Genomic DNA, 72,089 nt, shown 5'->3' on the forward strand with positions numbered 1-72,089 from the left:
TGGGGAGAGAAGAAATCAGGCATCTGAACAATAGCAACTTCCTTAACTCTTGGGGAAGGGTTGGAGCTCAGCATGAGAAAATTGGCTTTGCATGCGGGAGGTGTCAGAATCAATCCCTAGTGTAGAGAGGCCTGAAATCTGGGATAGCTGTTGCTGGACAATGTAGATACAGTAGTAGAACCAAAGGTTTCACTCAATATAAAGCACCATCTCGTGTCCCCACCCCTAACAGTCACTTTAACTGAAACCTTCCCCCCACCCAACCCCCCAAAATGTTCCTGCTGGCGCATTGCTCCAGAGCATTGCCAGGAAACAAGTGGCAAAGAGCACACAAAAATAGAACAGAACTGTGGTCTAGTCTGGCAAAAGGAACCTGACCATTACCCCACCCTCCTCTGTCTCCTCCCTATTCCTAATCTTACTGTAGGAGAGTCTGTGCCTGAAAACCATTGCCCCAGGCTTTTGAGGTAAACTAGCAATGTTCTGTTGTTTTATTCACTATCTCATTATGAACAAATATGTACAAAACGGGCGCTGATTATTTTTTCTATGAAACAGAGTAAGACATAGCATGTGCTGTTAGGTTAATGTTCCATAAAAAGCTAGCAGATAGTGGGGTGAGCTGTTTTTGTCACACAGCAGCTCTTCATTGACCTTTACACATTCACCTCTGTGCTAGTTCCACTTCAGGGTGCTTACTCTTGACATTACTACAAATTGGGTGCCAATTTCATATGGGTTAAGAAAGAGAAATCTGGGGATATTTCCTACTAAATTGCCTACTTAAAAGCCTTGGTCAACCTAATGATCTTTATTTATTGTTTCAGAGACAGGAGGCATGTGAGCCTATTACTTCTCAGTGGCTTTTGATACCATTGACCCTGGTATGCCCCGGGACCAACTTAGTGGGATGGATATTGGAGCCACTGCATTATATTGGTTCTGATCGTATCTTCAGGATCATGTCCAATACATAAATATTTTTTATAAATAAACTATACTAAATTAAGTGTACAATCCATGGAATCAATATTATCTGCAATTGGAGGCTGTGTGTGTGTGTGTGTGTGTGCACATTTATTTGACACAACACAGAATAAAACTATTCTTTTGTTTCCTTGCCTTTTGGGGTTGCTCATAGGCTTACATCTCATCTTACACCATAATGGCAGAAATTAATGGGATAAAAGTACTCCATTCAAAGACAAATTATCATTTCACTGATCTACTTCTCTAGAGCAAATTCCCTCTGCTCCCATTAAAAGCTTTAACAGCTGTAAAAAAAAAAGTGCTGGTAACTAAAATTGTGTTTCCTTTCTTAGACCACAGATTTGTCATTTATTCTGTCTGTAATACCCATGTGTAAATCCAGCCTTTCTGAAACTTTTTTTCTTATCACGTGTTACATAGCTTGGCATTGTTGCATGTCTGGATTTCTTCCATGGTACTTTAATTTTGTGGTTCAGTGATTATAAATAAGTGTTCTCCCCAAAGGTCTTGTACTTAAAACAGCAAGCGATATATGTTGTTTCCTGAAACAGCTGATCTTATGCTCATGACTGGCTCTGCTCCATAAATGATCTTTCCTTCCCCACAAAATCTCAGAGTTCTTAGCAATCTAGATGTTATTTTCAGGGGACAAACAAAAACCATCCCTTATGAAAATATCAGCAACTGGAATTAACACTTTTTGAAATGGAGAAAAATGCTGTTTTGTGTATACAGTTCTTCTGAGAAATGAAAATATGAACTCCTGGTATGCTATTCAAAGTTGGAGAAAAATATTAAATAAGCAACCAGAAATTACTGGCACACTCCTATACTGGAGATGGTCACAGGACTGGGCATCAAAGATTGGCCTACCATACTCTCATAGCTGCCTCAGGTGGAATATAATGGGGTATGGTATTGCTCTCTATTGGACGACTGTTCTGTGTGTGCCATACAGCCTCAAAACTACCTTGCTGTTCTAAAGTGTCATGAAAGATGTTATCCCATTTCCAGTGTTGAATTCAACACTGAATTCCTTTCCCTTAGGCAGCGATATTCCTATACAGCACTTACTTTGCCCCCCTATGTTTTGGTAACCAGCAGCAACACTGCTGACAGGAGGTGCAACCATCCCTCCCCATCGACAGCTACTGTGTACAGATAAATCGAGTTGTGCATCTGTGTGTGTGGTGCATAGACAAGCATCCTTCTCCTCCAACTCATAAAATCAGCTGTAAGAGTCCTCAACCTGCCACAAGAAGCAAAGGAGGAACTCTCCTTATGCTAGCACTACGATCTGAACCACGGGCTGATACTGTCTATACATGATTCAATTACTATCTTGACAGTTGTTCCATTGCTCGTGTCACAGATTCACACATGCACCACTGGACAACTGCAATAGTTTTGTTGGATACATGAACGCTGCATATATGCATGTTGTTTCAAACAAGTGATTAATATGCAAATGTCATTGTCCCTATAGCAACCAAGGATGCTGACTGATATGTCTGGTACAGTACTTGCATTCATGTGAGAGCATTCCACGAGTAGGTATAAAAGTTTGGATGTTGTCAGTTTAACTTATAATTGGAGAGATTTTTTTTCAACACAAACCATGCATTATTATTATTATTATTATTATTATTATTATTATTATTTAATGGCAATGTGTTGGATGATGCTGTCAATTTTTTTCATCCTGTGGGGAAAAAGCCTGCATATCCTGATATCCCTCAATACACTGTATCTGGATTTTTTTATTATTAAGAAAGGATATACAAACATCTGTACCAGGAGACTTTTAAGAAGATAGGGTCAGGATTCAGTCTGTTTCCTTGGAAACTTGCCCTGAAAGCAGGGGATCTATCTTGAGTGACATTTTAAGAGCACGAATTAAAAGCCAGCATAAAATGGGAGGTGTAATTTATTCTGTCTTGTACTTGGTAGTTGTCTCTGCATAATGAGCTTTTAAATCTCATTATTTAAGTAGCAGCACCAGAACCACCCAGACCTGAAGTGAATGGTAGAGCACATATCATCCACAGGAAGACCTTCAGGCTGTTCTCAACTGGACAACATTTCCAAAAATAATTTGAGTGAATAATAATATAAAGAGCACTTCCAGAAATAACATCAGTTCAGTCTTCATGAACTATTAATCATGTCTGATTTAATGGGATCATTATATTTGGCATTCTGCGTGTGTTAATAGCATCTAATGCACAGATGCTTTTTTTGACTGTTGAATGAATAATGATCTGGGACTCAGGTTTTCTTAATGGCCCCTTAATATCAACTACTTTGGCAAAAGATGAAAATGGGGGGAAAATACATGACATTTATTTTATATTAGCAATGTGGAAAATGCGTACATTTATAATCAAGGTACATTTTTTACAATGCGATCTTAATGGCTTCCATTGAAGAGGAGATTATTATGAGGAGTTCATCTTCTAGCAATGAGAGAAAAAGAGGGGGAAATGTTAGGACGAGGGTAGTAATTTAAAAAGCATAAACAGGCTGCCCTGCCTCAGTTTGGAAATAACAATTCTAGAAACTTGCAAAACTACAGAAATCAGCAAAACCAGGTCATCCATGAGAAAACCTGCATGTTACTCTTTGAAATTTGATGCAGGGCATCTAGGCAGATACAAGTGGGCATTAGTGGAGAGTCAGTACTGTATTAGGTATGTAATGTGCACAAGTGACTTTACAGGGCAAGAACAAAGGGTGATAGTTGGCTAAATTTTACTCAGAGTAGACCTATTGAAATGAATGGGTCAAACTTAGACATGCCCATTAGTTTCAATGGGTATACTCTGAAAAAAACTTAGTTAAATGGCACCCAAATACAGTGGTACCTCAGTTTACGAACTTAATCCGTTCCGGAAGTCCGTTCTTAAACCGAAACCATTCTTAAACCAAGGCACGCTTTCCCTAATGAGGCCTCCCGCTGCCAGTGCCCTTCTACCATTCAGATTCCGTTCTTAGACCAAGGTAAAGTTCGCAAACTGGGACACTGGTTTTGCAGAGTTCTTATACCGAATAGTTTATAAACAGGGCTGTTCTTAAACCGAGGTACCACTGTACCTCTAGTTCAGAGCATTTGTGTCCAGCCCTTTCTGGCAAGTATGCCACAAGTCAAGCCCAAAGTGCTACTTTTGCATCATTTTAGAAGGCACTATAATACATATGCAGACCTCCAAAGCACGATTTTACACAGGAGCAGAGCCCTCATAATCTTGTTTTGCTGGAGCTTGAAGCTCATAGTTGAAGTGGAAACAAACCAAGGCAAGCTCAATCAAAAATGCACGTGTCTCTAAGCAGATCAGGACCCTGGGCAGCTCCTAATGACTCTGCTGGACAAACTTTTTGTCAGCAGAGTGCCGTTGCTGTCTGAAGTCTTAGACTAGCAAGGCACATACTGTGTTGGCCCCAATTCCTTGAGATGCTAGCCATGCTGAGGTGAAGGGCCCTGGGAGGTACTAACTTATGTCCTGCAGAAGGAATGAAGATATTACTGGGGACTGGGCCCCTGAGTCTGAGGAAGACTTAACATTCTCAGTCCAGGAGGGCCCAAGGTGATGTGTTGATAAATCTACTCCTGAATACCATACCATACTATATTTTGAGGGAGTGGGCCGAGCAAACCTCTGCCCATGAACTTGATTTTTCTCTGTGCCTCATAGAACTGTGGACATGAGTATGGGAGAAGGTGCCATGATATTGAGGAATTGCCTCCCCTCACATACTCCAGTGCTCAGAACTGTCAGGAAATTGTGGGCCAAAATGCCCCAGAGGGCCGGGAGGGAGAGAGGTATTTAGTTACACAATTCTTTTATTTTATATTTTATCCTGCAAAATGAAAAGTGACTCACACAGAGGAGGAGGAGAAAGAGTTAAAAATAAAGTGTGAAAATGCCTTTTTATGTATAGAATGATAACTATGGTATTTGGAAGGCATGGATTTTGAAAAGTTTCTCTTTTTAAGCTAACCAGTTTGATTTTGTCTGAAATTAACTGCTGGAATTGAGATGGCAATGCAATAAGATTAATCAACAGGATAATCTAAACCCTGGCAATGGTGAAACTACCACTATGTCCATAGTTGCATCTCTCCTGATGGCTAGGGCGGAAGGCAGGGGAGCAGGTAAATCACTCTGGCAGCCTGGAGCTTATGGCAGTGGAACAGGCTTGGAATCCACTGGATTCGAGGCTGGATCAGCCTCTCTCTACCCCTAGAATGGCCCATTTGGGGGTTTTCTGACAGCTACCACTGGATGTGGAGGCCAGTGGAAGCTGGCAGGACCTCTGCCCAACCAAACTTACACACACACCCTGACCCTGACTACATCCTAGAGCAAAGGTGGGGTGAATTTCATCCCAACTGACTAAGTTTACTTCAGAACATGAAGTTTTCTGAAAGAAAGCACAATGAGACTATCTGAGTATGACCCTCCATAACCAACTTCTTCACTTGCCCACCATAATGAGAGGACTTATAAATCATGAATTTGCTTTCCTGTTAATTAATTTTGACAGGCTGAAAGATTATCAAATCTGAATATATGGATCATTAAATCTCTGTCATTCTTACATTCTCCAGAGAAATGCCATCACCAAATGAAATGAATATTGCAGAAAATTATCCTTTCTTTTCTTCACCACCCCCCCACCTCTTTTCCCCCAGTAGAGCGTCTTAATGGTGTATACTTAAGAATATTCACTTTATGCAGTACTTGACAAAGATCTTAGATGGTTTAAATTCTCCAGTGATTTGACTTATTCACACTTTTCATGGGTAATGCAGGATGACAGAAGACAATTTTAAAAGATACAGGAAGCTCCAACCACATGTTAAAGTCTGGCTTCTGCTTCATTTCATGTAAGAATGTAAACACGTCCACTTGACAATGGAAAGGTTTTTGGTTTTTATTCAGTGTAATTATTAATGATAAATCTGGTCTTTTGAATCCATATCATTGAGGCTGAACTTTTTTTTTATCACTTACGTTTATTTGTAATTATAGAAATGGTTTGAAGGCACTTCAGTTGATTTCTAGGATTTTTCATATGGAAACAGTGCGTAACATGCAAGTGTGCAACATGCAACAGGAATGTGCTCAAAGAATAGACTACCCATTGATGCGAACAAAATTGCATGGCACAGTGATTGTTTTAAATATGCAGCCAGGTATCTGGTGTTGCTCAGAAATTCTAAGAAACAAGAAATCAATGCAGTTTTGAAATCAAAATCAGTGCAGTTTCAAAAAGTTCAGTCCACCATCTTGATTCAAAATGGCATCCAATAGTATCCACACATAGACAAAAAATCCATCTCAGGAGCCATCTCTTAAGAGGCTCCACAAGCATTGCAAACAGACAAACAATTGCATATGTTGACTGTGAACAATTTCAGGGCTAAGCTTAGCCACTGCCATCGTTGGGGTAAACAGTTGTGCATATTCAACAGTCATGATATAAGACCAATGCATTGCACATAAATTATGAACAGGATTAAAGTTTCAGCTTAGTTGACAGACCCTCCATTACAGCAGAGTAAAAATAAATCACTAATAAATCACTGCTATTCCCTAGAAATCATGGAAGTTGAAGATAATGAGGAAGAAATAGTTGCTTATAACATCAAATTGGTTAATTGCTTCCTCTACGGTTTATACTTACTTGATTTACTGAAGAATAAAGGTGCCTTACTTTTCCCTTTAAAATCCTCATGGGGTATTGTCAGGGGATTGTTGTGGCTACTCTCAAGTAAAGACGCTCCAGTCCGATCTGTCTTTTAAGGTTTTATTGTGCATACTATTTACAGTACAGAGATAGCAGAAAACATGACCTCCTAGTCACTCGCAGAATCCGGCAATGGCGCCTGTCTGCTTCAGGGCCAGCATAATAGCTTGGGCACCCCGCAACGCCGCCCTCTCACCCTACATTTGGACATGTGCCTCAATTCGGGTGCCGGAAGCGGCTGTGCTCCCTCTATCAGCTGTGGCCTAGGGCGGTGCAGGGGCTCTGATACATCACTGAGCCTTCCCTCCATTCCGCTTCCCTCCTCATTCCCCCCGCCTGACCCGCTGCTACCGGTCTCGCTAGGCGAAGTGCTGGTCAGGACAATGAGGGGAGGCTCCCTGCAGGGAGTCCCCCTGACAGGTATTGTGTTTAGAAGAACAGGTTAGCACTGTGACTTCAGTGCTATGACAATAGAAAGTTGTCGTAACAGTGTAAGAACATGAGAATAGCCCTACTGAATCAGATCAAGGGCCCATCTAGTCTATTATTCTGCTATCACAGTGGCCAACCAGATGCCAATGTTCACCAAAACATAGTTTCTTTATGAATTTAGAAGATTTTTAGAATGGAATTACTGGATGGAGGGTGGGGGGAAATCAGTGGTAGCCCTGTGAAAAGGACTGTTCTTTTTATGTTAAAAATATAAATTAGCTGGTAAATGAATACCTCAGTGGGAAATATGGGAAGCACAGTGCACCCCAAATAAAAGCATGATAATGAGAACATTAAAAATTCTTATTCATTTATGCATTGCATTTCCCTTGGCTAGTGCTTGTTAGAAAATACTGAGAAATTAGATGAGCTAAGAAAAAAGAAAGAACACTAATTCTTAAAAATATAAAGAGATATATGAATGTTAACCCATCACTTAGTACTCTCATGGTGATGAGTTAACAAGAACTTATTTATTTTAATATGAGTCACATGTTTGATTTGGGCTTTTTTGGTTCAGCTTTTTATCTCTTTCAAGAAAAAATAATGCCCAGTTTTTTTTATTTTATTTCAATAGCTAGCTGATTTTGGTGTTTTTCTTAGGAAACAATATATATGTATAATTGGAACAGGAACAGAAAGACATAATTTCCTGATTTTATAGTATTTCTGTTTAAGATCAGCACTGTAATGTAACTGCATGTAGACTTAACTTTTATTAACTTTCTGGCCCTTTCTACAAACCTAGGTTTTGAGTGTTTTGAAAAAGAATTATAGCATAAGAATGTGGGAACATAAGTTAACCCTGCTGGATCAGGCTAATGTCCCATCTAGTCCAGCATCCTGCTTTCACAGTGGCTGACCAGACACCTATGGGAAGCCCAGAAGCAAGACCCAAGTGCAAGGTCCCTTCTTTCCTGTGGGTTCTAGCGACTAGTATTCAGAACTATACTGCCTCTGATTGTGAAAGACAGGATTCTTGATGTCGGAGGCAGCAGGAATGCAAGCAAGCACATAGATCTAGTAGCTCTTTCCAGCTGTGGGTTCTCTGCAGTGTGTGCCATCCTTCTTTCTATGCCAGCTGCAGCAATCTCACCTGGGAGGAATTTTCAATCCAAATCTCACATTTTTTCTCACACACAATGGATAAGTATAGGGCCGGCCCTATAGGCTGGGTGGCGCAGGGCACCACGGCGCCAGCCCGCCAGGTGGGCGCCGCGAGCTGCGCCCGCCCGCTGGCCGGCCGGTCCACCAGTCTGCCGCGCAGCTGCACCCATAGCAACCGTGCCTGTGCCTGCCGGCCTGCCATGCATCAGCGCCTGTGGCAGCCGCGCTGCGCCCGCCCGCCCACTGCGCTGGGAAACGGGGCTGGGGGGCGCCGGAGGGATCTGGCGCACCACGGCGCCAGGGGCGCTTAAGATGGCCCTGGATAAGTATGGACTGTTAAAACATGATCCTTGGATAATGGTGGCATAGACAGTGGGGTTAGTAATGCACCTTCAAGCACAGGAGAAGTGGAACATTATTAAACAACAACATTGACAGAGATCCAGAAAACAACTGGAAGCCCCTGGTCCAAAAAGTACCTTTTAACAAATGTTTATTCACTCTCCTTGTGGTTTTCACCAGGTTAATGAAGACACAGAAGCCAACTATAATTAAAGCATCATTTAAACTGGAAAATACAAATAACTCAGGGCAACTAATCCAGGTGCTGCAAATGAACAATTATGACCTAAAGGTGCAATATGATGCTAGGTTCATTTTGGACATTTGTAAACATACAGATTAAGGATATGTGGAACTGACTGGCTGCATTTCTTGTTTAGGAAATGAGGAAAGGCCCTATAAGTGTTGCAACACCCATAGAAGTGTGGTATCTGAAGAAGTGTGCATATACACAAAAGCTCATACCAATGACAAACTTAGATGGTCTCTAAGGTGCTGCTGGAAGGAATTTTTTTATTTTGTTTCGACTACGTCAGACCAACACGGCTACCTACCTGTAACACCCATAGAGTTACCACACACTGTAAGACTAAAGTTGTCAAATTATAATTGCCTGTAATAATTGCAACAAGGCACAGACTTAAGTCTGCTGAGATGAGATTAGTAGAAAAAAGAATTCTTATTAAATATGTGGACGTGATGGGGTTGTAATGACTAGAAGATCTTCCTGAACTTTCTGAAGTGATTATTTAGCAAACTACAAGGGTTTGAATTTCAGGCAAATATTAAACTTCAGAAAAAGTGTTCAGACTGTCACCCTAGCACTGATGAACTAAAAAATATGCTCTGCTTCCACTGTTGGATGCAGTATGTCTCTGAATACTGGTTGCAGGCAATCACAAGTAGGCAGCATGGTGTTGCACACAAGTCCTTCTTTCAGGCTTCCCCATGGCCACTGTGGGAAGCTCCACAGCAGCAAGATGAAAGCAAATTGCTCTCACACTATAACATTTTGTAGTAGGGACTAGGGATGGGTGAATCTGCCTGTTTCAGTTTCCCCTCAGTTTCTCAGTTTCCAATCTTAAATTTAGTTTCCCACATTTCCACATTGCTTTGCAATTATTATTTTTATGGGAAGAAGTCCTCATGAAAACCCATCAGCATTTTAGTGTGAATTTCTCCTAATATTCCCATTTTAATCACCATTTGCCATATTTTCAAATCTTTGCAAGACAATATTCCCTAATTAATGGATTTTTCGTGTTGTTTTCATCAGTATATGCACACTTTACCCTAGCATGCCCATCTTTGTGCACATTTCTTAGCTGGAGGACTGTATTGCAAAATTCGGAGAAGAGGAAGGTTCGAGGTATGGCTTTGTTTCAGGTTATGTATGGTCTCAATTTATGTATGGTCTCAGAAAGCACAACTTGAGTAGGTTCACTGAATCAAATTGCTCCCCCATACTAGTAGCCACTGGGCCTGTTTGGAGCTCCCCCCCCTTCCAACATTACTCCCAATATCCAGACTTTGTAGAATTCAGCTGTTTTCCCACCTTCATTGCATGGGACTTTTCCAAGTCATAATTTTAATGACTCTAAAAGTCTTTTCTTTCTTTTCTTTAACATAATTTGTACACTACTGAATCATCTAAGTAGTTTACATAAAACATAGCACATATGTTTTAAAAATGCCTACCACCTTGTAAGTTTCACTGCAAAAGTGAGAGGAGATGATGTTAATGACTATGGGGCAGGCAGGTGAGGGAATTGTTGTTGTTGTTGTTTGCATCTACATTCCACTGGTTTTTTTTCTGCAAGGAGTTCAACGTGGTAGACATGGTTCTCCCCTCCCCATATAATCCCCACAACAACCTTGTGAGGTAGGTTAGGCTGAGAGGCAGTGACTGCCCCAAGGTCACTCAGTGAACTTCCTTCATGGCTGAGTGGGGATTTGAACCATGGTCTCCCAAGTCCTAGTCTGATGCCCACTGCACCTCACTGGCAAGCTTCCGCACTATAAGGAGACAAGGAAAGCCCTGCTGAATCATACCAATGGTCTGCAGAGGTCAACAACCTGTTTCCTGGAGTGGCCAACCTGATGTCTGTGGGAAGCTCTGGAATTTAAAATTAGAGAGCTGCTTTCAGAATGTATAGGTATTTTAGTGGCTGGATCCTATACTGCTGCTTTATTCATGCTGATGTGGTCTATGCCTTTTACATTGCTTAGTTTTGCTTTTAAATTGTATTGTGTTTTCATGATATGCAAGCTGCTTCCTGAGGCCCAAAGGTGCCTGACAAATAAATAAAAGCCCTACGTTCTCCTACAAATGGACCTTGAGCTTGTTTGGAGGTTCTAGCAGGGGAGCGCAGCTATCGTATACCCTTGACCGAAGAACGGTACACTCCTTCTATCTGGGATGGTCGCCCTCTTCCACTAAGCGCGCAGCTTTGGGAGGGATGCACATGGAGCAGTGAGGGAGGAAGGGGACACCTGCCTAGCCAGCCAGATCAGCCGAATCAACCCTGGCGATCAATGGGGTGACAGATGTCGCAGCCAGATCGCCCTTCCCTGTATTGTTCTCTAGCAACATGCCTCTGATCCTGAAGAAAGGATATAGCCATTCTGACCATAACCATTGATCACCCTACCTTTGATGAATTTGTCTAATCCCCTTGTAAAGTCCATTCCCAGCAATGTCAAAACTATAGTTCAAAAAAAAGTGACACAACAGCACTGGTCTGTGCTTCAGTTTCATTGGAAGCTAAAAATAATAGCAAAAGGCTAGCACTTGGAAACAATGGGGCAGCAACAGAGGAAATGCAGAAATTAAGTGGTTTGGGATGGATTCTTGGGATTACTGGAATGAATGAATGAGAAGAGGTTTAGTGTGGAACTATCCGACATTGGAATGATTTAACTGTTGCCAGGCTTTCCGTCAAGCTGATTTGCCTAAGGTCAGGTCAATAACAAGTATTCATTGTAATTAAGTTTTTGAATGGATGAGAAATGCACTCAGAGCCTGATATATTCTTGAGACATTAGCATGACCCGAAACAGTAAGGCAGAAAAGATGCTAATTTTTAAACCCAGGCAACATAGCAGATAAAATTGACACAACTGTAATTGGAAAAGTTCAGCAAAATTCTGTTCATGCTACAGTGCATTAGCTATGCAATTTCTATTTTGGGTCAATTGTAGCACCTCACGTGTTTCAAACTCCTTCTGTGGTTGAGCTGATGGATAGATATTAATACCGAATATTCCATAGACATCTTTGTGAAGGATTATGACTCCGTTTGCAACCTCGAGTGGCCAAAATAAAAGCAGAGAACATCTGCAAAGAAATTAAGTTCGTCAAAGTTTCCCGTGCAGCTTCCACTTGGAGGAAACTTGGCAAGTGATACAAGAAAATGAGAGGACAAGCTATTTTTTAAAGGCATGTGCCTGGCCTCCCTGACCTCAACTGGGTTGGAACATGACCTTTCAAACCTCTAGTTAAAAGAGGAAAGATGCTAGGAGCCACAAAGAAGAGAAATACCCACACATAGTCTCTAAAGATGGAAAGAGTAAACTTTCACCAGTGCCTCATAAAGGCTGTTATTTCGAACACTGAACACCTATGGTGCTGAGGTCAGCTTTGAAATCTTTGAGCCAATATATTTCTATAGTCTAGCCAAGGGTTCTTTCTGTGGGAAAACAAAAATCTTGCAAACTGGATTCAGGAAATGATCAGTAGCAAAGCTGAAAGCACTAAGTTTGTACAGCGTATAGATATATATATATATCTAACATCTTATTCCAGTTATAGAAAAGCTGAAAAATGAAAAGTTAAGATAGATGGACAGATGAATAGAGATGGTTGATTCCAGTGTAGCACTAACTCCCTCCTTCCATCAGTGCAAGGATTTTCCCCTGTGCCATGGAATTCCCCCCTCTTGCCCTATGCCCTTTAAATGTATTGGGGATTCCCCCAACCCTTCAGAGCAAATTTCATGAGGGCACATGTGGTGAGAGAAGAGGGAAAGAAAGATCAGCTGCAGAAGCAGAAATCATTGAGCTTAAGGAACGAGGGAGTTGAATACCATACTACCCAAACATTTTTATAACTAGATTAGTTTTAAAAGCAGTGATTTCAAAATCAGATATACGTGATAATTTGATTTCCACAAAGTAGGGATGCAAAGGAACGGTGTGTGCTTATAAATAAATCATAACCCTTGCACACAAAAATACATCAGCTTAGTTGTGGTGCTCAATTAAGTGCCTAATTATGTTGAATAGATACTTTCCTTGCATGCTTAAGTAGGTGGCTCTGCCCCTCAGATCTTAACACTTATTATGTTGTGTTCCCATTTGCCATACATACTGCAGAACTGTTAGGCTTCCTTGTGCCCAAGCTTTCACCATCTGATGTTAAGCATTAAACTGCCAAAACTGTTTCCTAAAGGTGCTGTCCTCCTCAAATTCCAAAATGTTGAGCAATGTGCAAAGCAGCTCACTGGAACCAGTGTGTCTCTCCACTCCCTTCCTGCTCTTCCCCTTTACTAGACCATCCCTGATCCAGGCTGTGCAAGCCTCAATTCAACTCCATGATTAGGTCCTTATATATGATCCCTAGGAAAACCCATTCAGCAGCTAGCTCTCCCCTGGACCTCTTATACACACAGCTTTTCCCAGGAGAAGCATGCTAGTGTGCCAGGAGCTAATCCCTGCTAGTGATTAGGGATGGCAAAGATATGCTATTCAGTTAGCATTTAAAGATGAATCAACTCAATTTGCAAAACATTATGAGAACCGAAACACAGCTATCATTCAAAATTCAGGCTTCTCCAAATTTTGCAATACTGTTATCCAGCCAAACAATTACAGGTAGGTAGCCGTGTTGGTCTGCCGTAGTCGAAACAAAATTAAAAAAAATTCCTTCCAGTAGCACCTTAGAGACCAACTAAGTTTGTTATTGGTATGATGAAGAAGTGTGCATGCACACAAAAGCTCATACCAATAACAAACTTAGTTGGTCTCTAAGGTGCTACTGGAAGGAATTTTTTTATTTTGTTCCAGCCAATCCATGTGTACAAAAATGCCTATACATGGGTAAAGTATGCATTAGTGAAAATAATATAAACCATGCATTATAACAGAAGACAGTGCTTTGCAAACATGCATATAGTAGGCAAAACTGCATGCAAACATGTGCATATTGGGAGGCATTTGCACTAAAACGCTAAGGAATTTTCACAGGACTTTTTAAAACTGAAAAATGATAAATTGAGAGAAACCATGACTCATTCCTACCTGTGATTAATATTTTTAAATATTTAGAGTTGAAGTAGAAGAACGCTAACCTTATCTTGGAATGAGTGGCCAGGATGAGATTCTATGTTTAGCAGTGCAGCAGCAGCCTTTTTGAGCAAATCTAGAAGGGGAGAGAAGGCCTATACTGATTCCTAAGGGATGGTCCATTCCTACTCTATGCAAGGAATCAGTGGTTTTGGTCTCTTGCTATCAGGTGTACAGGCTGCTTTGGATAAGGATGTGTTGGATCAGACTGCACAGCCCTTGGCAAATCCATTGGCTAGGATTACACTCTCCTGGAAGAATTTCTGGAGAGTGCTCCTGGACCGTTGTGTTCCTCGACAACTGGAGATGTAGTCAGGTATTCCACTTACACTGCTTCCTGGGGGAAGGAAGCTTCAGCCACCATCAGACATGCTTTTGTTACATCCAAGTTCTGCAATACGCTCTGTGAGACCAGACTTTGAATAGTGTTTGGAAATTGCACTGATGCAGAATGCTGGAGGCAGGATTCTGATGGATTCAAACCATGTAACTCCAATTTTGTTCAATCTGTACCACTTCCCAGTTTGTTACTGAGTCCAGTTCAAAATGCTTGAACTTGTACCCTTGAACTTATACCCTTGAAACTTGAGACAAGTGGTAACAGGATAGTTAAAGGCTCACTATCTTTGACACAATCCTGCACAGCTACTGAGGGCATCAGTGCAGGCCCTGCTTCAGGCTGAAACACCATCAGAGGTACAGCTAGTGTCTACCACAGGCACCCCCAAACTTCTGCCCTCCAGATGTTTTGGACTACAATTCCCATCTTCCCCGACCACTGGTCCTGTTAGCTAGGGATCATGGGAGTTGTAGGCCAAAACATCTGGAGGGCCACAGTTTGGGGATGCCTGGTCTACATAGTCAGGAAAGATTGTCGCCAGGATTGGGTTCAAGTGAACCTTTTCAGAACTGTTGAATATTGGAATCTTCAAGAAAGTTTTTGATAGTAAACTCTGTACATCAGCTAATAGGAACATCAATTTAGGTAAGCTAACTTCAAGTTTTTGTTTTCTAATAACATGGATGTGTGTGTTACTCAAATATTTATGGAGCACATCTAAGATATACTAATCCCCTCTTGTCTGCGCCCTCAGTCTTACTACTGAACTGAACTTTCGCATACAGCAGCCACCATATTCTGTCAAATACGTCAACTCAACAAGCAAGTGGATTAAAGACAAGCAATCTCCAAACTCCAGCTGTTTCTGGCAAAAATGAAAAGAAACACTGGAGGCAAATCACCACCTGTAGTGTGTCTTCTCAAATTCATGCCAAGCAGCTACTATGATATATGAAACTCTGTAAATAATTGTATGATTTGCAGAAGCTCATACATTTAATTTTTGACTTTGATTACCATACAATTCCCAAATCATTTCTCAGCTACTAAAACAAATTTGAGGCATCAAAGTGGCAGCAGGAGAATAGGAATCCATTTGCATATGGAAGCTTAATTGAGAGTTCAGATCGATCACTTGCATCTTTTGAAGATAACAGATATATTCATCTATTGGTGCATACTGCATTAGGTGCAATACAGTTTCATTAAAACCAATGAGAGTGTTGCCACTGGCTTCAAATAAATGCACCCACTGACATTTGGCAGCCCCTTTAAGCTAATATTGCTTGTCTATGTGCCATTTGTAGTTCTTTACTACTTGCATCGCTATTGATCTCCTGTGATCCTTGCTTGAAATCAACCCACCAACCACAATATTATTCTATTTAATAAAACAGCACACTGTAGTACATAGCTGCCAAGTTTTCCCTTTTCTCACGAGGAAGCCTATTCAGCATAAGGGAATTTTCCTTTAAAAAAAGGGATAACGTGGCAGCTATGCTGTAGTACCAAGCCTAATGTGAGGAAACCTACAATGTACTGTAAGGCACACTTTTCACACTCAACTAGCTCTTGTTTATAACACACACAAACACATGCTTGATCACCTCCCCGTCTCTGATCAAGCATGTGATCAAGAAATAGGTGGGACTTGGGTCAAGACTGAGTGTCTTGATGTAAGGAGAGATTTTCACACTGAAAGTAGAATATGGTTATCCTTACTATTTTGCAACTTTGACATCCTTCTACGGTAACAAATGATAGCTAAGAGTTGCAGCAAATACAGTCGTACCTTGGAAGTAGAATGGAATCTGTTCTGGAAGTCTGTCCGACTTCCAAAATGTTCAGAAACCAAAGTGTGGCTTCTGATTGGCTGCAGGAAGCTCCTGCAGCCAATTGGAAGCCGCAGAAGCCCCGTCGGACGTTTGGGTTCCAAAGAACATTTCCAAACCAGAACACTCACTTCCGGGTTTGCGGTGTTTGGGAGCCAAAACGTCCGAGTACCAAGGTGTCGGGATCCAAGGTATGACTGCATGTCCAGCCATAGAGGATTTCTTACAGATCGTTAACATTTGTAACTCTGCCATTAAGGTTTGGCCTATGAGTTGGAGTCAGGGATTTTACAAAGAAGCCCAATGCTCTTTTAATGAGGCAAGTCACTCTTCCAAATGGGTCAGCTACCTGTAGGATTATCAGACCAGGCGTCTTCACTTCCCCAGGAAATTGGAGGATGTGTGTGTGTATGTGTAAAGAAGCAGTTTGAATTTTGAATTTTGGAAAGAAAGATACAAAGAGAGCTGAGAGTTGGTTGAAGGCAAAGTATCCCTTTGTGTTCCTTCTGGGTATCTGCTGTGCCATTTAAGGAATGTTCTGCCTTTATATCTGTTTATAAATCAAGTATTAGTGGGACACCATGATTTTGCAGTAGCGTCACATCCCAGGAAAACCAAACTCTGTAGCATTGTCAGAAGAATGCCTCACTGCTCAGACAAGTGGGAACAAGGAACAACATTTATATTGCCCTACTGCCACGGCTGAATTCAGTCCTCGTCCATTGGTTTTTATCATTTACTATGTACATATAAAACACCAAGATTAAAATTAATTGAATTAGCTCATTACTATTTAACTGGACTATTGACTAATGTTAATGCAGCCAAAAAATAAAACTGCAAGTGCAATAAATTGTATAGCTAATATTGCACCTTATTTATTTTTCTTCCATTGAAGCACATTTGCATATACAATGGAAAATTTGCAGAACGTTCACTGACAAATTGTAAATAACTAATGCCATTAAATAAAATGTACCCACTATCTTATTTTCTTGCTTCTGTACTACTCACTAAATAGGGTTGCCAGACTCAATAGAGGACAGGACTTCTGTGCCTTTAATTGCCCTGCTCTCTTTTGAGTCTGGAAACCTTAAAGAGAACCAGCAGACCCTTTCCTTGGAATGTGGGTTCACCATCATGGTGAGCACGATTTGCGGTGAGGGCTTAACAAACCACTCCTGAGTTGCAAAGGTGGGGGCATGAGGGGTCACTATTTGATAGGTTGTTGTTGGGCAAATTTATATGTTGCAAGTTGAAGGGTCAGCCCCCTGGGTACATAAGAGGTTTCTCTTTCTCTTTGGCTGCGTTTTCGGATCCCCACCCTCCCTCCGCTGTTTTTAGGCCTCTGTGTTGACATTGCTGTGCCTCTCATGGGGTCGCCTGTATTCAGAGGCCTGGTAGGAATTTTTCCATTTAGCTGATTAGCCATCTGGTTTTTGCCTACTGCATAGCAAATAGTCACAACTTGTAAGGTTGGTGGTTAGGCATTGGTTATTGGTTGTATATGGGGTCTGTTGACTGTGTTGGCCCCTTGAATTAATGCCTGCGTGTTGGGGAAATTCCGGTCAGGAATACAGGGGCTCTATGCAGTGTCCATAACCCCGGTCGGGGGCCAGCAACACGCATGAGCCCCTGGGAGCCTGAGGGGAGAGGGGAGAGCCTATGCACCCGACTCCCTGTCTCTCCCTGTAGGGTTTCCCCTTGTTGACAAGGCGAGTTTATTTCTGTCCTTAGGTGACAGTTGGAGAACCAATGCCTACACAACCACTCACTTATTTTATATTTGTATTTCAATAAAAGTGGCCAAATTCATGCCAAGAACCATTAAACAAAAATTCTGTCTATGGTGTGAGTTATTTGAGGGGTGGTTTTGGGGACGTCCACACGCAAATTAAACAAAGGGTCTGCTGGTTTCTCTTTAAGGTTTCCAGACTAAAAAGAGAGCAGGGCAATTAAAGGCACAGAAGTCCACTATTGAGTCTGGCAACCCTATCGCTAAAATATATGTTCCTATAGTTGAAGCAAATATGGAAGGCTATTAGATTCTGATTACCTATGCATCATTTGAAAACAAATAACACACGTGTGTTTGAATGTAATGGAAACCTTTTTGAGGCTTTGCTTGTGTATTGCTTCGCCATGAGCCCTGAGCCCAACCTACAACTCAACTCAAATGAACCACAGGTGCATTATAGTGTGTAGAAGTACATGGCATACAGATAAGCGAAATATTCTTAAACTTGGGATGGGCAACTGATAGTTGAGGGATTCAATCCATATCGGGGAGGGGCTGCCTCATCTGCAATGTCTTTCATTGCCAGCACTTCCCCTTTACGCACTTCAGCTGTGCAGATCAACTAGTAAGCAAATGGCTCATCAAACTGTTATTGTTATTGTTATTTAATTATTCCTTAAATTTCAATACCAGCCTTCATCCAAAGACCACAGGGCAGTTTACAACATAAAAACACAAAAATACATACCATAATAACAAAATAACACCCACACAGACACTTTAAAAGGCCATAGATTGTTTAATTAGCCAAAGGCACGGAAGAAGAGAAATGTTTTCCCTGACAGCTAAAGATAGGTAGTGAAGGTGCCAGGTGAGCCTCCCTGGGGAGAGCATTCCACAAGTAGGGAACCACTGTAGAAAAGCCTCGTTCTTCCATTGCTGCTCTCCAGACCTCTCATGGAGAGGCCACATGAAGAAGGGCCTTAGATGATGATTGCAGGGTCCAGGTCTGTTCATATGAGGAGAGGCAGCCCTTCCTGGTAACCCATCCTTCCAGATAATTAGAACCAGAGGCTCTGTCAGGCTTTTTTTTCTATGGCATTCACTACTCTGCATGCTAAAACACAGGTCAACAGGTGTGAGGTAAGCTGTGGTGTCTTATGGAAGAACTCTGACAGAGCCTGTCCTGATATTCTGTTGTGCTCATGTCCTGCTTCTGAGCCTCTTGTTGGCCACTGTGAAAACAAAATGCTTGGGCAGATGAGTCTGATCCTGCCAGACTCTTCTTATATTCTTGGGTTTATTCTTTTGGAAAGCAGTACAGAACCCTTTGTCTCCAATGAGCACATTTCTAAGGCTTTGAGTTTCAGCTGTGCCTGGGATGAAATATCACAGTTGAGAACCTGAAATGCTTTCAGGAGGAAACCCTTATATTGTTAGACCTTGGTTACATGGCTGTAAAGTTAACCTCACTTTAATTCACAAAGCACATTTGCTGGGGTAAGGGGGGGGAGACAGTCAGAGACAGCTGGGAGGGAGGCAGGGAGATGTGAAGAAATAGGGATATTGCACTGCATTGTGTGTGATAGCAGATTTGCTAGGATTCTCAGTAATTCACAGCTTTGTAATCACAAAAAAGAATTTCATTTAATTCTGCCCTCATTGAACCTCTCAGGCTAAAATCATACTGGGAGTCAAATATAGGCATAATTCCCCGAGTACTGTTAAAGGAATTTACTCAGGAGGTGGTCTTCTAAAATTGTTCACCTGCTTTCCAGTCCATTAAACTCAGGCATGTTTATAGGAGGTTGGAGGCTATCTCATCCCTCCCCACTGTGTGGACTGTTCTTTATGGAGAGACATTAAAAAAAAAACCCTGTATACAGATCGAGCCTGTATAAAATGTAAACTGGGATGCCATCTTTTTATTATCTGCAAACTGCCAGACATGAAAATATTTACTACTAAAGATAAATTGCCTAATTGGCTACATTCCTTAAAGATCTGCAGTAGTCATTTCTTTATACTACCAAAAAACAACAACACACACAGCATCTGAATAGGCTACCCTCAATTACTATTCTGCTCACTGATACATCACAAGGAATAGTATCTTGGCGTTATTTTCTTCATAAAGTGGTGGTATTTAGAAACCATAGCATGTGCAGATTTTTATTTTTATGACCCTCTCAATTCCACTGCATGAAAAGCTTACAACTGGCAGGTATCCATTATGATAACCTCTCCCATTCTCTCCCGCCTCCGACATCGTCACCCTTCTCTTTTTTTATTGATGTGCAGTGCACAGAGCACTTCTCAATGATGTTTTCATGGTTTGTATAACATATTCGAACTTAGCTAAGAAATGAGTTTCAAGAGTAAGACTACTACCAGGAATGTCAACGGGCTCAGGACATTTTTGACATACGTGCATTGCTGAGCTTTATTTGATTTGAAAGTTTAGAGGAAAGAGTTGAAAGATGCAGTGATCTGCAGCTTAATGGAACAATAGCCTCACATCAAAGAAATGGGTGATTTGAATGAGTGAGTGCTAGTTGTTACAAAGTGATTATAAAACCATTATGCAGGGTTTAACTGTATAGATAAAGTTTGCCATTATGGTGGGGGGTTGCCTTGGGTTACACGAATGTGGTTTGAACATCACAGTAAGCCAAACTCTGACTCTCTATGACCCACAAACATGCTGGCTCCTGGGAGGGAGCTTGCACCTGTTTTGTTCCTCCCTGGGCTTCTTAGCTGAGCATGGGACAGCAGCTAAGACAAAGTTTGGCTTAGCTTGTCATCCAAATTTAGGATCATAGTTAAGATCTCTCCTCCTGAATCATGACCTGTAACCATAAGACACACCTTAGCTATGAATTGTGGTGAAGGAGGAGACACAACCAGAGTCCCAGGTTCAGGCACCACACTAAGCTTAGCTGCCACATCACACTGACCTCAAAAGTTTGGAGATGAGCAATGCACTTGTGATCCTCTCCCTGTTAACCAGACCACCAGAATGACCAGAAACATCAAGTAAATGTATATGTGTCTGAAACAGGTACAGGGAAATCACTAAACATGTGGGGACACTTTTTGACATTCACAAAAATAAAGGTGAAAGTAGATAGCAGTTTTGGCTCAGTCGTGTTCTTTATTAACTGGAATTAGTGTTGAAACATTCCACTCTGTGATACATAATTATGAAACTCATTACCTAAATACAGAAAATCTACTCCATAAATTTCTGACTTACTCATCTTCTTGTCAAATAATAATAAATACTATTACGGCTACTACAAAGAGAAAAAGAAAACAATATAGACCTAACAGAAAGGATTCAACAGTAATATCAAATCCCTTCCGTACATAGGTTTTATTAATATTTTGATGCAATATTGCCTACATCCTTCTTCTTCAGGCAGGTCATTACACAACTGCTAAAGTGTTTGATAAATTAACTCCCCATAATAAATTAACAGCTTATCCTAGATCATAACTGTTTTGACCATGCAATTATTTTCAGCTCCCCGAGGCTCAACAAGTACCACAGCCATTAGATTTAGTAAACAAGGCAATACTTGAAGGATTTTGTTATTTTAATTACACTTGTAATGTTTCCGGTGAAAACAACTTTGAAGATCATTGTGGCAAGGTTATGGGGTTCATGAGCGATTTCCCAGAAGCAGTATGTTGAGTCAAATTTTATATAATAATAAATTATATATAATTAATAATTATACATATTTATTTTTTTCCAACCAGGCAACTTAGGCCTGCTTCCCTACTACAATGTCTCTCCAGAGACCATATGACATATGATAGACCCTTAACAGTGATTAGATTATTACTGAATCTAATTTCCCTCAACATGTCTGATGCAGGAAGCTAATCTGTTCTAACAATTAGCTTCTTGGCACCTTTAGACTGGCATTCTGGCAAGCCAGTCATGTGAGGCTTGTCCCATAGAGAGTCCACACCTACATTCAGGAACCATTGGCTAAAACCAGCTTGAAGATGTTCCTGAAGTTGTTACTGTTAGTAATACTTATTCTATTCTGTCCTTCCTCACAAAGGAGCCCAGCACAGCAAACACCAAAATGTTAATTAGAAATAAGATGAAAACGGATGAAAAACATTTCAAACTATCTGAAATCATTGGGACTGGGAGCAGCTGCTGAGACCACACAACACTAGTCTTGAAAGACCTACATTGGCTCCCAGTATGTTTCCAAACGCAATACAAAGTGTTGGTGCTGACCTTTGAAGCCCTAAATGGCCTCGGTCCAGTACACCTGAAGGAGCGTCTCCACCCCCATCGTTCTGCCCGGATACTGAGGTCCAGCGCCGAGGGCCTTCTGGCGGTTCCCTCGCTATGAGAAGCCAAGTTACAGGGAACCAGGCAGAGGGCCTTCTCGGTAGTGGCACCCACCCTGTGGAACACCCTCCCACCAGATGTCAAAGAGAAAAACAACTACCAGACTTTTAGAAGACATCTGAAGGCAGCCCTGTTTAGGGAAGCTTTTAATGTTTGACAGACTATTGTGTTTTAATATTTTGTTGGAAGCTGCCCAGAGTGGCTGGGGAAACCCAGCCAGATGGGCGGGATATAAATAATAAATTTATTATTATTAACTATTGTTGTTGTTGTTATTGTTGTTTAAAAACCAATCAGATACCCTTACAGTTTATGAATTTCAGGAATGTCAGGAACAGTATCTTTCAGCCTGGGTAAGCAAGAATGATTTCAAGTTCCTATGGAAAGTTGATAATGTGGAAGACAGAAACATATCACCAGGAAGGGCAGTCCACAAACAGGAAACCACCACTGAGAATGCCCTGTCACAAGATAACTCCAGACGGGCAAGTCTTGTGTCAGAACCACCAACAAGGCTTCAGCTACCAGTCATAGCATTTGAGATTATTGAAAATGGGGAAAGCATTATTTGCGGTACTTGGGTCCCAACCCCCATTTAGCACTTGGTGTACTAGTACTATCACCTTAAATTGGGCCCTATAGTGCCAGCCAATATAGTGCTTTCAGGATTGGTGGCGCACGGTCTCATCGGGCTGCCTCATTTACAAATCTAGCAGCTGCATTTGGCACTAGCTGCAGCCTCCAGACTATCTTCAAGTACTGCCCCAAACAGACTGCATTACAGTAGTCCAGGTGGGAGGTCACCAGATCATGGACAACCAAGGCCAGGCGCAGCGACGGAGCTTCATGCTCCGCCACTGGGGGCGGAGTGTAGGCACGCTGCCCCCAGTGACGTGGTGCGCGTTCTGGGGGCGGTGCATGTTTGGGGGGCTGGGCGCGCCATGCGTGATGGCGGGGGCGGTGTGTGCAGTGACGTGGTGCACGTTTGGGGCGGGGTGCGCGTTTTGGGGGCGGGGCAGGCAGCGGCGATGGCGCCCCTGGGACCGCATTGCTCGGGGCGCACCGCGCCCACCGCCCCTATCTTTCTACGCCCATGGCCAGGCGATCCTGGTCCATGAACAGCTGTAGCTAGCAAACCAGCTGAAGCTCCTCAAAGACACGCCTGGCCTCAAAAGTCACTTGAGACTTAGGTGAGAAATTGGAATCCATAAGTATTCACAAACTACCAGCCTGTTCCTTCAGTGGAAGTGCATTTCCTTGGAGGTCATGCTTGCGGTTTGAGTGGACCACAAATGCCTGTAGATCAGATGGGAAGATTGTGCACCAATGACTTATCAGGGCTGCTGAATAGTGATGTTGTTGTGGGACTTCAAGTCTCTCTTGATTGATCAGGTTTTTAGTATTAATCACTTCAGGTGGTTTCATGAGAAGTGATTTATAAATGAAATAAAACCATGCTTGTTCAGCAAGGAAGGCTGTTTGGTGTGTTTACTTGCGATGTTTGAACTTCCAATTTTGAAGGAGTGGCCTGCATATGAAGCATTTTCATAAGGAAATGCTGAAAAATATTTCAGAGACTAAGGCTTTTTTTAAAGAAAAAAACTGATTGCCTGTAGGCATACCACTTGAAAATTCATAAATAGAGCTTATCAGCTTGACAGTGTGATTTATAAATTATGGGGATAAGGGACAAGAATGCTGGCAAACAATATAAAGTTTTTTCCTCCTCAGTGGCCTACAGTTCAGGTTGTGCCAGTGCCATAAGGAATACTGATGATTTATGGTGCAGAGGAATCGGAGATGGCAAAATGCATAGGCCTTGCTCCCAGGATATTTATTTGAAAAGGAAGAAAGAAGAAAATGTTTCCCTGCAGAACTGCTTATGTTGTGTTAATTTTTCCCACTCAAACAGGAAACCTTTCCATAACTCAGAGGACCAAGCATATTTTCTCTTTTTAATTCAGATTGGATTGTTTTGCTTGCTTGCTTAAAACTATATAATGTCCTAATTCTTCTTGGTCAGTTTGCCCATAGATTAGGATGGCTGTGATGATAAACCATTTGAAATCATTGGGTTGCCATGTTCACCAGCCTCAGATGGCAGTATGAGTATTTGAGCAGATATTGCATATTCAGCACAGCAAAAAAGAAAGAAAGAAAAAGATTGCTTTGGGGGGGGGGCAGTGAGTTCATCTGGGCATGGATAACCTAGCCAAGGCAGAGCATTTCAAACATGTGCAGTAGCATCCAATGAGATGGGGCACCTATGCTCTCCAACACTCTTGACACCACATCCCACACTAGGATAAGCTCACCCCTCCCCTCTCCCTTTCAGTAAATGCCAGTGACCTGCTATGTTGGGAAGCTGGGAGAGCACCCATACTGCCTCACCAGCCGCTATTGAGTGTATGAATTATCCACACCCACTCTTGTAGGTGGCTGGTTCTAGAGTCAATTTAGCTCGAAAGCAGCAAGTTGAGTACTACATGCTACAGACGGGTGTGTACACAGCCTAAGGCAGATTCTTATGCTCCACTATGGGAAAATGGTTGCAATCTGAAGCCCATATTCAGTTAGGGAAATGTGTAATCACTGCTAGTCCACATGGCTTGCAGTGGGCTATTTTCATATGTAAGCAGCAGCAATAGCCCCTGTACTAGAGAAAAACTGTTTAATCTGATGGTTCCCCAACTACCCTTAATCATTCTACAAAGCATATATCAAAAACATTTAAACCAGGTATAATTTGTCTGCCTAATGGACTTTTAAAAACCAAGCAGTGGTATGGTACTTTCAGTTCAGTATGCCGATGGTTTATGTTATTTTAAACAGCCCATCCATTATTGCTATCAACAGATCATTTATAATTACAATGTACACATTTTATTTTCAAACCATGTAAATGTGGGTTTGGATGTGATGCTTTTAAACATTAAATAGTTCAGTCTTATGCTTCTGGAAAAAAATATGATAGTGGTTCAGTACACCTTAAGCACATTCTGATCCGTATTTTTCCTCCCACTCCCCAAGTGTTGCAGAGAAAGCCTCACAATCCCTTTTAATATCAGTTGTATAAACCAGTTCTTACTTGTGCTTCCCTGTAGAGGCAAAGTCACTTAATATAACAGAGCAAAAACATGCATCTGAAGTGTACTAAAGACTGTGTAGTTGCAGATTAATTTACTAAAAGGATTGCATGAATGAATAAACACCTTGGTCTTTGTGCACTTATGGTGCTCTTAATCATTCAGGTTAATATTCTGCACTAGAACAGAAGGAGGACACCTACATTCTTCATTTATATTGAAATAGAGAAGCTTACAGGAAATTGAAATGAAAGTCCCCAGCTCAGTAACTTGTTTTCTATGGAGCATCATCCCTAAATCCTGGGTATATATTTTAGGTTTCTCTTCCACACAGATGTATAGATTTACAGTGATGGGCATCAGATTTTCTCTAAAGCCCCAGAAATAAATGCAACTTTTATGCTGTGATATTAAATTATAATATTTTTGATGCTGTCACTGTGGGGCAATAGTTTTTCAAACATGAGGCTGAATCAGTGTGCCATACAAGCTACAAAACACATTCAGGGGTTTAAAAATGATTGGCCTCTCTTCTTATCCCTTTTTTTTTTTTGAAACTTCACAATATTCTCAGCGAAGGATGGCAGTGCAGTCTGCAAAAAGCAAACTTCTTTTTCTTCTTTTAATGACACATTCATGAACAGACCAGATTTCCCCTGACAGGGAGGGTCTTGCAAATTGAACCATTAAAAAAATCACCCCAAACTTACTGGTGTAGGAGTCTCATCATCTCAAAGTCTAGGATATTTAAAATGCAGTCAAACAAACAATTGATGTTTTGCTAGATAGGTACATGATAGGAGCTAAAGCTCAGTTTTCCCTGTAAATTTGCTAGAGAGGACTCCGTGAGAGACATTCCCACTGTGCCCTGAGAGGGGCAGGGTGTAACTACAGTGGTACCTCGGGTTAAGAACTTATTTCGTTCTGGAGGTCCGTTCTTAACTTGAAACTGTTCTTAACCTGAGGTACCACTTTAGCTAATAGGGCCTGCCACGCCACCGCCGTGCGATTTCTGTTCTCATCCTGAGGTAAAGTTCTTAACCTGAGGTACTATTTCTGCGTTAGCAGAGTCTGTAACCTGAAGTGTCTGTAAACTGAAGCATCTGTAACCTGAGGTACCACTGTATATATATTCTCCTACCTGCCTGGGCACACACTCTTACTCTTGACTCCTTTTTCTGCTCTGCCAGCAATGTAACAACATCTGCTAAATCTGAGCTCCATACTCAGACTACATTTTAAACCAGATTTAAGCATGTCTTTGTAACTGAACTCCCACATTAAGCCTATCTGAACGAAGTCTGCTACTCTTCAGCATGTACTCACCCTTCAGCACGTAAGCAAATGTTATTTTACCTTTCAAAAGGCTGTTTGTGAGATTGTTTTAAGGGGGAGGAAAGGGGGATACTGTATACCAGAAGAATCCAGTCTGCCTTAAAGCATCCTGGATTCATAGCTGTCAAGTTCTCCCTTTTTTAAAGGGAAATTCCCTTATGCTGAATAGGCTTCCTTGCGAGAAATGGGAAAACTTGGCAGCTATGCCTGGATTACTTAAAAATAAAAGGCTAACACTAGCTATTCTAAGCTTCCCTTTTAAGGTGCAAAGGGAAGCACTCTGCCAAACTCACAAATGTAAGGAAGGAAGGATAATGTCTAATATATATATCCTCTTCTAGCACCTACCGGTATTCACATCCCAACACAGAGGAGGAGCAGGAAGGCAGGAAGGCCAGCAGGGCTACTGCCAGGATGCAGAAATTGTAAGCAGTTCAGAGAGAAGAGAAGAGGCCACCCTCAAAGACACCCAAGGCCTCTGTGGCATTGGTGGGGGTGAAGCATGAGGAGATCTTCAGGAAGAGCTTGGATATATTGACTCTTGAATACCCACCTCACCTGCCACAAGGCTTCTACAGCGCTGGTAGGGGCAGAGTGTTAGGAGCTGATCCCACATAGGCTTGTCATACGTCAGGAAAATTCCTGACATGTCCTGGTTTTCAAGTGTAAAAATGGTGTCGGGGGGGGGGATTTTGCCAAATCAGCAAAAAAAAACCACAGGTGTGGGTGTCAGGAGTTTAACTTTTTTAAATATGGCAACCCTAATTCCACAAAAAAATTCTGAAGAACACAAACAGCTGCAAAGCCGAGAACTTTGAACAGGAACAAGCTAGGATAGATTGAAAAGCCAGCAAAAAAAAAAATATTGAAAAGGTACTCTGTGTTGAATTCCTACTCTCTCTCAGCTAGTAAAACAGCCTGGTGAGCTGCCACCTAGTGATGGCACTTCCCTCCCCAGCTTGCCACCACAGGGACCATCTTGCATTGCCAGGGACAGAGAATAAGTAGTTACAGCTTCTTCTAAGCAGTTGTATTTCCATTTTATTGAAACTTAGAGAAAAATCTATGCTCCCTGTTACTTTGTAAGCTGCTTTGTAACCCTGTAATGTCCACATTTTAGAGTGTGCTGCAGTGGCTCAGGTGCCAGACGAGGGCCGGAGAGAGAGCTATGTTCAAATTAATGCTCAGCCATGAAACTCAGTGGGTCCTTAAGGCAGCCACTCTCTCAGCCTAACCTGCCTCATAAGAGTTGTGGGCAGTGAAGATGAAATGTGGTCAGAGGGTTACCATGAACAACTGCTTGGAGGCAAGCCAGGATACAAGTGAGATATATTTTCTCAGATGTAAACCCCACTCTGTTCAGTGGTGCTTGTTCCTAGGTAAGCGTGCATGGTAAGCCCCATTAATCACAGTGGGACTAACCTTTGATTAAACATGGAGAGAATCACACTCTTTGACCCCTATTCACTCAAGTAATCTTCAGGTAAGGGAAAAGCAAAGTTATCTCAATTTTTTAAAGTCTGCCTTACTGTAGACTTGGGAATCAACCAGGATAAAGGATGTGGCTGCTCCGCCATCTTTTAACAGACAAGCCGCAGGTTGCAAATGCTGAAGGGATGATCTATGGTTGGAAATACATTGTTAGCACAGGTGTAGCTGGTCAAAACTCACCTTTTGCCTCTTCTGCTGTGGATACTAGCAGCAATGTTTCCTTTGCCTTCACTGCTAACTCTAACCTGACACACGCTTTCACACACAGCCCAACCGTCTCTTTTATCTATCATTTTATTTTATTTTTAAGCACTTTGACTCATTCATCCATTGGAATCAGCCTCAGGTTCCCTCAAGGCATGTCGCAGCAACAGCTCAGTGATCTCGCCAAATGTTTTGCTTACATTTTCAAATAAAGACGGATAAACAAAGCCAAACACCAAGTATTTAATACATTTCTCAGCTAATAAAAACAAGAATGCTTGGATGTTAGACATGGTTCAGCAGCAGAAACAGCTATTGTGAGTGATTCTTGTTTCTATTCAGCACCGCGCATCGGTTAGTTCCATGCGGCTTTTATTTCTGTTTCATGAGGTGTGGATAAGGGTAACTGCCAGGACCTTCTCATTTCATCTTACAGGTTTTTCTACACACTGTAAATGCAGCACTACAGACGTGTCCTGCTCGTTCTTAGGGGTGCAACCTTCAATCAAATAGTTGCTTAGATAAACTGATAACAAGCTATTTTAATCAACTGTGAGGAGGACGCAAGCAATTAATTGGGCAACATAGTTGGGATTTGTAAAAATGCAAATTCTTTTTTTAAAAAATACTCTATTTTTAACATAATGATAAAGATGCCCTTGAAAAACAATATGCCACAGACAAGAACAACAGCAAAGGAGACGGTATCTCACACAAATCCTCTGTGATTTTTTTTAAAAAAATGCACAGAAGGGGCCATACAATCTAGCCCCTCTGACTACGGAAACCATGAGGCCTAGTCCCACTCAGCACTGTCACATGCTGTTCCAATAATGCTCCATCATCTGTGAATCATACAGACATTGGGATGAAATCCGCCTGTGTACAGATTAACACAGGTATAGCTTCTTCATGAAGAGAGACCTATATGTATTTAGTTTAAATGACTCATAAACAATGTACATTATAAAGTATCACAGTGGTATAAAAGTATAAAATGCACCTAAAAAAGAAGAGAGTTCACAGTGGTGCAACTCTACATGCATAATTTGTATGCACATAGAATGCCTTCCCACATCTGTAGCTCACAAAGAGGCCAGGGAAAGTGGTAGTGCAAGTCATGGGAGGGGCTACATAGCTACACAGCCCCCTCCACACATTATTTCAATGTATGGGGATGTTTTTCTCAATCCCTCTTTCTAGCTTTCTGCATGAAGGGATGTATACAGTACTGGTGTGTTGTTTGCATTCCCACTCCAGTCTGAAGTCTTACAGTTCAATAGGGCTATATTATGCAATTCAAAATCTTAAACGGTTCTAATGTCTCACCTAAACTCACTCTCCTATCCGATTTCTCTTTTCCCCACGGTTCTGTCCTGAACCTTGGCGTACCTGGAGGTAAGTCCTGCTGGTGCACACAGTTCCAAGGGCACTGCTGAAGAGCAGCCAGACAATCCAAAAAGTCAAATACTGGTCCAGGTCCAATACAACAAGCAAAATCCAAAGACCAACAGCAAAGCCCTGTTCCCACCTCTGCAGGAGATGCAGGGCTGGAGCACCTGGAGTCAGTCCCAAAGTCACAGTCCAGTGGTATTCCCGAAGCAGGCTAGCCGTGGTCTATCAACGTGGAAAGTGTCTCTGCTTTGCTTCCCTTTTATCCTTGCAATCTTGATTGACACTTATGGGTTTGCTCCAGCTACTCCATTTGATGAGACATGTGATCCTCACCTGCCCTGAGCTGAGTGACCACAAACCTCCTCCCAGACCTACTGAGCCCCATGATTCCCACCTGGTCATCTAGGAAGCCAGGCTGTGTTCCCTTGTTCCTGGAGTGCCCTTCCGACTGTTCGTGACGCCTCAGTGACAGGAGCACTTCTGGTTCTGGTAATGTGTCAACCCTTCCCTGGCTCCCATGAATTGTCAGCTGCCCCTCAATGTCCTCTGATGTCCCATTAGTGCCTCCTAAGTCCCCAACCTCCCCTTCCCCATCTTTAGCTTGTTCCGGAGTGTGACAATCACAACTACACCCTTCGCCGAGATCCTCTTCCCCTTCCTCGGTGTCTGGCCAGTTCATAATTCTCTCAGCAAAGAAAAAAAGTCATCTCTTTACACCAGGCATCCCCAAACTTTTGCCCTCCAGATGTTTTGGACTACAATTCCCATCTTCCCCGACCACTGGTCCTGTTAGCTAGGGATCATGGGAGTTGTAGGCCAAAACATCTGGAGGGCCGCAGTTTGGGGATGCCTGCTTTACACCTTACACCAGAACTCTGGGAGCATCCCTTTTCACATCAATGGGGCAGAGTGAAAAGGACTCCCCTCTGTCTTCTCTTCTTTGGTGATCACTTGTAGCCGAGTAAGATTGTCTTCCATAAACACAGTTTTAACAATGAGTCCGTAAGCGACTGTGGGGGAGAGTGTCCTTTATGTCAACATCTAAATGTTCCTTATACAGAAAAGAAAACAGAGGAAAGTAATTTAAAATGAGAATGAGCATTCCTGCCAATTTAGTTTTTACATTGCTGTTATAAACCTCATTTATGTAAGTGCTGTTTTGGCTAGTCAAGGCCTCCACTAGACCTGGGGAATGGAAAGTAACACTTCATGCTGACTGACCTGGATTCTGCTTTATTTATTAATTATTTGGATTTATGTCTCACCTCAGGATAACAGCACAAATATATGAGATCATGTCCCTTAATGGGCTCAAAAGGACCGTGCCCCATGAATGGACCTAAGAGGAGAGAAAGGAGAGAGAAAGAGGGACAATTATCTGATAAGACAAAAAAATCTGCCTACAGATGAAGTAAAAATAAAAGCTGTTTGTTGTTACATTTGCTCATTTTCTACCATTTGTAGGGCTACCATTTTCCCAGATATCCTAAAAAAGCTCAGCAATTTTGGGGGTGTCCTGGTTTTTACTTTTTGAAATATGGCAACTCTGCAGTTTGACTACATTTTAGATCCATACTTCCAAGCTTCGTAATGGCAAAGCTAATAAGGATCTGGATGTGTCACAAGGCATCAAGACTCAACTTCCACACATACCCAGAAGAACAGAAATTCCTACAACATTCATCATACCCATGACTTGCAGTCACAAGCACCACAGGCCAAGATTTTTCATGGCCGCCAAGAACACAGTGTCCAAAAACATCTACCACACTCAACATGGTAGATATGACTACGGAGGGTACAACAGTCTTCTCTTTATCACACCTGTAAGCAACGAGGTGCTTGCATAAGAAAGTCCTAGTCAAATCAGCACTCCTAGCTGTGTGCATACAAGTGTGTTTTCCACACTTTCGGAAACAACGCTGTTTTTGGACCAATTATGTCTGCTTTGGACCAAATTCAATGTCAGTTTCAATAGTTGTTCCTAGTGGTCAGAGGGCTGAAATGATAAATCATCAACGAACAATGCTTTGCCTCTTCCATTTGTTCAGGGATTAGATGACACTCTAGCACGTAGCTTTCATCTTCCTTCAGCTGTAAAGTGGGAGAGCTCCTCTAATGAGCTAGGGCGGTGGTGGTATTTCAGACAGCCCGTTAGTAGGGGGATAAATAAATGAAGAATTCCAAAGACTAGCAGGAATATTCACAAATTCATATTTATTTTATCCACCAGCTCTGCCTCTAATGCTCTAATAAATTAAATTCTATTAGAAATGCTGTTCAGCTTTCATTCCTCTCAGGAGTGCCGGTAATCCAATTTGCATTGCTGGGGCATTTGCATAATATTTGCACTGCAATAAGTTTTTTTACTTTCCCAAAGATATAAATTATATTGGGTTTTGATCTGACAGAAGAGGTACCTTTGTTTCCAAATTCCTCTGTGTAACAAATTACAGAGCGATTCTTACCAGCAACTATATCACATTACATTTTAGGAGTAAGTTGCAGCCTTTACCAAGGAGGCTTATTTTTTTTCCTTTCTATAAAACTATCCAAGGTTATATAGACGATCCAGCTGCCACTAGCAAAATTAAATGAAAATTAACACACCTATTCCAAAATGCATTAATGAGAAAGACAACTGAGCACAAGCGTGTGTTGGCTGATGGATGTGTATGTTTTATACTAAGATTCTGTGTGCTGATCCACTTGTGGAGAATGAAATATCCCACCTCAAAATAGCATTTAGATTAAATGACCTCCGGGTCTCTGTAATACAACTGTTTTACAACTCCATCGTTTTGTATGTGTTCTTCCTTAATCCACATCTTCAGATATTTGAAGCACAATCCGTGCTACATGCTAGTTTGCAGAAACGAATGCAAGAAGCACATTTCAAAACACTACATTGACATGAATGTCATGCAGGCAGTCCTATCAGAAAATGGGAGATTATACAGATCAGCTGCTTGTGCTGAAGAGGAAATGGGAACTAAATTCAGCCACACAGTTCTCTTCCTAAACAGTTGCTTGAAACTATCACATATTTCCCGATTTGCTATGCATATGCACCTCAATTGAACGAGAAGCATATAGAGCAGAGCTGGCCCCTGGGATGGGGAGGGGGGGTGACCTCGATTTCCAGGGAGGCTTGGCAAGATGCCTGAGTAACTCCCCCTTCACTGAGTGGTCACATACCATTCCCTCTACTATTGCCCATTTTCTTGTCCTTGGACAAAGCATGTAAAGGATGCTACTCCTTCCTGTTGCCCCCATCACTGCTCACCTGCATGGAGAGGGGCAGATGAAAAGGTAGCAACAGCATGGAGGAAGAGCAGGTCCAGGGCACTCTAGCGGTCAGCAGCTGGCCCTCTGGTGGGTGGTGGGTCCCAGCAGATACCCAACAATGCCAACTGTTGAATGTGAATCAAAACTAAAAGGCACATTCCTATCAATGGTCCAGAAGAACAAAGCCTGACAGTGAACTTTCAGCAATCTGGTGGTACAAAAGCAACTGAAAATTGCCACCTCCTCCCAAAGCAAAGGGAACTAGTTTAAAGCAGATTCGGGGTGATTTAATCTTTGCTCACTCACAGAGCAACCCTATTCATGTCTACTTAGAAGTAAGCTAGATGGAGTTCAATGGGGTTGAGACTTTCTCCCAACTTTGTGACTAGAGGACTGCAGCTTTACAGTCCTATACAAATAGAAGTAGCTTCCATGGAGTTCAATAGGCTTACTCCTAGGCAAGTGGGTAAGGGACAGCAGCCTTAAGTATATTTTAGAAATTTGGCAGTGCCAGATTTTGGTTCTGTCCCAAATTTTCATATACAGAAGGGACAGCAGGTGCCCTTCCACCTTTTATTGCTCTCTTCCTATAATGGCTATATTATTTTATTATTAGTGCTAGATTTTACTGCAGAATGAGTCATGGGCACACACAAAAACCTCTATAAACCTTCAATAGAGTAGATATAAAAATGCCTGCCTTAACTGGTTACTGTATTCCTTAGCCAATTCAAGCAGCAGAACATTGCTCTCCCCAAAGGAAACATGAGTCTCAATATGTGCTTCAAGGCACAACTTTATGATTTGATCTTCAAGGTTTTATGGAAAGAACTATCAAGTTAGTGAGAAACCATTACAATATCTAAACATTCTCAACTTCCAGAATTTGCCCATGAACTGGTTGTATACTACCCTGTCACCAAAGTGTTAGAGTCTTTCTATACATTTTTTTTTTACCATGAATTTCCCGTGACCAGGTAGAATTTTTGGATGTATCACTTCACATTATAGTTGTGTGTCCTATTTTTGAATGGTATTCCACTATAAAATATTCCTGCTGGTTGAAATTAGCACACCAGGAAGAGGACTTTGTTGTGGTGTGCTAATTCTACTACTTTCAGGGAGTGCTGCGAGAAATAGATTTGCATTAAATTGATATATAATCAATATTGCTTTACACTAGGTAGTAACCTAGATGCTAACTCCAGCCTAATATTTTTTATTTTAATTTGATGTTTGTGTCTTGTATCCTATTCATTGTCTGAGTGAAAACAGAGAAAGTTCAGTTTTCTTTTTTTAAAAAAAATCAGGCTGAACTGTAACAAAATATGGATTGCTTGAAATGTTTGCCTTCAAGGAAATGGTTTGATTTATTTTGGGGTTAACGGCACATTTGCAATTTTTCTTTTCACACATGTACAAACACATTTTGCTCCATTTTGTCAAAAGTGTGAACACGTGTTGGATTACTTTCAAACATTTCAAACATTTTTAGATTTAAATTAGATAAGGCAAGAAGAAGTCGGAGCATCTTTGCTAGTTTGGCAATTAATGAATCATTCACTGGACTACCTGGATAACTAGGGGCATTCTCAAGATTTACTTCAAGTAAACATGCCATGCTTTATATAATGGTGACTGAATTTAACCTGGTATATTTAGGCAGCACTAGATAAAGCTACAAGTAAGCAAGGGCCAAGGTGGTAGGTGGGGTAGGAAAAAAAGTCTCTTCATTGTGCCAGCCCCTAGACAGGTGTAGCAAAGAGGCTTGGATCAGGCCCATTTTCATCACATGATGACAACAAAGTCAGCTCAAGATCAAGCAGATCTTGGGTTGACTTGGTCTTGCTCCCAAAACACCAATTTATTTGTTAAAATCTTTTTATTCAAAACATGCCATTCTGGTACATCTATATGCAGTGATATACAATAAAAGTAACCATGGATCAATGTGGTCAGATTTCTGCTTGCTACTGCTGGCAGGAATAGCTCACTGGCAGGGTTTCTCTGCCAATGGAAGCTGGCAGAGGAATAACTCTGCTCCATCCAAATGCTCTCCTGCATAGTGGGTTAGGGGTGTGGATGGCTCTGCCCAAATGACTGCCAAGAGAGACCCTAGAAAATGAAAGGCACTTCGCTGGATTTTCTTTCAGTAGTCTCCAGCATTCTTTTGTGGCAGTTGTCATTTCTCCCTGAGCCCAAACTATGTCCTAGAATATTGCTAGACCCAGAGCATTGTGGAGGATGCAAAATAGTGGGCAGGCTGCCAATGCAATTGCTGAGAAAGGAAGGAAGGAAGGAAGGAAGGAAGGAAGGAAGGAAGGAAGGAAGGAAGGAAGGAAGGAAGGAAGGTTGTTGTTCTACCATTGCTGAAGCCATTTGTGCACTGCTCTGTTTAGAAAACACACACACAAACCCTCTGTTTCTTCATTTGCCTTTTGGAAGTACTCAGATATTATATATTCAACAGCCAAATGATTCTAAGTAGAGTTTCATTAGAGCAAATTTTTCTGTAAGTAAAGAAGGTTGTTCTTCCTGTCATTCAGCGATCCCTGTGAAATGGCTCTTGCACTGAACGCCTTTCATCAGTAAGCACAATCCATTTCTCCTACATAAAATCTGGCAAAGAGAACTGGTGGAGAAAGTTCAGGAACATATGGTCTTCGGAATTACCATCATTCTGGACCATTCATTATAAAATTAGTCAATTTAACTTAGATCTCACTTACTCCTCATCTACAGGAGGTGCAAACTGGCAAATATGAAACTGATGAAAAGAAGAGAAGAAAGACTTCTACCTTCTGAATGGCACCATTTCAAGCAGGAAGTTTTTAATTAACTTTCGGTGGTATCTTTGCTCAACAGAACATTATTCTGATCAAACTATATTGAAGGATCATGATCATGAGAAGGGCATTGTTGGATAATAAGGTGTTTGTATTATGTGTCCTGTGGAACCACAGTTACAATTCTGCTTCCAGTGTATTGTGGGAAACGAATGCCTCAGCGGCACTAATGGGCTCTAGTATGGAAGCAGGTCAAAAGTTCCCTCTCAATTCTAGTGCCGCAGGATCAAATGATTTCCCTATTGCAAATATTTCTAAGTCTGTAAGGTCATAGTTATCTAAATTAAAATGTCTTGCTGCAGCTTTTAAAAAGCTTTCTGTTGCAAAGGTTGACCTGTGGTTTCAGAAATGTCGACAATGGTCTGCAGTAGTTTTCTCAAGATACAGCAAGTAACATCCAGAGTGTTTGTGTTCAAAAACAGATATAACATTTCTGGACTTGCAGATGATATTCTCTTATAATATAATATGGTCTGCCAGTCATTCGGTGCTCGATGCTGACAGTTTCATTAAGATAAGTACAGGTGGTACAACTAAAGAATTCATAACAATATGATCCAGGACTGATGAAAGGTAGTTTTACTTCAGCTCTCAGCAGAAATGTGCAGAGGTCTGGAAGCTGATAGGAAGCAATGAAAGGAGGCCAAATGGTATAAATTGGCTATGAAGGGATATTTAACCACAATTATAAAGTGAATTTTGAAAGATAGTAGATGAGTATTTAGTATAAACAGGATATGATGTTCTTTGAGGGCATCTTCCTTATCTTTGGGAGAAGTTTTCTCTGAATAGAATAGCTTTCCAGTAGATGTCACTCAGTGGCAAAAAGACATTTGTACAACAGAGGACGAGATGGTTGGACAGTGTTCTCGAAGCTACGAACATGAGTTTGACCAAACTGCAGGAGGCAGTGGAAGACAGGAGTGCCTGGCATGCTCTGGTCCATGGGGTCACGAAGAGTCGGACATGACTCAATGACTAAACAACAACAACATGCAGAGAAGAGTGGTTGAATTACTGTTGCAGATACGTTTAACTGATGCCCAAATTGCATGAAATATTTTTCTTGACATGATTTGAATGGCAGAAATGTTCCAATTTAAGTAAATGTAAACATATGTAGATAATCCATTGCTATCTTGATTTGTTTAATGATGAGAACACCTGGAAAAGCAGTGCCCGATTTTCAATGGTGCTATTGCATGTACATTTTATAGCTTGATAAATGGAATCGATATGATTCTTAAATTGTTCCAGACTTCCTCCACTACTGCTCCAGATTACAAAGATGTAATCAGTGCATGCCCTCTCAGATTTCAAAAACCCGAAGTTAGATGCAGTTTATGTGAATATAAGGTAAGTAAGACAGGTGAGTTTCTATTGTAGACAATAAAATGTGAAAACATTAAGATTGAATACTATGCCAAACAGAGAGTACTCCTTTCTCGTGAGATATCTGGAGATACCTCTTGATACCTTTTTCTCCAGAGATATCCATAAGAATGTGGAAATATCGCATATTTTGTAACTCTGTAAAATGTCAACACAAATGTTGCATTGACAGGAAGTCGATATTAATATTTAAACTTATTGTGACAAAGGTTTTTCATCTATATTTCATTGCACATTTTGACCTTAACATTCCAGCTTTACTGAGTTTAGTTCTCTGTCCTTGAAATGCTGTCTGTGGGCAGAATATTACTCTTTACTTTGAACTGTAATCTTTGGGGACTCTAGTGAGAAAAGTGCACCATATTCAGAAGTGATTTATTACTTCAGCTTATTTTGTACTGAGATGACAAATACAGACCACTGTTTTAGTACACTGTTTTGTTCCTACTGTTTTCTGCTGAGTATTCACCAACAGTATAAGTTTAGAAGCTAAGGAGTTCAAATTCATGAAATCATCTCAACCAATATACAACCAACAATTCTGAAAATACCTGGTTAGGATTTAGGAAAATCCTTTTCTAAAAAAAGAGCATCATTGACTTTGCACAAAATCTGAAGACGCTAAGACAGTAGACTCTGGAAGGCAGCTAGTCTGTGTCATGTGCTTTGAGACACTGGTGGTGCAGGATAGTCTAGAGCAGGCATCCCCAAACTTCGGCCCTCCAGATGTTTTGGACTACAATTCCCATCTTCCCCAAACATTGGTCCTGTTAGCTAGGGATCATGGGAGTTGTAGGCCAAAACATCTGGAGGGCCGCAGTTTGGGGATGCCTGGTCTAGAGCTCTCTTAACAACATTTTCCCTCATATGGAACCTACTTTCCTCTGTGTTCCACCTGAGTCTTTGGCTACACTAGGTCAAAATAGATTTCTTAATAAAGTGAATTGATTTTGCCATCAATGGGGGATTTTTTCTTGATGCAAAAAGCACCATGAGAGGAGGACCGCTGAAGTGGAAGCCCCCTCCTCAGATGCTTACAAAATAAATAAACAAAACCCTTCATGTTACATGCAAAGTCTGGTTTAGTCCAAAGTCTGTCACTTTTATGTATCCCAAAACTTCATTCCCTCTCGTCATTAAAATTAGGTTAACAATGGAATATTGTTATTTGTGAGTCTCTTCAACAGACACTATAATTCAGTAAACTGATGGTTCTGAAGAGCAAAAGGGCTTTGTTGCAAAAGAATTGATATGTCAATTGAAGTCTGTGCATGTGAAAGGATCTGATCATAATATAGCTGATGATTGATTGTTGGCATCCATCTGCCTCGAGAGACAGTATTTGATTCGATAATAGACTGGATAAATATGGATACATTGTTGTCAATGAAGATTATTTTAGTGCTTGTTTTCTAGATCAGAGCTGGAATGATTCTTGGGACAGTGTTCCCAGGACTGTATCACTTCAGACTATGAGTGGAACATTGCTTATAATCCCTCACATGCAACTTCTAGTGCACAGGAAGCTAGGGAGAAGACTGCACTATGTCACCTCATCTTGGTAGTCTAAGCAAGGAGATGGCCTTTGGGGAAAGCAGTTGCATTCTGACATGGAACCGTTCTACATATAGTTCCACATAAGCACTGAGAGCAAACTCATTTCCTGAGTGCTGCCTCTTATATAAAGCAGAATGGCACCGTCTACATGCAAGAGAGAGGTTTAAGGGATATCCAAGGTTAGTAGAAGTGCAAAAAAAAAAATTCACACACACACAAAAGAGGAAAGAATCTGCACAACAAGGACTGGTTGTAGAATTGTGGTTGACTGTTGAGAGGGTATTCTGGATGAGGAATCCTTAGCAAGAGCACTCCATGCTACAATATTTTGTTGCCCGCTTGTTCATATTTCTGAATATGTTGTTTTGGCATCTGTGATTGGTGGTTCACGAAAGTAGTTTCATCACCTTCCACTTATCTTTCCTCTGCTTTTTTCCAGCAATAGTCCATGATTTAAAGCACTGTCCAAAGGCCGCCACCCCTTGCTTCTCTTTTTCACTCCAGAGTTTCCCCCATGAAAACCAGCTCTTTAAAGTTCAATTGGAGCAAATGTCAATCTGAAGAAAACCCGAATTAACATTTGTTCTGATTCAGCTTTAAAGAGCAGGTTTTCATGGGGAAAGTCAGGGAGGGGGGGGAACCCTTGTAAATGGATTGCTAAAGTGAGAGCCCTCCAAGGGCAGAGAGATGTGATGAGATTGTGCACTATTTCTTTCTTCCATTCTGATGATCTTGTAGCCTCATGAAAAATAGAAGTGTGCTTTGGCTTTGGATGAAGCCCAAAACACCAAACCAAATTAGGCTGTTTCAAGGATATTTGGAACACCTCTGAATCAAAGCGGAATTCCCCCAAAGTGGTCTAAAGTGAATTGAGCTAGACCTGAAGATTCAAGTCTGCTTTGGAACTTCATAGGCTATTGAGACAGATGTCAAAGTACTGGTGCGTGCCTTCAGAGCAGCTCCTGCTCACGATGACAGTATGCATTGGGGCAACTGTTCAAGGGATAAAATAAAGGCTGCACCCCTGAAAATAGCACTGATTAAGGGTCCTTGTCAAGTATGAGATTGCCACTACATGTAGCAAAGAAATAAGTGACAGCTAACAAAAGTTTATTTCGAGATTAATTTCTCAACGGGCTGTTGGGCTGTCTGTCAGATTTCCTGAGGAGCAATCTGGACACAGTTTTTCTTGGAGAGTAGGGAAGAATGGGACAGCACAACATTTCAGAGGGATGTCTCATCCAGAAAGTCCTGTTAACACAGGGCTTTAGCTAATGATGGATGCCAACACCATCAAGTAGAGAGCCTACTTCTTTACACATCCTGTAGCAAAGCTGAAAAAATAATTTTTAATGCTGCATCTACCATGAAGACGGCATAATCCAGAACAAATGATAGTGGTGGACATTTTTCAGAAAGCTAAAATGCCATATCATTCACGTAAATAAACAAAATATTACCTAGGAAATGTGTAGTTAGGATTCCAAACAATTGCATTCTCTCTTTTATACCAAAGAGCTGAAGGAACAACTTGTCTATCAAAGCAAAGGAGAGTCTATAAATAACCATTGTCTGGCTTTCTACTAGAATAATCACATTTATATACCAACACATAGCAACACATTTCTCAAGTGTCAACAAATTGCAAATGGCCACATTTGTTTTGGTGAGTGGGTGGGTGTTTCAAGCTAATGTCAGGCTTGACAAAGGCTAACAGCCTGCTCCTATTTAAATTCTGCCTCCATGGGTGCCAAACACTCCAAACTCCAAGGATGTTAAACCTAAGTGACACAAACAGGCCAGTGATGCTTAGCCATATTTATGAAGCCTTGACCCTTCCCCACTTCCAACAGTACCACAGAAGACCCTTGGGCAACACTTCCATGATCCCCTGTTTTGGACTGGATACATGTGCACATCTGCTGGACAGATGATGAGCTTTGCAGTGCCAGTCACACAATTTCAGTGTGAATAACTGAATCAAAGTTTTCTCTGCTGCTTCTCCACAGCAGTTTGTTGTACAAACCATCATTTTGATGGATATTGCCAGGCAAATCATCAGGAGCATCACAGCATGGGGCCCAATTTCCACAAAGCTTCAGAAGTCTGTCTGAGTCTCAGGAGGATTGCCACGTCTTAGACTTGTTACGCACACCCATCTATATATCTCATCTCCAGCCCCTCAATAATTCCACAGGAAGGGTGAGAGGGCTCTCATCAGTTCTTCGCCAGCCAGAGTCTACACAGAGATCTCTGACTGCTAGGTGACAAGAGCATTTTTAACACTGGAGGCTGGTAGATTAGAGAAAATGAGGAATTGGCTCACCAATCTCAGCAGGGCTGCTGATGCAGCATGGTCCAAACAAGTCAAGCACCAGAAACTTGTGTTGTTTTCCAGCAACTGGAAGGTTCAGGAGTCTTGACCCTTATATACTTGACCCTTATATACTTTGGTCTCCTAAACTACACCATAACAACATTGGTGAAGGAGTATCAGGGACTGCTTGCTCACAAGTAGCAAAACAACATCAAGCCTTGCGTTACGTGAAATACGTTCAACAAACACACAAGACGTAACTGGCTGTGCATTCACATAAACAATACTCTTCTATATATTCTTATATATTCTATAAATTCTTATCACAATATCAAATGTTTATCTTGCATATAAACATATTGCACAAGTGCAATAATAATTGCCAACTTTGTGGAACTATAGTAGGCTCCAACTTGGACTTTATGAACATACCGTATGTGGAACAGAAACTAGCAGATATGTGGTCTTTATGAATGAACTGATCTATTGGGACTTCCGTCTATATTATTGCACTTTATGTGTTGTTTATGTGCAAGATAAACATTTTATATTGTGATAAGAATATATAGAAGAGTATTGTTTATGTGAATGCACAGCTGGTTACATCTTGTGTGTTTGTCGAATGCTCACAAGTAGACCAATGACTCTAGGCTTATTGACGCATACTGTGTCATTGCTCTTTGGCTGAGACCTGAGGTTTTTGGCATCAGCACTTCAAAGGACATGCAGGCAGCTCCTCCTCCTTCTCTGATTGTTCCAGGGTTTCTTCATTGGTTATAAACAAGGAAGGCCCCTCAAGGAGATACTGAGCATTGGATTCAGGAGGCCCTGCTTGTTTCTCATGGTCCTCAAGCTGTGGGGTGTCTGGTTCATCCTCCGAGTACTCAATGCTGGGTACTAGTTCAGTGCCAGGCATGACATCACCTAGCCCCCACCTGTCGGCCTTCCTAGTTATAACCCATTCAGAGGGTGGCTCTGGCTGCCAGCATCCTCCTCCTTAGTCTCAGCAAATAAATTTCTGGGTGACATTCTGCAGACAAGATTTAGTGAATGTTTTCTAAATGGTTTTTCAAACTAGTTTGAACAATGATGAGCATCTAAAAACTTTTATTGTCTGTGAATATTACTAGTTTTGACCAGCTCTAGTACTCCTTTGTTTGGCCTCTCTCATTCCCTATCCTTCATTTAAGAGGAAACAGATTGGTTTTCTACATTCCAGCCTCCAAAATTCAATCAGAATATCAAAGGAATGCAGGAAAACTCTATCAGGAAATGTTATTTCTTTTGCCTAGTTCTCAGTGTGGTGGCAAAACTGTGTCTGCAGTCCCATCAGACTGTAGTTAGAGGCTCACAAGAATGAACAGCCATACAAAACAATCCCTGCATGTAAAAAGTTATATTAAGGAAGAAGTGTTCTAACCTGTCTGTGTTCTTGAAAATTACTTTTCCGTGAGCAGATTCTCTTTTTGTACAGAGGAACATTCAGTCATGTGGGCTGTCTCATGCAGGCCAGTTTTACCTCAACACTGAGAACACAGCAGCACACAGAATGGATGTTAGAGCCCCTGATACTATTTCTAAAATAGGGCTGTAGCTCAGTGGTCGAGCGTCTGCTCAGGGCCGGCTCGCACATTGACTCCAGTGGCGCGGGGCGCTCAGGGGCGCCCTAGCAAGTGGAGGAGCTGCGCGGCGGCCTCCCTTTTTCCTCTGCCAGCCACGCCGCTCAGGATCTCCGCTCAGGGAGGTAAGCGAGCGGAGCAGGGGCACTAGGACCCTGTTCCGTTCTGCAGTGCCAGGGTCATCCCTCACTCCGGTCCTGCGTTTCATTGGCATTCCTGTTGGTGGGAAGGCTCGGATGCCTTCCCACAGTCTAGGACTCTCCCCGCTGCCCTGCTGGCTCTGCGGGGCCGGGACACCGGGCCTCTCTGCAGGCCGCACTCTCCCTTCCCGGCCCTGTGGCTCTCGGCTCAGCCGAGGCGTCGCCCCAAGGCCTTCCGGCTCGGGGGAGACGGCGCGCTCCTCCAGGGAAGGTAAGAGCTTTCCTTTAAAAAAATGGATGGGAAGAGCTGGAGGTGCAGAGTTTTTTTTTAAAAAAAGAGTGGGCGTAGGGGGTGCCCAAGGGATCCCTGCACCAGGGCGCCCAATGTGCTAAAGACGGCCCTGCATCTGCTTTACGTGCAGAAAGTCTCAAGTTCAGTCCATGGCATCTCCATAAAGGACGGGAGGAGAACCCAGCCTGAAACACCAGAGAAAATCACTGCCAATCAGTGTAGACAATACTGAACTAGATAGGCCAATGTTCTGACTCAAAACAAGGCAGCTCCCTGTGTTCCAATGCACAGAGCTTCATACTTGGAAGGAGACTGTATATGTACACATTTCCTGTTCCCTAACCTCCAATATTTCTCCAATGAAAATAGGGAGGTCTTAAGGAAAAGCAGGACATTCCAGGATCAAATCAGAAACCAGGACAGCTTCTGTAAATCCAGGACTGTCCCTGTTTTCCAGGGATTTACAGCTTCTGTAAATCCAGGACTGTCCCTGGAAAACAGGGACACTTGGAGGGTCTGCAAATGCCCCAGTAAGTCCAGTGCTGACTTTGGACCGGGATATTCTAACTGAAAGTGTAGACTTATGCACCATAGCATATTCCACTATCTCAGTGTTCAACAAGAGTTATCACATGACAAAGAAATTTATGAAAAGGAATGTTGGATGATCAATTTAACCTCAAGGCCTCACTTTGCTTAGCCAATAAATCATGAAAGGTGGGTCATTAGATGGGAGTGAGATTGTGCTTAATTTCATTTAGGATACCCTAACAAACAGTTCGAGTCAGCTACTGTCATACTGTCTTTTACAAATGTGGTATGCACAACTTAAAACACTATTGGCTGATTGAAACTGTGGACTGGGTCAATTTATTCATTTGGAAATTAAATTGGAAAAATAAATCAGATCTAAGTACTTGATTAGTTTGATAGATAATTCTTCTAAGAGTCAAAAAGAATAATAGCTCACTATCTCCTTGACACTGCTTTCACATCAAGCCTGAAGTCTTCAAAACCCAATATTTTCTGTAAAACACATCTGTTATCTATATTTACAAGATATATTTTGAGGTAAAAATATCTCCACGGTATTTCAAGTGAATCAGAGGAGGACCTAAAGAGAATGAATTAACTAAATCTGAAAACTGCAGAATTGACTTCACATGTAATTAGTCTGGCATATTGTGTTATCAATCAGTCAAGAATTTATATTAGAAAGTAAAACGTGTTATGTATGAGCCTCATCATGGAGCCTCAATATGTTTTGAAAGAAAGGAAAGGAAAACCTTTGGAGATTTTTTTTTTTTTTAAAGATTTTTTATTGAAGTACGAGAATTTTTACATACATTATATTCTCTCCTTCCAATGTTTAATTTCCCGTACCATTTTTTCTTTCCCTTCCCACCCCCTCCCTCACCCATAATCCATTGGAAGGGTTCAAACAGTTGTCCTCAGCCACGGGCACAATGTCTTTAATTTCCACTGAATGTCTTCTGGTCCAGTAGTTGTTATCCATTGAAGATAGGGATTCCATCTGGTCCTTATCGCAGTAGACTTGGCCTTCCATGTCATATCCTGTGACGTTACTGCCACGATGTCTGACTGAATAAATTCAAACAGATAATTAGTCCAGACCTCTACTGTCCATTTTTCTCTATCTTTCCAACCTAGAGCTATTGTTGCCTTTCCTGCTAGTATCATTGCTTTGAAGGTATGCTGGTCACCTTTCTCTATGGCCGTGTTTCCTAGTATACCCATTGTCATAAGATTGAAGTCTATAGGTAGCTTCACTTTAAAAACTTCATTAATAACCTTAAGGATTTTATTCCAAAATCCCCCTACCTCTGGGCATTCCCAATACATATGGGAGAACCATCCCTTGGCTTGTTCACAGTGCCAGCAGTTAGGGTTCAATCCTGGTATCATATTAGCTAGCTGGGCCGGAGTTCTATACCATTTTAGAAAGAATTTTAGTTCGAGCTCCCTAAATTTGCTTACTTTAATCTCATCTATTCCTTTCATTATCCTTTCGACCTTTGATTCGCTAATTTGTTCTTCTTTACTCCACATCTTTTGAATAAGTTGGGTTGTCAGTTCTTTATTTGTAATCATCCTCTTATAGATTTTACCTATCATTCCTTGTTTAGCTTTTTCCATTTGTTTATATAGTTCCTCTATTGGCTCTTCTAATCTCATATTTCCTATCTCTTGAGCTTTAAGAATTTTATTATATAGCCCTCCAATTTTTAGCCAGTATTGGTTACCTATGTTCTCTGTTACTTCCTGCAATGACTTTAAGGACTCTCCTCTATACATATCTTGGACTATGTGATATCCCTTAGCACTAAGAATTTTCCACCATTTGGGGTCGTCTATTGCCTCGTATATGCTTTCTAAGGGTGCCCACAGGGAGATCCTTTTTAACCATATAGGTTGCCATCTCTTCCATATGCCTAATGCCAATTTCCTGGGTCCTATTGTAGATTTCAGATCTTCCTTAACATTATTTGTGAAGATTCCAAATCTTCCTGCACCATTGTTGGCCTCGTCCTCAAATCTGATCCACTTTTGTTTATTTTTTGCTCCAATTTCTAGTAAAGTTTTTAATTGGACGGCTTCATAGTAATTATAAATGTTGGGGAGGCCCCACCCTAATTCTGATTTGTGGTTATACACAAACCTCTTTTGTGTCCTTGATTTTTTACTTCCGAATATCCATTGTCTTATCTCACCATTCCATTGTTCCAATTGCTGTTTTTTTATCTCTAGTGGGATGGCTTGGAAAAGATAACTTAGCTTGGGGACCCAGAACATTTTGGTAGCCTTGACTCTAGCTGTAATGCTTAAAGTTTTGTTTCTCCATCTTTTCATATCCTTTAGTATTTTATTCCATGTCTTCTTATAGTTGAATTCTGCGGTCTTGTTAATATTCCTATAGAGTTCAATACCCAGGTATTTTATTCTTTTAGAACCCAGGCCCATACCTGTTATGCTATTTATTTCTTTTTTTTTCGGTAGGTTTACATTAAAGTACATTATTTCTGATTTTGTTATATTTGCCCCTAATCCGGAGTATTCCTCGAAATCTTCTAATATTATCTTTATTTCTTTTATCCCTTCCTTGGGATTTGTTATGATTACAATAATATCATCTGCAAACAAGTTAATTTTCATCTCCTCTTTCCCGATCTTATAGCCCTCTATCCTTCCACAGTTTCTTATTCTTTCCGCTAGTTGTTCTATAGCCATTATAAATAGGAATGGCGAGAGAGGGCACCCCTGCCGAACACCTCTGCGTATTGGAAAGGGTTGGGAATGTTCTCCATTGACTCTTACCACTGCTGTTCCATCTTTATATAGTTCTTGTATTGCAAACCGATAAGCCTCTCCTATTCCATATTTAGTCATTATTTCCCCTCTCTCCACTTCCGAGAATGCACACATCCCCTCCCTCCCCTTAACCATAACGTTTCAATGATACACTTAGTTAAATGGCCTTTTTACTTTCCTTTAGGGTGTATCATCCTGCGGGTGTGTTCTTGGTCTTTTCTCTGGTCGTGTTGGAGCTTCTCCTGAGGGTCCTTCTCCTGGGTCGACATCTTCCATCTCCTCCTCCATTTCCTGGATCAGCAACTCATCCACTTCGATTCCCAGCTGAGTCAGCAAAGCCCCAGCCTCTGTTGGGTTCTTAGCGATAAGCCTCTTTCCATCTTTAAAAATAAGTATAGAGGCAGGGTATACCCAGGAAAACTTTATATTGTTATTATGCAGTTTTTGTGCATAAGGTTTCATTTGGTTTTTTTGCCTTAAAGTAGCCTGGCAGAAGTCTCGCTTCACCCATACTCTTTTTCCTTGGAAACTCAACTCTTTAATTTTCTTCAAGGTCTGGAAGGCCTGTTGTTGCAACTTCTCTCTTGAAAATTTGATTATTACATCCCTGGGGGATTTTCTCCCCTTGGGCCCTCGCAAACGATGAGCTCGTTCCACATCTTCTGGCTTCAAACTAACTCCTTGGGTGCCTAACCAGGTTCTCAATGTTTCTTCTAATTCTTTAGCCAGTATTTCCTCTGGGATTCCACAAAGAATCATATTAGCTCTTCTCTGGCGATCTGACAATTCTGCCACCTGTCTGGTTAGAGTAGTTACTTTTTTTTCATTTTCCTGGGCTAGCTCTTTAGCTTGAATTGCTAATTGCTTCACCCCCTTAATTTCGACTGCTATCTGTAGGACATCCTCCTTCACCGACTTAATATCGTCTCTAATGTTGTTTTGGGAGGTAAGCATTAAGTCCTGGAAAGTTGCTAGCTGAGCAGACAAATCTTTCATTGATTTAGCCATCTTTGGACTGTTGAGTAAGGCCGTAGGTAGGAGGAAGCTGCTGGGCGTCCGTTAAGCTTAAAGCTAATTTAGTGACTTGCTTACCAGGTTTGCAGCATTGAATTTGGCACCCCCGGATTCTCTAAGGCTTCACACGCTTTCTTTTATCTTTGTTTTCTTTTTTCGGTTTATCTTACATTCCTTTAGGCCATAAATTGTTTAGCGTGGCAGGGGAGTTCCGAGGCAGACGACCGGCTCGAGCTAGAGCATGCGCACAACCCTGAACCTTTGGAGAATTTTGAGCTGAGAGATGATGAGGGGATGTCCCAGGTCAGTGGCCCTTTGGCCCAGCTCTGCAGGAGTCTTCTTAAGTTGAACTGTTTCTATCTGTTTAATTCTTTTTGTGGAGCATTTTGAGGGGGTGTTTGTTTTTTACAGTCAAGCGGTATATAAATATAATGAAGTAATTAATTAATGTTCTTACATAACCTGACGTTGGCGCAAGGGCCAAGGGGGTCCCTTGTGACCTCTTTTCCAATGCCTAGTAAGCACTGGGCTTTGAGAAGGAGGTGAGAGGACTTTAGAACCCTGCCCGAGCCTTGTACCTCCTTACCAAAGCCATAGCTGCCACGTTTTCACTTTTCTCGCGAGGAAGCCTATTCAGCATAAGGGAAAATCCCTGTAAAAAAGGGATAACTTGGCAGCTATGACCAAAGCCCGGTGCCTTCCTTACCCAAAGGGAGCGCCAAATTTTGGCCTTGCACAGGGCATCATATTACCAAGCTCCATCCCTGTTGGAGAGAAGGAGGAGAATGAAGGTATGTATACTGACCTGCACAAAGTGTAGCATAATGGCTAGTCAAGCCCTACCCCAGAAGTGGGACATGGTCTTTTGAAAACTCAGCCATTGTGTTTTTCTGCAGTTAAACACTGAGCCATCCAAAAGGTTTCCTTGGCATGTGCACCTTTAAATATTGTTAATAAATAAGAAGCCAGGGAGTGAACTGAAGTTTTGTTCTTTATCCTCATTGCTGCAGCCAGAAGATATTAAGAGACTACATTGTGATTCAGCCTGTCCTCTGCCTTCGGGGCAGCACAGTAGTGGATTTTCCGTTACTTTGACTCACAAGGTTTGAGGGTAATCAAAGTGAAAGGCTGTTCTAAAATTCCCAGTGGCATAAGTAAGTGGTATTTAAAATGGTAGAATAAGGAAGAGTGAATACTGTTCCCTTCCTTTATTTTGGCAAGTTCAGTTTTCAACTAGGACACCGGACTTCAGAAGATTAATCTTTCTTTATTATTTAAAAAAGAGGGGGAAGAGTGATATCCCCCTGATACAAGGGTATTCGTGCTCATTGTCAAAACACATTATGATACAAAAATGATTTGATTTCCTAATGTGGTTCCACTCAATCAAAGAAGTCATATCAGAACTCTTCATTGTCACTCGATGTAGCTCATTAATTTTTAGCAATAACATCTGAAGGATGTGAGTCAATGAGTTTCCTTCCTCCTGAAACTTCTGTGGAAGGCACCCACTTTTTCTAAGAAGAAAGGCCACTTTTTCACTTGCATGTTTCTGTCAAAGAAAGTAATTTGTAAAGTCATTGAGCATCTTTTGTTCCTTCTGTTCTTTAAACCTTGGGGATGTGGAGTTGGTGAGGGGGTGTCCTCATGATTTAAAAAAAAGCTTTCAACTCTGAGAATATCTTATGACAAACACATGAAATAAGACTTTTCAACTCTGTACAGAGGTTCATTTATTTTTTTAAAAAAAATACATGCACGGTTATGAAGTAATTTCATATCAAATAATATTTACAAATGTACAAAATCTGTGGGTGTACATTTCAAAAAATACAGCTTTTTAATTAAAAAACTACACAATAAATGGTATGTATGCAAATCATCTGCAAAATGTAGCTTCCTAATGGAAACTATAATAGCAAAATTAAGTAACAAAATTTGACAGAAATATTAAATGTTATTTGACTGTACAAGCCAGAAGCTATGTGAACTCTTTGACCTTTCATGTTAATATTATGAACTATTAAAGCTCTTGGAGTCTGAAGATCCATAAACATTGTTCTTACATTGTTTGCTTTTTTTGTAAATCTCAGTAAACTCACAAAAGGTCAAGGATTTATTGGAAAAAGAATTCCTAAATGTAATAGCAAAGTGAGTATGTGTTCCATTGAGAATGCACAACTTTGTTCATTGATGTTTCATGATGACATCCACCTTTGGATCCTATTTCCTCCCCAGCCCCATATCCCAGTAGCAAATGATCTGATTTGCATGTAGAGTCAGCATCATGGGAACCACTCCTCCATGGTGTAACCCCATAGTATATGCTAAAATACCAGAGCCCCATATGAGGGAGAAATCATGAGCATTTCTCCCATCCAGTCATCCCCCCGTCAGTTAAAGGATGCAATAATCTAATGGTAGACCTTTTCCCCTGAAAGGACTCAAGGCAGCTTACAGATACATTTAAAAACCACTAAAAACACAGTAAAAAAATCATTAAAAGACAATTAACTATTGGCAGAATTAAAATGATATGCAGATATAAAATCTGTTTCTAACATACCAATAATTCCAATAAAAACAACACAGCAGCCCTTTCAATAAAAGCAGCCAGCTCCCAAAAGCCTGTTGGAAGAAGAAAGTCTTCACCTATCGGCAGGAGAACAACAAGGAAGGAGCCAACCTCCCTAACTTCTCTAGGAAAGGAGTTCCAAAGTCTGGGAGTGGCCACTGAAGAGGCAGGTTCATATAAAGGAATGTGGTATTTCAGATAGCTTGGAACTAAGCAGTGGCATGCGGTGCATTTTTTCATAGAGGAACAGTTAGGGCCAGACATGCGCATGAGCATCGTGCCTTCCTAAAATAGGCAGATGCTTCCTGGGCACCAGGAAGGGGGTACCAGGCTATAATACTTCAATACTCTAATTTACTGGGAATATTTAAGGAACTGGTCTAGTCCCCCTAGTCACTGTCTGCACACCACTGGAACTAAGCCATGTAGGGCTTTATAGGTCTTCACGAACACTTTGAATTGTTCCTGGAAACAGACTAGTAGCCAGTGGAAACGGGCACAGCTGGCACACTAGCTTTAACTATGCAAATGCACTCCTGACCACCATAGATACCTAGCCATCCATGCTCAGGGTTGAGTCCAGGAACATGCCCAGACTGTGAACTGGTGTCCTCAGAGGTAGCATTATATCTATCTATCTATCTATCTATCTATCTATCTATCTATCTATCTATCTATCTAATCTATCATTTAATTTCTATGCTGCCCTTCATCCAAGGATACAGGGCCATGTTACCCCCATTGAGTGCAGGTGCTTCAGAGGTAGTTGCTGTGCTCAGTTCCTAGGTGTCATAGGTGCCACCTCCCTGGGGCCCTGGATGCTCGAGAGCCCACAAAATTCCCCATGGAGGGTCTGGGCACCCACAAATTTCAGTGCCAGGGCCAAGCACACTGCATGGCACCCACGGCCTCAGGTACCCACAGTCACAGGGCCAAGATGGCACTCCTGCTAGGTGTAGTCATCATAAGACATCGGAAGCTGCCTTATACTATATTAGACCATTGCTCTATCTATTTCTGCATTGTCTACTCTGATAGGCAATGGTAATCCATGATTTCAGGTGAGGTTCTCTCCCAGAAGTCAGTTGTGCATTGCAACATGCATGTACATGCAGCGCATCAATATTCCCAATAGCAGGATGCATCAGAACCTGCACCCGCAGGTAAACCTCCATTGGAATTGAGCCAGCACAGACTGGGGCATCCTGAGTTACCATACTTTTCCGTGTATAAGACTAGGGGGTTTTTTTACTCAGAAATAAGGTTTAAAAACTGGGGGCATCTTATACATGGGTAGTGGGTAGGGGTGACGGGTGATTGGTTGCAGCCGTGAGCTGCAGATTGTCATCAGCGATTTGTAATGTGATTGGTGGCTGCGGCAAGGGTTGCTGCCACTGCGGCAATTGTGCATGCTATTTACTACTGCTGTCGGCGATCGGGCAGACAGTTGTAGCAGATGCGAGCAATTGTTAGCAAGAGGCGTGAGCGATTGCAATCATAGGGTTAGTGATTAACTGCATTCCCCCCCCCCCATAAAATGCTCAACAACTCCAATCCTCCCTCCAAAGAGTTCAACAACTTTGGGCCATTTTCTGAAATTGGAGTCCCCAAAAATAGGGGGCATGTTATATATGGAAAATTACGGTATATCCCCACTTATTTTCTTAGAATTTCAGAAGCATGGATTTAAATAGAATAGCCACAACATGTGTGCATCTGTTAGTTCAGGATCACCGGTAATGCTATCATTGTACAAAAGTCCAGTGTGATAGCATTAGCCCTCTGACAAGGAATCTCAAGGAAGAAAGAACTGGAAAAGCTTCAGAGCCAGGAAATATAACCAAAATATCTTCCTCTAGTGGTCTTTAAACTCCTATACATTCTTAAACTGACATTTGGAGAAGTACATTTTTAATGGGTCATCAAACAGGCACTATGGGAACTGCAGCGAAAGACTGTGCCAGAAACTTTCTGACCTTCTCAAGGTGTCGGCCTCATTATGGACAATACCTGTCAGCTTTAAAGGCTCAAAACTAATTTGCCGTCTGGATTCTCTCTTTCCTTTTTGATAAATAACAGTAGGAGTGAGCCTGGATAACTTTTCTTATTGCTGTTAATTTTCAGACAAAACTGTACCAAAACAGAGTTAAGGTTGCCAAGGCCTCTCAGTGATTTATGAGAAGTAACTTGCTTTATATATGAGAAAGTCAAACTCGCAGCAAAGTTTATGCTCATAATTAAGATGACACTGAAAGGAGAGAAAAAACGGGGATTAATCCACCCAAAGTTTAAGCCATTTTAGATCCCATTGATTTCAATAGAATAAATTATCGGTAACCATCTCCCTCTGAAATCAATGGGACAATCAAGGAGTTAATTTCAGCAGGATCAAAGCTTCTATTTTTGGAGTCTGTATACAATACAGATGGTACCTAATGTTGATTTTACCGTAGCAGAAAGTGCTCGTGCAAAGCATGGAACCTGATGTTCACTAGGGAAGGCTATTCCCTAGGGCAAGGTAGGTCAGATCCCTACCATTATTTTTTTCTGCACCCTAAAAAAGAAGGGATCAAGTTGCCTATTAAGAGGAATCCCAGTCCTGCTCTCCTTTCAAAAAGGGTGATTAGTCTCAGTCACTGCGTTCAGCGCCGGCCACAGCAGTTCCTCAGCATACGCTGGATCGCTTGGGTGCAATCATGGCTGATATTTGTTCAGACCCTGCAGCCATATCAAGGTTTAATACAGAGCTGGACTCTTTGGCTCAGCAATTTGGGAGGCAGCCTCATTCTCAGCCCAGCCCCTCCATGTCTTCCACTGTTTTGGAGGCTCATGGTCCTTCAGATGTGAGCAAAGGGAGCGAGGCTTATGACCCTTCTGGTGCCTTGCTCTCCCAATTTCAGCCTTCCAGGATCCCAGTCCCAGCCAGCCCTAGGGGTCGTCCTAGTAATATGGGTGCCATGATGCAGCGGGCCTTCCGGTCCAGGAGTTCAGGGCCTCAATTTGCACAGCATGGGTGGGGGGGAATCTTCTTCCCAGCCAAGCTCTTCACGTGTTTTTAGTTCTGTGCAGCTTCGGTCGGCTCCTTCGAGGGAAGCGCTCAGCATCCAGTCTTCGGAGGAGGATCTCCCGGTGCCTAGAGTCCCTTCATCTGGCAGCAAGCGGCAGAGGAGTCATCGCTCCAAATGCAGGGCCAAGAGGCGCAGAGATGGTGTTTCCTCCTCTTCTACTGGTACGTCTTCTCAGACCTCCGATGACGATTCAGACATGGTTCTGGGTCTGTATTGGGTCTGATGTTGCAGTTCTCCCAACATATTCCATACCCTCCCAATGGGCCCCAGAACAGTCAAGAGCAATTTGGGGGGGAGTGGAGGGTCTTATGGGGAAATTCTACAGAAATTGGGTGACCTGCTTTGCATAAGCTGATGCACTTTCTGCTAGCAGAGAGTCACCATTGGATAGAAGCCTATATCATTAAAGGGGAAATTAAGTAAAATCTTATCTCCATTTTGATGCTAATGTTTTCATTTTAGTGTTGTGTTTTATGATTTATTTGTTTATTTTGTTGCAAACTGTCCTGAGCACTGAGGCTGCAGTGAAAATGTGGAATATGAGTTCTCTACAAACAAACAAACTTTGCATACTTCCCTAAAATAAATTTTGGGTTATCAACTTTTGGCACCATAAATAAAGCAGATTCTTCCATTTGATGCACTTTCGGAAAGGCACTTTTAACAAGAGGGATGACTTTGCACAAAGTTTAAATTTTCAAGCATGAAGCAGTGGTTTTCAGAATGCAGAAATCGGTGTCCAATAGAAAATCCAATTCTTCTATGTAACTGCATAATACCCTTAGTGTTATGGTGAACACTCCAAGAGCATATTCCATCCAATGCATTTATTGGCCTCATCATAAATGTTTTGTAACAGCCCAGAAAACATGGCTTCATGGCACCTGAAACCATTAAGTCTCAACATAATAAAAGTTTCCACATTTCCAAATTCAGTCAATGCTAGGGAAGTTCTGGCCTTCACATAAAATATTGTGCCTCCAAAATGTACAGGTAGCAAGTAAGCATCAATATTCTGTACACAAAAGGTAAGAATTTGGAGAGAGAGAGAGAGAAATGGCACTTTCTTATTAAGTGAGCGTGGTTGGATTGCATGCATAACAAACATAAACCTTTCCACCTTTAAATTCTTTACTGATTTGGCTGCATAACCCTGAACTGCATGCCTGCTGCTCATTATACTTGAAGGCACACTGTGCGCCTTCCTGACTAAAAATAGCCCTTTTCCGAATTCAATTTATTAAGCAAGAAATTCCCCTTGTGGGTCTTTTTAAATACTGAACCTCTGTGATAAGGGTTTCCTTCACTGCCGCAGAAGAAGATAGTTATTGTTTTCGGAAGCCGATAAGCCAGTCAGCAGGAAAAAGACTTCTTCCTTTTTTGATACCTACCGTAGGCAGATGCAAGGAGGAAAACTCTTCATGCGGTTTCCTTGTTCCTCCTTTTCGTCGTCTTCTCTAATTAAAAGCACTCTTGAAAAACCCTTGGGAGACACACCATGGAAGACAAACAAGGAATTTTCCTTGGATGTCCAGCCTCTGTTTCCTCAATTAATTACAGACCTGCAGAGTCAAACTAGGGGTGCGGGGAGCAATAATATTTGACATTACTTACATAATGTGGCCATATGGCCTTCCTCAGGTGAGGCTGAAACAGGGCTGACTTTAATGTTAGGCAAACTGAGGACCCCACCCCAAGTAACAAGCTGCTGAGAGTGGCAGGAAGGGATGTTGGAGAAGTGAGCTGCCTAGGATACTCTGTGCTTCCTTGGTAGGTTGCTGCCCTCAAGTGCCATAGTTTGCCAGTGTTGAAGCAAGATTCAAGATTGTGAATGCCAACCCGTCTTTCATAGGAACATAGGAAACGCCCTTATACCAAGCCAGATCTATTTGTCCCTCTGCCTCATCTGGTGCCTCTCCAGGGTTTCAGACAGGGGATATCCTGTCTGCTCTACCTGGAGGCATCAGGGATTGAATCTGGAACCATTTTTGGAGGCAAAGCAGTTGCTCTTTCGCTGAGCTACACCTGGTAGAAACCTGCACTTGAAATCTGCCACCAAGGGCAGAGAGAACTGGGCTGGATGCTGTGGGTCTTATTATGAAGCAGCTGCATGGATCCATATTACAACTATCAAAGGCAGAGGAAAACAAAGGAAATAAGCAGGAGCATTTTTCTGTTATTCATCCTTTAACACGTAGCAGGCAGTTTGAATGAAAAATATATTACAGACAGATGTTGGCTTTCTTCAGTTATCATTGTGCACACTAACACAATACATGTTGGCATACTGAATCTCCACAAACCAAATGTCAGCCATGACATTCATTGCAAGTTGAATTGTACTAGCAAGGTAGGTAGCCGTGTTGGTCTGACGCATTTGAAATAAATGAATAAATACATAAAATTGTCCAGTAGCACCTTAGAGACCAACTAAGTTTGTTCTGGGTATAAGTGTGCATGCACACGAAAGCTTATACCCAGAACAAACTTAGTTGGTCTCTAAGGTGCTACTGGACAATTTTTTATTTATTTATTTATTTATTTATTTATTTATTTGTGCTAGCAAGATCAGCAAGATGTTGCATGACCTCTAATGCTGTTGTCTTTCATACAGCAAACATAAAGCTCCTAGTTCACAATGGTGGACCAACATTTGTGATTTTATCCTATATTTATCCTTTATTTCTTGGAAAACTAGCTTGCCCAGTGATGATGCCCATTTTCCTAAAGTGCTGTTATAATATGTAGTTGATAAAGGCTTGAAGGGGCATCATCACTGCCCCTTGGCAGTGGCAAAATGGACATTTTGAAAGTGTGGCCAATAAAGAAGGTTGGATTGCCAGTGAGTATTTCCAAGTATAAATCACTATGCAATAGCTCAGACTTTTAATATTACCTTTTATGAAGCCATTAAGCCAGTCAGCATCCTTTCACTTGTCTCCATCATGTCTGGAAGTTCTGACTGTCAGCTACAATTTGTCTCCTCGCATTCTTGATTATTTGAGCAGAAAGAAAATGTCCCAGGCTTCGTGGCACAGAGGTTTTAGATGTGCATTAGAGTCATATTCTGCTTTCCTTTTCCTTGAAAGGAATATGTGCTTCCTTAAAAGGGGGGGGGAGGTACAGCGAGCATATTGCTATAGTTAAAAATAAAGGTTCCACTTTTTGTAATTTAAACATTTTTAAATGTCAAAGGGAATGAATCAAAAGCAGTGCATTAGGCTGATCATTGAACAAGTGCAATATTTTGGAACTAGATAGTGGTACCAGCCCTGGGCATAACCTATACAAGAATATCAAAGGCCATGTCATGTTTGGGCAATAGTTAAAAATAATGTTACATTATACATGTATAGGCTTTCTTTTCCACCTAGAATAATTAGATACACCCTCAAGGTGATGCAAACATACACATTGATTCAAAACCATTTATGATATAGTTGTACTTAAAAAATGCTCATAAGTGAAGGCCTGGCCAGGGTGGTTTCCCTCTTATATACCTGCTGGGATTGACAAGGCATCTTGTCATAACTGAATCTCATAACTCTCCTGACAGGTGATTTGCTCTGCAGCCATAGTGTGGAAATAAAGGATGAGATTTCCCACCAGATACCAGGTACTCTACTATTCAAATTACGCCCCAGTGTTTTTGTTACAATCCCCTTCTCAATTTAGTGATCAATTTTAATCTAGAATTTAAATTCTTAAAACTTTCTTATTTGTTAATTCGAGCAAGTAAACTACTGCTCTCACTTCATTACAAACAGTATTTCTACCTGCAACACACTTGCGCAAACCTGCTCCTCTTCCTTTCACATATATTTTGTTGCCATTTGCAACTGCAGCTGCCTCTGATTAGTTATCATTTAACTCTTTGGGGAAATAATTAGTATCACACGTCATGTGCTTGGAAGTTGCCGAACCAATTAACCAACTAGAAGGATTACTGTTAATAACACCAGTTTTCCTATAACTTGATAGTTTTGATGCACCACAAAAGCATTTTTAGTTTGCTTTCTGTTGCCACCCTGGAACTTTTCTTTATTAGTGCCACTTTGTTTTGTACGATTCCTTGCAAATGAAAGAAAACAACTTTTCTGCTTGTATATGTTGATAATATAATTTTGGTTACTGAGAATAAACAAGATTGTACAAAAACAAAATTGGGCACAGGCCTGGCCAGGACATAGGCGTCCTGACTGTGACAAAGGTGACCTGTGTGCTTGCTTGCTTGCTTGCTTGCTTGCTTGCTTGCTTGCTTGATTAATAGCTGTTGGGAACTTCAAGGTCCCTGCTCTCCCTTCTTATGGTCTTTGTACTGGACCTGGAGACTCCAATAGAGAGTATTCCGTGTCAAGGAGGAGGGCAAGTGGGCACCGTATCAAATGACAGGGCAGGAGCTACACGGAGCAGGGCCTTTTCACTGGTGGTGCCCATTGTAGGCCTTGCTCTTCCCAGACCTGTTCTCTTTTGGCCTGTATTTTGGAGCTTTATAATTTAGGAAGACTTTGGAAGAACTGGTTGACAAGTCTTATCAGTCACTGACATATGAGCAGATTTTTATTTGCTGCTATTCTGGGCTTCTGGTGCACCAAGCATAATAGAGTTGGCCAGGATGCTAGAAGGGATACAATTTATGAGCTTTCTCCATTATCTGCACAGCAGGGGGTGTTCAGTCAATAGTGCAAAGGCTGAGTTGAAGCATTCCCTGCTGGTTACCTGCTTTCAGCAATAGGGGTCGCTGTTTGGTAGTACCCAGTTGGTTAGCTGTCAGATTCTAGAGCTCCCTATTGGTGGCTGTTAGGTAATTCACAAAATACAGAGTCCAAGTTTTTTCATCTGGTCTATGTCTGAAGTCCTAAAACACAGTATAACAATTGGGCTCATTGTCTCAGGGTTTGGGGGGGGGGGAGAGGTGACAAAACTGATTTCCAGTAAGTGCCCCCTTTTTTCCATAACAAGTCCTTGAGTCTGTACTCTGAATAGTGACACCATGGACCTAGAAGGTGCAGGGCTTGTCAGTCCAACCCCTGCACAGTCTCATCAGGGCTGACCTTCAGGCAATTGGAGCAATTGGGCCAAATTGGACCCCGCGTGCCACTCCTAAGGGAGCCCCCACAACGGGGCAATCTAGATGGGTTTTATTTATATCTATAAGATTTTGCAGACTGTGGCAGGGGAACTGGGGCCCTACAAAAAAAATTCAAGTTGCACCCCACTGCTTCAAATTGGGCCCCACTGGCTAGCCCTAAGTCTCATGGTTGCTGGGCCTGAGTTGCCCTGCCCTTGCATGAAGTCTTGGGTTTGCAATTTTGGGAGAGGGGAGACTGCCCGCTGGGGAGCGGGATGTCTGGTGAGGCCCCCTAGATTTAGAGGCCCTAGGCTTCAGCCTACTTAGCCTACACATAAATCCGGCACTGACTCTCTGCCTGCATTGCCTACTGCTTCCTAATATATTTCTTTTTATCCAGTAAAGATAAACATATTTTGCCTAAATCCCTGCATGTTAAGAGTTCTACCTTCTGAGGGAAGCTATTCTCATCCCACAATGAATTGTGGCTACATATCCCAGATCTGCTTGGATCTCAGAGCACCCTCTTTAGAGTGCAAGAGCCTGCTGTTTTCGCAAATTTTTATTCAGGCTTTTAACAGATTTGGGCTTCTGTAGCTCCATCCTGACTGCTATAGTCTTCTTGCCCATCTGCGCATGGCAGTATCAAGGGAGACTCTCCCATTTTGGAGACTGTCTTGCATTTTGGTAGCGGTATTTTGTTCTTTTTATATCCACATACATCAAATCTCTGTATCCAATAAGCGGGAGATACTCAGCTGCTTTAAAGCTTGGGAAACAGCGAAACATGCCATGTGATGGCAGCAACTATAATAGGGTTTTGAACTCCGTAGGCTGTAAGTAATACGGTTTCTGCCACAGAATTTGAGAAAACACTAGGAGGCATGTCGCAGCCCACACAGAAATGTACAGAAAGTCATTTCAGCCAGAGTCATGCTAAACTGCTGGGCTCCTAAAAGCTTGCAGTGAAATTGGTTGTTCTTTAAATGGCTTCTTCTTTCTGACTGTCTTTTTTTAAAAAAAAAAAAAAAGTAATTGCTTTTTTTCTCCCCCTGGGTAAGAAATGAGAAGGAAGCAGTCTGGAATCTGGAGTCTAGCACAATATACAGAACTGCAAAAGACAGAGAGTTTGAATAAGGATAGGTGATGACACCTGTCTATTTTTTTTATTATCTGAACCTTAAGGCAGCTCCTTCCTCTTGTCTTTTAGACAGAATTCATTTTCTCAGGTTACTCATTACCTGCCTTTACAAATGGCATTGACTTCAGTACAATATTAAGTAGGGATGGACACTTCAGTCCATTTCCCGTCAGTGTCAGTTTCACATGCCATACATAAGTCTGATGCATTTCATTTCTGCATTTATCTGCAGCTTTTTATTTTAATAAACTCCACCAAAAAAAAATCATATTTAAATATATATTTACATGCTTAAAAACCAATGCTAATTGGTATTTTAGAACAACATATGCATTTCATAAATATACATTTTAATACATTTTTGTATTTATTTATATGTCACCTGAAAACAATCCAAAGGGATTGTTGCATTCTGATCAGCACACAAGTCCAAGAGGTACAGATTAAGGTCAGTTTCACAACAGAAATGAGATTATGGTATAATCTTTCAGATGCATGAAATAGTAGTCCTCAGCTGCATGTGTATATACATGCATATGGTTGTAAACGGGGGATTCTAAGCAGTGGCGTCAGAGGGGGGTGAAATTAAACAAGTACCGGTGGTGACAATTCAATTAGAGCAAAATAAGCACAGTGCCCCCTTTGCAACAGCAGTGATTGACTTGGCAATGAGGGTTGTTGTGGAATAAGTAATCCACTTTCAGTGATGTTGATTATGAGCTTCTGTGATGTTAATGGGCTAAGATAAACTTCCCCAGTCATGACTGGTATCCCTTCCTTTGCCCCCACCCTCATTTAGCATGTGTGACCTCGGAATTCCACACCCTGCATGGATTCCAATGTACATGACACCCAATAACAGTCTAGCTAAGGAGCAATGATCCTAGTTTGCTGTACACCAAAATGTACCCCGTAAGATTAAGCTATGATATCAGAAACTTTCTGCTGTACATTTCTTCTCTAGAAATAAAAAATACTTTAGGAAAATAAGGACAATAGTTTTTTTAGGCAGCTGAAAATAAAAGCTGCTTTTATCAGCCTAGTATGCATTTTCATTTGTGAAATGTTTTTTTTTTTTCTTTTTCTTTTGCTCTTTGCAGAGAACTTGCTTGCTGACGGTAGGCACGAAGCGTGGGATATTCTCAAAACACATTAAAAGCCCTAATTTGATCTTGAAATCTAACTGCTGCTGTGATTTATACCAGGCTGATGCACTTGAGAATTCTTCCAGGGCCATGGTTATTGCTGTATGATTAACTTCAAAAACAAGGTTCAAGTGTTGAGACTTGCTCCATGCAGTGCTTTCTCAGAGTTAAATATAAACTAGGAAGGATGGTCACTTAATTCTTTTTCATTTGCAGCCTGGAAGACTTTTGGTTTTGAAACATTGGAAACGGGGGAGGCGGGACACACATACACAAAAGTATTACGTATATTTCTGCTGCTTTTGGTGTGCTATAGCGCAGCCTTCGACAACCCAGGGCCCTCCAGATATTTTGGACTACAACACCTATCAGCCCCAGCCAGCATTGCCAGGATTGATGGGAATTGGTAGTACAAGACATCATGCCAAAGGCTGCTATACTGAGTTGAGAAACAGATAAACCAGGCTATGCTTAGAAATCCAGAGTCTAAAATTACCTGACAGCACCACTGTCTGACCCTCCTCATTGAGTCCAGATTCCACACAAGAGATGTATGTGTAAAGTGAAGCCACATTCACACCAGCAATTTAAGCATTATGATACCACTTTCAACAGCCATGGCTTCCCCAAAATAATTCTGGGAGCTGTAGTTTGGTGCAACAACCAATTTATTTAACAAGGAACTCTGGAAAGTGTAGCTCTGGGAGCAGAATAAGGATCTTTTAACAACAAACTACAGATCCCAAAATTCTTTGGGGGAAGCCATGACTGTTAAACATTGTTTCATAGTGCTTGAAATGTATGGTATGGTTGTGGCTTCCCTTTACACATCTCTTGTGTGGAATCTGGACTCAATGTGGAGAGTCAGACAGTGGTGCCATCAGGCAATTTTAGACTCTGGATTTAATGGTCTTGTGACACACACACCCCCTTTAGATGATAATATGTATTACTGCACTCATATGTATGATCTTAGCATAGATACAGTGCACCTTAATGGGGAGAAAGAAGGAGAAGGAGGAGAAGTAAATGGGTGAATAGGTCAAGCTTGGTCAGAGCCAGAATTTTTAGAGAACCTTATTGTGCCTGGCTATACTCAAGTTATTGGGACGCGGGTGGTGCTGTGGGTTAAACCACAGAGCCTAGGGCTTGCCGATCAGAAGGTCGGCGGTTCGAATCCCTGCAACAGGGTGAGCTCCTGTTGCTCGGTCCCAGCTCCTGCCAACCTAGCAGTTCGAAAGCACGTCAAAGTGCAAACAGATAAATAGGTACCGCTCTGGAGGGAAGGTAAACGGTGTTTCCGTGCTGCGAGATGAGTGCCGCAACCCCAGAGTCGGTCACGACTGGACCTAATGGTCAGGGGTCCCTTTACCTCTTTATACTCAAGTTACCCATGAATCTTTGGGGTGGAAAATGGCATGCGAAGCTCTTCTTTACAACCTATATCTTTCAAGCAGCAAATGTCTTCCCCCAGAATTATTTCGCATAAGTCCCATTGATTTCAATAGGTTCTACTCTGAGCATGACTAGCATTGGATAAAATCCTATGTGTTTGTATTTGCACTCATGCACCTGTATAACATGCATGTATCAATCCAGAGTATAGTTGCCATTCTGCATTTTCAATCTTTTGCAGACATTGACCTACATCCTCTATTGAAATGAACAGGTAGGCTGTACAAGCTGGAGCACGGTGTGTGCTTTGGACCAGGGCACATGCATTGTGTGCCAAATGCCTCACAAAGGCCTATCTCATTCATTCTCGCAACAACACATTTTCCTGTTATTTGTTGCAATGCTACTTTGGGGTTTCCAAACACTCTTAGAACCAGCCCTGCCTTTGTACAGCCTTCCATACTGTGATATGATATGCAAATACCTCTACCCAGAGAGCATCTTTATACAAAAAGATGGTGTGCTGGTATTAATCTGTCCTGAATAGGATGGTGGATAATAGTGTAAAGATCTTATGAGTTTTCTGTATTCAAGTTTGGGGATTTGCAGAGGAGGGAGCCGGGGCAAGTCATTAATCATCTCACTAGACGGTTGCATTTTTATTTATTTTTTACTGTTTTATACAGAAACATCAAACTGGATAAGTTTGTCCCTTCCTGCCAGTTAGGAAATGATAAAAGCATAGCCTAAAATAATCTTAGTCTAATGCGCCTGTGACTCAACACACAATATAAATTTACCAAGTTTCTTCCACCTTTCAAAGAATACAATTATCAATGAATTATCCATCCCCTCCTTGCCCTAATTCTTCCCACATATATTTTCTCTTGAATATGGCAGCTCTACTGGTTGCAGGTCTTGAGACACTGCAGTTGTTAATTTTGTTAAAAAAAGAAACACTTGCACATACAAAAATCTAGTAATAATATATACAAAATCAGGCAGCATGCATGGTTTGGTGTTTTTTTTAATAAAAAAACTTCTCTACCGTTTACTTTCTGAATCAGCAAAAATAATGAATCTCTATGTCTGCAATGATAAAGTCGGACTCTTCACTCCTCGGTATCTCCATCTTCAGTTAGATTGCTTGCAGATCTGCTGAAATTAGATGTCAGTGTAAATTATGGGGTAAGCCATGTTACTCACCAAGGCTATGAAGGGTAGACACATAAAAACAAGGTGCTATTGAAGGTAATTTCTTCTGATCTTAAACTTCTGAAGTGAAAAGATTAGTGCTGATGTGGCATTTGCATCCCTGGCTTGCCTTTAATTGATGCAGACTAAATCCAAGCCCTTTCTCTTCCATGGCTGCTGTTAGTGTGTGCTTCCCCCACCTTCCCTGAGCTGTGAGAAGTCCCAGGAACAGTGCTACAAGATCTAGATGCCTTGGATGAGAAATTTCTGGGGGCTTAAGGTGTTGGGTTTTTTTTGTTCTTTTTTTGCACATAAACTCAAAACAACAACAACATTAATAGAGACAAACAGGTATGCCTGCAGCAGACAGCACAGCCACTAATCAGTTGCTCACCAAATCTACAGCAAGAATCCCTCCCCTCCCCACCCCCAGTTGTTTGCAACTCACATCTTTGGCTGCATGCATTTAAAGCACACACACACCAGTTGTTTGCAACTCACATCTTTGGCTGCATACATTTAAAGCACGTGCACGCACACACACACACACACACACACACAAATTGTGAAGAGTATACTTTGTTAAGGGCACTGGGAATTGTAGCTCTGTGAGGGGAAAACAGCAAGTCCTAGGATTCCCCAACTTGAAGCAATATTGCCCATTGGGTGGGGGTGGGATCTCCTAACCATTAGCGGCAAATCCACTGATCATCTCTTTATTACAATAAGGAAGCAAAGGTTGGTCACCCAGCTCCTATAATATTATTATTTCCTGCCACTAACCTTTGGGCACTCATCAAACAACAAAATAACTTTTGCAGAGAAGACAGAATAGCCATGGTTTCAGGGATAGAGGAAATCCCTCTGTGTGCTTCATCAGTACCAAGTCCCACCATGTTCAGTGGACACAGAGAATTGCAGCTTAAATGTTCAGCACGTAAGTGTGCCTGCAGACAACCTATACCTTTGAAATCAAGAAGCAGTACCTGCCAAAATACTTAGAAAAATAAATAGTCCCACCTGTAAATATTTTAAAACTGGCTATTTGTTCGTGAGGAAAAGAAACAAAATGTATGACTATAGGACCCTATCTGATCTTATGAACAAGAACCCAGTGAAAGGGGAATGCAAACACCGTTTAACCAATAAAATGAGTCATCAACTTCCAGAAATAAAACATTCAGTACAAATATTGAAGTTATGCTATCTGCTGGACAGCACTGTTTGTACTATAGCTAGAGGCTTATGCTTTCCAGACAAGTTCATTAATGAGGAGGGGACTGATTTTAGTTGCTACAGGAGAGAAAAAATTAAGTAAATTGAAGTGTTCATTTACTACGAATATAATGTATCTCTTTTAAAAACTAATAACTTATACCTGATCACAGGGGAAAAAACAGTTGCCATTTATCACTAACATCTCTATGTGCCTAGACAAGAATATGTACTTATTACAGCTGAGGAAATATTGCTCTGTGACAATAGCTCAGCAAGCAAAATGCTGAATGGGCAGGTGCAATGGGAATGGTGAGGAAACATCTGATCGGTCAGATGTCAGTTTGAACATTCTTAGGTTCAAATCCTACAACTGGGGGCACAATTTAAGCTGGGCACAGTAGGGATTCAGAACCTCATTCTGTATTTCATACCATGTGTGGCTGTTCTTAAGAAAAGCTATATTTCAGCAGTGTGGGCTGTGTATTCTGCATAGCTGCCAAGTTTTCCCTTTTCTCGCGAGGAAGCCTATTCAGCATAAGGGAAAATCCCTTTAAAAGAGGGATAACTTGGCAGCTATGATTCTGGGGTGGTTGTTTTTTAGATTGCAGTTGGGGAGCTATTTTAGCTGACATAAATACTAGAATCCAAATGGTACCAAGAAAATAAGATGGGAGTTTACATTACATCCCTTTAAATATAGGAACCTGTGTGGAGCTGGTGAGCTTAATGTGAAGACATTTCACAACAGCAACACATTTTTTTTTACACACCATTGGATGGGCCTAAGAAACTGATCACGATGGACACTCAGCAGGCCACCAAAATAACTGGGTAATGAACTAAGAAGGGACCCAGGTGGCGCTGTGGTTAGGGCCTAGGGCTTGCTGATCAGAAGGTCGGTGGTTCGAATCCCTGTGACGGGGTGAGCTCCCGTTGCTTGGTCCCAGCTCCTGCCAACCTAGCAGTTCGAAAGCACGTCAAAATGCAAGTAGATAAATAGGAACCGCTACAGCGGGAAGGTAAACGGCATTTCCATGTGCTGCTCTGGTTTGCCAGAAGCGGCTTTGTCCCACCGACAAATACCCCTTCCTTTTGGTGCATGTGGGAACCAATGACACTGCAAGCCATAGCTTACAGAAGATCAAAAATGATTATGAGGCTCTGGGCAGGAAGTTGAAGCAATTAGATGCACAAATTGTCATCTCTTCTGTCCTCCCAGTTGAACGACATGGCCCAGGGAGAGAGAGAAAAATAGGGGAAGTGAACAACTGGCTTCGCAAATGGTGCAAACAGGAACGGTTTGGATTCCTAGATCACGGTCTGCAGTTTCTTGAAGATGGACTTCTGGCAAGTGATGGACTGCACCTCACAAAAGTTGGGAGGAATGTTTTTGCCACAAAACTCAAAAACCTCATCAGGAGGGCTTTAAACTGACTTATGTGGGGGAGGGAGACAGTGGTCCTGAAGGTAGGAGTCTATCAAATGCTGAAGATGATCATCCAAATGTCAAGGACCAAATGGAGCAAGCAGCATGCAGACCTAGTGGTGGGACGAAAATATCCTTAAATAAGAGACATGGGGGAATGATCAACGGTCTTCAATGTCTGTATACTAATGCACAGAGCATGGGAAATAAACAAGATGAACTTGAGCTCTTGGTACAGCAAACTAAATATGACATAATAGGCATCACTGAAACCTGGTGGGATGAGTCTCATGACTGGAATGTAGTAATAGAGGGATACAATCTATTTAAGAGAAATAGACCAAACAGGAAAGGAGGAGGAGTAGCTTTATATGTTAGGGATATGTATACCTGTGAAGAGATCCAGGATTTAAAACTTCAAAGCCAAATTGAGAGTATCTGGGTCAAAATTAAGGGAGAGAAAAACAACAGTGATCTCATTGTGGGAGTTTACTATAGATCCCCAAGCCAAACTGAGGACACAGATGATGCCTTCCTGGAACAGATGGCCAAGCATTCCAAAGGAAGTGAGATAGTAGTAATGGGGGATTTCAACTATCCTGATATTTGTTGGATGTCAAACTCAGCCAAGAGCATAAGGTCGAACAGATTCCTCACTGGCCTTGCAGACAACTTCATTGTCCAGAAAGTGGGAGAAGCAACAAGAGGATCAGCCATTTTAGATCTGGTCCTAACCAATAGTGATGACTTGGTTGGTGGGGTAGAAGTGGCAGGATCATTAGGTGGGAGTGACCATGCTCTTCTGGAGTTTATTATCCAGCGGAAAGGAGCAACCAAGCATACTAAGGTCCAAATTCTAGACTTTAAGAAAGCCGACTTCAGAAAACTTAGGGAAACGCTGGGTGAAATCCCATGGACAGTAATACTAAAAGGGAAGGGAGTTCATGATGGTTGGGAGTTTGTTAAAAGGGAGATATTAAAAGCACAACTTCAGGCAATACCAATGAGACGGAAACATGGAAGGTGCCTAAAGAAGCCAGGCTGGCTATCTAAAGAACTCTTGACTGAGTTAAGATTTAAAAGGGATATGTACAAAAAATGGAAAAGGGGGGAAATCTCCAGAGAGGAATTCAAACATATAGCCAGCACGTGTAGAAACAAAGTCAGAAAAGCTAAAGCACAGAATGAACTCAGGCTCGCCAGAGAGGTTAAAAGCAACAAAAAGGGCTTTTATGGGTATGTCCGTAGCAAAAGGAAAAACAAGGAAACAGTGGGGTCACTCAGAGGAGAACATGGTGAAATGCAAACAGGGGACAGAGAAAGGGCAGAACTCCTCAATGCCTTCTTTGCCTCAGTCTTCTCCAAGAAAGAAAACAACGCCCGACCTGAAGAATATGGAGCAGATGATTCAGCAGGGGAAACACAGCCCAGAATAAGTAAGGAGGTAGTACAAGAATACTTGGCTAGTTTAGATGTATTCAAGTCTCCAGGGCCAGATGAACTACATCCAAGAGTATTAAAAGAACTGGCAGAGGTGATTTCAGAACCACTGGCAATAATCTTTGAAAATTCCTGGAGAACAGGCGAAGTTCCAGCAGACTGGAGGAGGGCAAATGTTGTCCCTATTTTCAAAAAGGGGAAAAGAGAGGACCCAAACAATTACCGCCCAGTCAGCCTGACATCAATACCAGGAAAGATTCTAGAGCAGATCATTAAGCAAACAGTCTGTGAGCACCTAGAAAGAAACTCTGTGATCACTAAAAGTCAGCATGGGTTCCTGAAAAATAAGTCATGTCAGACTAATCTGATCTCATTTTTTGACAGAATTACAAGCCTGGTAGATGAAGGTAACGCTGTGGATGTAGCCTATCTTGATTTCAGCAAGGCCTTTGACAAGGTGCCCCATGATATTCTTGTAAAGAAGCTGGTAAAATGTGGGCTAGACAATGCTACCATTCAGTGGATTTGTAGCTGGATTACTGACCGAACCCAAAGGGTGCTCATCAATGGCTCCTCCTCATCCTGGAGAGTAGTGACTAGTGGGGTGCCACAGGGTTCTGTCTTGGGCCCAGTCTTGTTCAACATCTTTATCAATGACTTGGATGATGGGCTTGAGGGAATCCTGAGCAAGTTTGCAGATGACACCAAGTTGGGAGGGGTGGCTAACACCCCAGAGGACAGGATCACACTTCAGAATGACCTTAACAGATTAGACAACTGGGCCAAAGCAAACAAGATGAATTTTAACAAGGAGAAATGTAAAGTACTACACTTGGGCAAAAAAAATGAAAGGCACAAATACAGGATGGGAGACACCTGGCTTGAGAGCAGTACATGTGAAAAGGATCTAGGAGTTTTGGTTGACCACAAACTTGACATGAGTCAGCAGTGTGATGCAGCAGCTAAAAAAGCCAATGCAATTCTGGGCTGCATCAATAGGAGTATAGCATCTAGATCAAGGGAAGTAATAGTACCACTGTATTCTGCTCTGGTCAGACCTCACCTGGAGTATTGTGTCCAGTTCTGGGCACCACAGTTCAAGAAGGATACTGATAAGCTGGAACGTGTCCAGAAGAGGGCAACCAAAATGGTCAAAGGCCTGGAAACGATGCCTTATGAGGAACGGCTTAGGGAGCTGGGTATGTTTAGCCTGGAGAAGAGAAGGTTAAGGGGTGATATGATAACCATGTTCAAATATATAAAAGGATGTCATATAAAGGAGGGAGAAAGGTTGTTTTCTGCTGCTCCAGAGAAGCGGACACGGAGCAACGGATTCAAACTACAAGAAAGAAAATTCCACCTAAACATTAGGAAGAACTTCCTGACAGTGAGAGCTGTTCGGCAGTGGAATTTGCTGCCAAGGAGTGTGGTGGAGTCTCCTTCTTTGGAGGTCTTTAAGCAGAGGCTTGACAGCCATCTGTCAGGAATGCTTTGATGGTGTTTCCTGCTTGGCAGGGGGTTGGACTGGATGGCCCTTGTGGTCTCTTCCAACTCTATGATTCTATGATTCTATGATTCTATGCTGGCCACATGACCTGGAAGCTGTACGCCGGCTCCCTTGGCCAATAATGCGAGATGAGCGCGCAACCCCAGAGTCGGTCACGACTGGACCTAATGGTCAGGGGTCCCTTTACCCTTTACCTTTACCTAATGAACTAAGAACCACAACTACTCAGTCTCCAGTTATTTCAGCTGGGAATGTGAAAAGCAACCATGAACACCCCATTAAACGAATTAAATGTCCTTCGTTTTAATGGGTGGGAGTACGATAGGTGCTTGGCCAGTTGCATGTTCTGTATTTCTCCTGCAGAAAAGGTTCTTTGACCTATTAACAAAGTTGCTTGGTTAGAGAACATATCCCCATTCATGCAACCTTAGCAAGTAACTTCTAAGCAGAGTAAAAGGGACAAGCCATTCTACAAAATGCAAAATGTTAGTTCATTTCTCACTGTTGTGTTCAGGTTCTGACATTAGATCCCACCGAGCAGCAAAGCTAGTTGGAAGTTGAAGGACCATGGATAGCTCCAAGTGAACAATTTGCTCCCTACATGCGTGTTTCCCCTTTTTTAAGACACCGTCTTATAACTTTTTTCCTCAAAAAAACACACAGTGGCTTATTTTCAGGGGGTGTCTTTTTTTAAAAAAAGTGCTGGTACAACTGGGACCCACTGGCTCAGGACGCTCAGTGCTCTCTTCTGCGCGCTGCTGGGCGCGTTGTTGGCGCTGCCAGTTCCGAGCGCCTGCAGGGTGGGGTGGGGGTGGCAGTGCTTTAAACCCCCAACCCTTTAGAAAGCAATGGAAGTTATGGACCGTAACAATCCTTAAGAGGCGCAGGTCTTTAAAAAACCCTGGTATCACCCTTGAAGCACAGCCTTCCAAAGTCAGGGGGGAAGAGGTCTGTTTAGACAAAGGAAAGGATCGGGGGTGATTCTGCGCCCTGGGACCCACAGAACTACTTTTAAAATCCCAACCTGGGGGGGGGGGTCAAATAGTGAAGCCCCATAGCCCTGTAGCAACAGAAGGCACATTCTGAAGCACCCGAGCTGTTCGGTTCCATAAAAAATCCAGGAATTGTAAAATTAACAACAATAATGGGGGGGCACTCTATCCAAAGAGTTAAGAAGGAATGGGAAAGTGTTGAGTTATATATGGAAAAATATGGAAAGGAAAGTTAGTTAAAGATAAAAAATAAATAATTATCGCAAGGGAAAAAATAACATCATAAAGGGTAATAATATTAAATATAAAATAGACAACACAACAGAAAAAGCAAGTATATGACTAAATGAGATCGCACAGGAGTGAGGGAAGTGGGGAGAGAGGGAGGGGGGTAAGGAATGGAAGGAGGCAATGGTTGGAGGAGGGTATAGGGGGGTGAATTAAAGGAAAATTAAGACTGAGAGGCGCATGGTTTTTGTTTTTTAAAGATGCAAAGGCTTGCAATCAGCCAAAGTATAGAGCCCAACTTCCAGGAGACTGCGATCTACTTGCGGATTTATAAACTGGAGGTGATCTACCCCCGTTTTATTGGTGTTCAGGTCAGAGTTGTTTTTAGAGAGAGGAAATATCCCATTTTTGAGGTTAAAGTAAAAGTTCCTGACCTTTTTTTTATAATGAGGAAATGCTGCTAAAACTCCGTTCTTCATTCCACGAAGGGGAGAGGGGGCGGGGCCGGGTGCTCAAAGACAAAAGAAATGGAAAAGGAGATAGCGATCAAATGCAGCCTCCTGCAGCCGCCGGGAGAGGCAGGGGCTGCAGCCGAGTGCTGCTTCGCAAACAAACGGGGAAAGTGCTTAGAACCCAGAGAATCCAGCTGAAAAACACGAAGCAGCAACAGCAATTGCACACACACCATCCCAAGCCAGCACAGTAACCAAGTCCCAAAAGCAAGAAAGGACTCAGCAAACACTGCTGCGGCCGGCGTTGCTGCTGCTGACTCGGGGAGCTCAGTGCTCTCTTCCGCACAGCGCCTATCACTATGGCTTATTTTCGGGGTACGGTTTATATTTCTCAAATGCTTAGAAATGCTGCTATGGCTTATTTTATGACTACGCCTTAAAAAGGGGGAAACACGGTATCATCTCCCTAGTTTGGTATGTATATAAGAAATCTTTTTTCCTGCATAAGCATTCAGCAGTGTGATCTCCCGCTTGCATTCCAGAACCTTGTTTGCAACATCATCTTCTGTTCTTACAGAGCTGAAGAAATCAGCATGCCAGTGAAGAAATGGTGTTAGTTTTATCTGCCTGCAGAAACACATATTTCAAATTTTCTCTTTCTAGTTTTATACTTTTAGGAAAATGTACTATGTGGAACACCACTCTCATAAACAGCAACTACCGCGTAGTTATTTTTCCAAACATTGGCCACATCACTGTATGTGTGAGTTAGGGCTGGGGGGAGGAATTTAGCTTGGTTCACACTGAAAGGTGAACCTACCTAATTCACACTTCCCCCAAACAATTTGCAGACCCCAATACAGCTCTGATGGGCATCTAACATCATTTAGAACAGCGTTTCTCAACCGCTGTTCCGTGGCACACTAGTGTGCCGCGAGACGCTGGCTGGTGTGCCGCGACGTGCAGCGACGAGAAGGGCGATTTTGCAGCTGCAAACTCCACCTCCCTGGGCGTCCTATTTCTTCGCCCCTTCTAGTTTCCACAGACAAATCAGCTTTCATTATTTCCATTTCCCCCATGCCTCACGTGACAGGATCATCCCAGAATCCTTTAACGAAGATGGCAGCTCCCAGCAGCTAATAGTGCCGCACGTGTGTCTCTTTTTTGGAAAATCGAGCGGACTTCAAGTAGCTACTCAAGTAGCTAAAATATTCAATCTCCATCATTCAAAAGGTAGTTTGTTGCTAATTCACGGAGGCATGAAGACCAGATCGTCCTCTCACAAGTCCGAGAACACGCACAGGGTAAGATACGGGACGGCGGGGTTGGGTGGGGTGGATCAGAAACCCGGATCTTTTAAGAACTCTGCAGCACTGACCCGCCGGAAAGCAATATTTGGCAAGTGTTTCTTACAGTCATAATTATAATATAGGGCGGCACAGAGTTAATTTTTTAAACTTTTTTAATGGTGGTGTGCCCCGTGATTTTTTTCACGGAACAAGTGTGCCGTGGCCCAAAAAAGGTTGAGAAACACTGATTTAGAAAACACAATGGATACACCAAGAACCTCATGCTCACAAAACAAAACAACCAGTCCCAATGGAACAGAAACCAGTAT

Source organism: Zootoca vivipara, chromosome 3 (genome assembly GCF_963506605.1).
Source record: "Zootoca vivipara chromosome 3, rZooViv1.1, whole genome shotgun sequence".
NCBI lineage: Eukaryota > Metazoa > Chordata > Lepidosauria > Squamata > Lacertidae > Zootoca > Zootoca vivipara.